Source organism: Harpegnathos saltator, unplaced genomic scaffold, assembly GCF_003227715.2.
Source record: "Harpegnathos saltator strain DR-91 unplaced genomic scaffold, Hsal_v8.6 scaffold806, whole genome shotgun sequence".
NCBI lineage: Eukaryota > Metazoa > Arthropoda > Insecta > Hymenoptera > Formicidae > Harpegnathos > Harpegnathos saltator.
Window position 1 is genome coordinate 5277 of NW_020230656.1, and position 62894 is coordinate 68170.

At 41.0% G+C, this 62894-nt stretch overlaps 1 protein-coding gene across 1 annotated transcript; it reads left to right on the forward strand.

Annotated features, from left to right (window-relative positions):
- The first annotated feature begins 6559 nt into the window (after positions 1-6559).
- Best2 (bestrophin family protein) lies at positions 6560-58866 on the forward strand. The gene is made up of 9 exons (XM_025306842.1): positions 6560-6729; positions 12472-12643; positions 23706-23835; positions 46619-46857; positions 50599-50727; positions 50833-50940; positions 51213-51473; positions 55589-55850; positions 56951-58866. Exons 1-9 carry the CDS (start codon positions 6560-6562, stop codon positions 58024-58026), a joined length of 2547 nt encoding a protein of 848 aa, XP_025162627.1. The 3' UTR covers positions 58027-58866.
- The last annotated feature ends 4028 nt before the right edge of the window (positions 58867-62894 follow it).

A 62894-nucleotide genomic window follows, 5' to 3' on the forward strand; every position in this document is an offset into this window, starting at 1 on the left:
TTATTATGCGCAAGACAAACAATTTAATCGGCGGCTAAAGGCGCGATTTCACGATTACATTTGCAAAATCGCAACACGTGTGACCGACTGCGATTGCGAGCGTTGATTAGCGTGTACTGCGCGACAAAAAAAAACACGGCGACGTGGAGCTTTCCGTAATTACGGGCCGGCCGACGAGCGTCGCCGTTGTCGAAAGGAAATAATTCTGTTTGCGCCATTCCGGTGATTGGAACACAATTACCATGATCACATCGGCGGAATCCTTTTGATCCGAGCACGTTAGCGCGCTTTATTCTTTCTTTTTTTCTTTTTTCTTTCGTTTTTACGCGCCGGTTCAATTACTCTCCCGTGAGACTCGCGCTCGTCGCTTTTGATCCTCCATGTCGTATCAGCTGCGAATGAATTTATCATGCGCAATGATCACTCGGTACCGTTACGGTCTTGTGAACACAGCGAGTTAGCTGCTCTGAACGTGGCGGACGTCCGGTACAGCTTTTCATATCTTTCTCCCTCTGGGGAGGCGTGATATTGATTAACGATGTTTTTATTTCGCATTCCGAGTGAACGTCCACGGCTGTGCATTTCGCGCGTTCGCCGCGCGTACACGCAACGTGCTATGTGCACGAATATGTGCTATGTAACAAATCTCGATCATCTCGTTTTCAATAAATATTACATAAGTATTAGAAGTGCGAATTTGTTTTGAGGGTTTTGCAAGAGATGGCACTAGTGTCGGTTTTGGCGAACATTCTAGTTCATTCTAATCGCAGCTATTGTTTCTTAATGTTTTAATATTAATCCGTGATATTCAGTCATTTGCCAACAATAGACACAGTGAAAATCGTGTTGATGCCATCTTAAAAATGGAGCTTCCTAAGGAGCATTTTCGACACGCGTTGCTTTTGTTTTTTAGTCAGAAGAAAACGGCGGTTGAAGGTCATAGAATTCTGATAGAAACTTGTGGTGATATTGCTCCATCGATTGAGACATTGGTTTCTGTGAATATTGGTTTAGACGATTCAAAAGTGCTGACTTCAAGTGTTAACGACAAAGATCGGGGCAACCAAGAAATGCAGATTTGCAAGCATTATTAGACGAAAATCCAGCACAATCCGCTTCAGAAGTTGCCGGAGGATTAAATGTTGATCGTGTAACAGTTAGTAGACGTTTACATGATATGGGAAAGATTCACAAAGAAGGAAAATGAATCCCACATCAATTATCAGAAAATTCATCGCCATTGCAAATCGGTTGAACATTATCATTTCGTTGATCGCTAGACAAAAAATAAAGAGCTTCTTTTTGTATCGAATTGTTACTGGGGATGAAAAATGGATCTATTTTGATAAACGTAAACGAAAAGAATCATGGTTGATCCAAGCCAACTAGCAACATCCACTTCGAGGCGCAAATATTCACGGTTCGAAAGTATTGCTGTGTATTTGATGGGATGAAGAAGATATTGTGTACTATAAACTGTTAAATCCGAATGAAACTGCTGATCACCGCTGATGGTTATCGACAACAATTATACAAATTAAAGTGAGCACTGAACTGAAAAACGATCACCAATTGCGAGTCAACGACGCAGAGTGATCCTTCTTCACGATAATGCTCAACCTCATGTTGCATTATCAGAGAAGCAAACGCTATTAGAGCTGGAATGGCAAGTCTTGCCGCACCCCGCATATTCTCCAGACATTGTCCCATCCGATTATCACTTGTTCCAGTCGATGCAACATGCTCTAGAGCAGAGGTTCCCAACCGAGGATGCTCGCACCACCTGGGGGCGCGAAAAGACATTCTTGGGGGTACGAAGAAAAGTGCTTGTAATTAATGATTAAGATGAATTCTGAAATAATCCGGCATTTTTACCGTTAAATTAAAAAAAATATTAAAATTATATATTTTTTACGTATCTGTACGTATGTATTCATTGCGTATTACTATGCGAAGCTTGATACCATGGATAATAATTTTATAATATCAAAATGATAGTTAATTCTATAAAACAATACTATATACATAAATTATTATAAATTAACTTCTTACCTTAAAACCCTAACAACTAATTTTTACCATAAAACATACGAATAATTTTTTTTTGTAGGGGGTGCGAAGGTTCATTAATAAATTTTTGGGGGTTCGAAATATAAAAAAGGTCGGGAAACCCTGCTTTAGAGGATACACATTTTCATTCAACTTCGAAAAAGTGCGGAAATTTGTTGAAAATTGCATTTCCAACTCCAAAGAAGAATCTTTTTATCGTCGTGGAATCGACCCCCTGCCAGAAAAATGGAAAAAAGTTAACGTTAAGTTAAAGTTAAGTTGGAGAAAATGAAGGAAAATATTTTGATTAAAATATTCGTTCATTCTTCTTTAAGTATCTCAAGTTTTAAGTAAATCAAGTTTTGAAGAAGAAACCCTCAAGACGAAAGCACACTCGTAATATACATATGTTAGAATATCTAGTAGAATTAGAAATATGACGTATAATTAAACGAAACGGATACTCATTACCTCGATACGCGCTGTATGATGTTGCACAGAGTTCGTGACACAAAATCGCGAATAGGAACGTCAATAAATTCCAACGTATGAATGCGGCAGTCATTTTTACTCAAACACCGATGGCACAGCCACGCGTAGCACCATTTCCAAACAATGCTTGACACATCAAGCTTTGCAGCATCGATAACGTTGCTTTTCTCTCTGGCCTCGTTTGCAATGAGCACCCAGCCATTAGCACGCAGATGTCTTATTTCCAGTCTAATGTCTTTCTTTCGGACTGCAAATTGAGCTATCACTGGCTTGCAGTTACGACTATGCTACCTTGACGAACGCTTAGCTTCGAGAAGCCATGAATATTGAGCCGTTCCATCGCGCTAGCGATTTTTCCGACTCGTCGCTATCGATCCGCGAGCAACGCGAGCAACGTGCGATTTTTCCACGCGCGAATATTTACGTTGCGCGGATTTTTGCGAAACATTTCGCGAAAAAGTATCGCGAACGACGCGTACCTACGAAGCTCATGAAATCGATTTAGCCGTGACACGCTTCTCGCTGCTTCTCCGCTCGGTTCCGAAGCGTACACTGCAGGATGATCCAGCTGTTACCGATTGTTCGCTCATACCGTTCGTCGCTCTCGGTTACTCGGTCGCGTCGCCGCGGTGAAATAGCAGCCCGTTGAAAGCGAAATTGCGCGATAATTCGTCGCGTCTCCCGTGCGCTTCTCTCTTTTCCCCGTTCCGGACAAAACCTGTTTCGCGTCTGTGCGCGGGCCCGCGCATCATCGGTTTATTAATATCCGTGTTCCGTTCGAAATTAGCCCGTAAATCTAAAGAGTAAATCTCTCAAGCGTGACGAACGGAACGAGCCAGGGAGAACGTGCGGGGTGCGCGGAGTTGTTCGAAGCGTCGCTTGTCGCGTCGTAGAATCGAGGAAGTGTCTATCGGCGGGCGACGCTTCCCAAACGCGCGAACGAGTAAAAGTGAAGACGCTCGAAAAGAGAAAAGAGCGCACCAGGTGGTCGATGCCTCCGAAGTTCATTCACACGAGGATGAAGTCCGGGGAGGACGGGAATGAACCTGTCGGGAATGAACGACGGATTCCGTCCGTTTTTACAGCTCGAGAGCGGCGATTCCGCGGCGCGTCGCCTCCGCTAGCGCTGATTTATAGACGAGCCGTATCGCGGATTTACTGCTAATAACTTATTCCCGGTTTAGAGACTATGTGCGCGCCCAGCTGCGCGAACGCGTAATTTTCTTAGTCGGGGCAACGGCTGAGATTTGTGTCTCTTTATGCGGGATAGCTCATTCTAACGCGAGAGATGTCGAAATATTAGGTGTACAAATGAATATAATCCAGATTATTCAGCTAAATTCAAGGTTTATTTTAAAAGAAAGTAAAACAAATTTGTCAATCAAAGTATTCGCCGTTGTTTTCTATAACTTTAAGCCATCTTTCAGGCAACTGATGAGCCCATTTTCATCTCGGGAAAATGTTGTGTCTTTGGACACGATAAAGTCGTCAAGCCATTTTCAGATCTCATCCACTGATTTCAAGACTGCGTTTCGGACAAGGTATGTGTTGCATCTACCGGAACAAGTGGTAATCGGTAGGAGCGATGTCTGGTGAATACGTCGGCCGTGCTATAAGACTCATTATGATGTCTTTTGCCGTAGAAACAATATGTGTGGCCTAGCGTCATCATGCAACAATTTCACAAAACGTTCTCCTTTGCCACTCTACGGGCGTTTTCGTTTTAATTCTTGACTCAAACGGATTAATTGGGGTTGGTAGCGGTCCGCAGTAAGTGTTTCATTCGGTTTTAACAGCTCATAATAAATCACGCCCTTCATATCCCACCAAATGCAGAGCAGAATCTTCATTCCGAAACGTTTTGGCGACGTTGATGTTGATGGCTCGCCGGGATTTACCCTTTCTGCGTTTCGGATTGTCATAGAGTATCCACTTTTCATCGCCCGTAACAATTTTTGACAAGAAAGGCTTTCTACGCCGCTTATTGAGAAGAGAAAGACACACTGCAACTCATTGATTTTTGTTGGCTTCAATGAATTTATGCGTAAATCATTTTCCTTCTTCCTGAATCTTCCCCATCTCGTGTAGGCGTTTGGAAATGGTTTGGTACATTACTTCTAACTGCTCTGTAAGCTTTTTTTGCGTTTATGCTAAATTCTCAGCGAGCAGTTGCTTAAAATCATTGTTGTTGTACATCCAAGGGCCTTCAGGACGTTCTTTGTCACTCACAAGGGGAGGACGCATCGACCGGGAAACGGTTTGGAACGAAACTTACGGAGTTAATAGTACTTGACTACTAATAACTCATGGTAATAGCATATACGACGCAATACCTCTTCGTTTTCGAGAAAAAACGGTCTAAAGAAAAGAGTCAACAAAGTGTACGAGTTAGTAAGAAGGATATTCAACCAAGCGGCGTCGCGCAGCAGCGAAGGTAACGGACTACCGAGGTGATGGCGCTGAGGTTCGATCCCTGCTGTATGGTTTTTTTTCTATTCTGTAAGCATAAAAATGAAACAGAAAACATTAATTAAAGTAATAAAATTGCGTTTCTTAAATATATTAGTGTTTGTTAAATATACTATTAATGATTTAAATTTCTTTTGAAAATGAAGATTTTAAAGGTGAATTCACTAATGCTCTCGTATATGCGAATTCTATTTACGAGAATAATGAATTATTATTGAAAAATCCTCAGCGAAAATATATATTTTTACTTCTATTTCCATTGCAATTATTATATAAAAATTTTCTCATACACTATATATTTTATAGATAAGATTTAGGGTTTTTTTGCAATTTAAATCATTAATAATATATTTAACAAACACTAATATATTTAAGAAACGCAGTTTTATTATTTATTAATGTTTTCTGTTTCATTTTTATGCTTACAGAATAAAAAAAACTATACGGCAGGGATCGAACCTCAGCCGTCACCTTGATAGTCCGTTACCTTCGCAGTTGCGCTACGCCGCTTCGTTCAATACCCTTCTTACTAACTCGTACACTTTGTTGACTCTTTTCTTAAGACCGTTTTTCTCGAAAACGAAGAGGTATTGCGTCGTATGCTATTACCATGAGTTATTAGTAGTTAAGTACTATTAACTCCGCAAGTTTCGTTCCAAACCGTTTCCCGGTCGATGCGTCCTCCCCTTGTCAGACTGAAATTGCCACTTTTAAATTGTTTGAAGTAAAATGCACACACATCGTACGATACAACACCTTCACCGAGAAACGAACAAATCGATTCGTATGCTCTTGCAGCATTTTTGGAATTCCTTGTTGGAATTCATAAAGAATGCAGTATCGGATACGCACTTATCCGTTGCCATTTTTGACTATACTGAACTGAATAATTTTTATGTTGATTATGTTGAGCCTTCCGCCATACCAAGTGTAATTTTTAATAGCTATAAGTCAATATTTTTACGTAACCGTAAAAAAGCGGGAAAATTTGATTATTTGAATTGACTTGATTTCTTAGCCGCTTAAAAAGGTTTGAATTATTCATTTGTACACCCAATGCGCGAGTTTCTTCCCCGCAAGGCGTAACGTCATATTGCACCTCACGTGCGACTTTATCGGAAAGAATTGGCCTCTATAGACCTCTATCCCTAGTAGCACACTTCATTGACGTTACATTGGCGTTACATTGGCTACGGTGACATAAATTGGGATTACATTGGCCCAATGTATCCCAATATACAGGCAATATTGGTTAGACATCAAATTACAAGATATCACCAATATTGCATAGCATTGTTATACCAATATTGACTTACATTGAGGTTACATTTGCCCAGTGCATCCCAATATGCAGCCAATATTGGTTAGACATCAAATTACAAGATATCGCCAATATTGCATAGCATTGTTATATCAATATTGACTTACATTGGGTCCCAATTTGTAGCCAATATTGGTCCAACAATATATGCTACTAGGGATATGTGTGTCGAATTTAAGAGAGAAAGAGAGGAAATGATTATCCGCGGAACGAGACGGGCGACATACAATGTCGCGCTTGTACGTGCAATTAATGTCAATTTTAACCGTCTTCGGCTCTCATTGCAGATGGCGCGGCTCTGTTTACAAGCTGATCTGGCGGGAACTACTGGCGTACCTGTTCGTCTACTACCTCATCAATTTCACATATCGATACCTGCTCAATGACCAACAGCGGATGTGAGTACATGAATATACCTGGAATTCAAGCAGTAACTATTCCCCGTAAATGTCGTTCTTTACGAGTCAGCGGAAGGTTCGAGCCGCGAGGAGCGGAAGGATCTACGCGCCGCGATAAGAAGCGCAGCCCCGCCGCGGCAGGCATCGTTGAAATCGATTTTCTCGCGCCTCAGGTGTGCCGGATCGTTCCCGTCCGGAATTTTAATTCCGTACAATCGTCTCGCGGTGGAGACGCAGTGAGCATAATACGAGGGACTCGGACAAAGTTTACCTTCCAATCGCGCGGGGGAAGAACCGCATGACGCCCCGCGTTTTCCGTCAGTCATCGACAATTTCCTCGGCGTTCTCTTATCGCGAATCACGCCGAATTGAACGATCGGCTGGGTCGCGCATGAGCATATCTGCCATAAACGTATTTTATGGGTGTAGATAAACCCACGCGATATCGACCTTGGCCCGCTGACAAATCCGAAGGTTCCGGCACCTCGCGATCATGGTCGCGTTTTATCACGGCTGGCGTCGGGAGATTTACGATACTCGTATCTTCCTTTTATTAGTATTCATCGCTGCATTTTTACCGTGCAGGACGCTCGGTAACCTTTCTTTCGTTTGCCCTCGTGACGCTCGCGTCGATCCGCCTTCGATTGTAGAATCGCGGACGTGAAGGTCGTACACTCGAATAAATAATATAATCCGCGTAATTAAAAAAAAACACTGATGTCATCTGGCAATAACATGCGGTAAGACCGCGTGACTTCGAATCTCGGAAAAACAACGTTACTGTAGAATTTATCAATTCTACTGACGGAGTTTCATTTTGTGTTTTTATATCTAGGCTTCGCCTATTTTTACACAATCGCCCGAGGCGTTCCGACTTTAACGACGTGAAATGCATTCGTAGATTTTCGTTACCAAGTCATTAAACAATCGCCGTGGGTGACTGAACCGAAGGACAATCAGTCGACCCCTGCGGTGAATGCAAATGACTGGTTAACACGTCGTTGAAGATTGGAGCGTTCTTGGAGCGAAAATTGAAAATAGCCTTTATTAAAAAAAAAACCACTTAATATAAATGTAAATACATATAAAAGATAAATTTGTGTTAAATATGACATGACATTATAAGAAAGTTGTCCTTCCCGAAAATTACGATCATATAATCATTCATATAGATTATAATTATTTCCGGCACTCATAACGCCCTGTGCCAAAAACTTACAATGCATTTTCACTCTCTGGCATGTGAGAAAATAGAAAAAAATTAGTTTAACAGCAATATCGTTCCGGAACACTTTCGTTCTCTCCCAAAATGGTGTGCATACCACCACACTCAGATAGATTGTAATTATTTCCAGCACTCACAGCGTTCTGTGCCAAAAACTGACAATGCATTTTCATTCTCTGGCATGTAGGAAAATAGAAAAAAAAATTAATTTAACAGCAATATCGTCCCGGAACACTTTCGTTCTCCCCGAAAATTGTGTGCATACCACCACACCCAGACAGATTATAATTATTTCCGGCACTCACAGCGCTCTGTGCCAAAAACTGACAACGCATTTTCACTCTCTGGCATATGAGAAAATAGAAAAAAATTAGTTTAAAAGCAATATCGTCCTGGAACACTTTCGCTTTCCCTGAAAATGGTGTGCATACCACCAAACACAGACAGATTTTAGTTACTTTCGGCATTCATAGCGTTCTGTGCCAAAAACTGACAATACATTCTCACTCTCTGGCATGTAGGAAAATAGAAAAAAATTAGTTTAACAGCAATATCGTCCCGGAACACTTTCGCTCTCCCCGAAAATGGTATGCATACCACCAAACTCAGACAGATTTCGTCCCGGAACACTTTCGTTCTCGTCGTATCCCGGAACGAAAGAGTTCCGGGATGCGATTGCTATTAAACAATTTTTGTTTTCTTTTCCCACATGCCAGAGAATGAAAATGCATTGTCAGTTTTTGGCACAGAGCGCTGTGAGTGCCGGAAATAATTATAATCTGTCTGAGTGTGGTGGCACACCATTTTAGGGGAGAACGAAAGTATTCCGGGACGATATTGCTGTTAAATTAATTTTTTTCTATTTTCCTACATGCCAGAGAGTGAAAATGCATTGTGAGTTTTTGGTACAGAGCGCTGTGAGTGCCGGAAATAATTATAATCTATATGAATGATTATATGTGCGTAATTTTCGGGAAAAACAATTTTCTTATAATGTCATGTCATATTTAACACAAATTTATCTTTTATATGTATTTACATTTATATTAAGTGGTTTTTTTTTAAATAAAGGCTATTTTCAATTTTCGCTCCAGGAACGCTCCAAATTTCAACGACGTCTGTTTAACTGCAAGTTTAACCGCAGCGTATATTCAAGTGTACTTACCACGATAAGCTCACTCGCGGTGTCGCGAGGCACGTACCGCAGCGTGACGTTATCTCGCCGCGTATGCAAGCGGCGAATTTACATTTGAAAAAAATTACATGGACACTCGATGAACACAAGAGAGAGAGAGAGAGAGAGAGAGAGAGAGAGAGAGAGAGAGAGAGAGAGAGAGAGAGAGAGAGAGAGAGCTGTCCATATCCGAGCGCGAACGCGAAAATTTTCACGCACGAGACAATGAAACGTTTACGTCAATTATCCCGCGCCGATTGAATTCGTCGTCGACAGTTCCGCGCGCGGCGATCTTTCGCGAGACGGTTCTTTTGGCGCGTCCTGTACAAGAGGCTTCGCCTCATCGTGATACATCACAGGAGGTGTCGGAGATGCGTCTGTAGACGTAGCGTGAAAAAAGGCATAAAAATGTAGCCGGTTATTTATGCGGGGCCGCAAAAGAAAGATAAAGGATCGTGAAAAGAGCGCATAAGGATGTAAAAAGACTTCTCCTTTAAATCGCTTCGATTCGCCCGTGCTAAATTTAGACCTGTAGGGACGACTTAAGGCGGGTTTAGGGTCCGGTGTGCCTAAAGGACGAAGCGAATGATCCAGCAGGATAGGACGCGCGCGCGTACGAAGATCCGCAAGATTAATCGTTACCCGTTAAAATTCCAGGATCCTCTTCGCGCACCGATTTATCAGCGGTCGCTATCTTCTTTCTCGAGAACGGACGCGCGCCTCGTGTTTCGATATATATTATCGTAAAAAGTATCTGGGAACACCGTTGCGTTATTTTTAAAATCTTTCACTGTTTCGCACGCACGTGTTTTTCTGCGCGCGTCGCGGGGAAAGTATTCGGTATTAATAACATATACGAGTACGTGTGGGAGTCGCGCGACAGAGCGGTCGAAAGTATCAGCGGACCGTGCCGTCGTTATTCGCGGAACGCGAACGCGACGGAGAGCGATTATCAATTTCTCGTGCCTGCGATATTGTGTATGTTCAGGTAACGGTAAGTCAATATTACCTCAAGAGTGCGAATACGGTACCAGTTAGCCGCGGAAATTCCGACGTAAACCTACTTACCGAAAGATCCCGGAATCTCGCGGAGTCGATCGTTCGCGGAGTTGATGTGTAAAGTCGTAAAAATGAGCGCGGCCACTCTTCACACGTGGCGATTACACGCTCCTCGGAGCGGCGTGTGCATCGCGCGAGGCAATGACCGACGTCGGCGACGACGAGAGAAGCGGAGAGACTCGTCGTGAAATACGCTTTCGACCGGACAGATTTGCGCCTTTGCCCGCGACCCGACAGCGAAGCGAGTGAAAATTTCCGCTTGCTTCGCCGAGCGATCGACATGTAGCGGTCGCGCCCGCGCCGGTAGCGCTGTCGACGAGTGACAGTATCACCTCAACCTTGCTCCACTTATAGGCGGGTTCATGTAGAAAATATGAATAGCTCACGCATACAATAAACTATAGAACGATATTTGAATGTACGCTCCAATATGTCGAAGAGCTCACACCCAGAAAGAAGTAATTTCAGAGATAAGCGGAATCATCCGAATTTTAGAGGATCTTATTCTTACATATGGCCGCAAGAGGATTTCTCTAAGATTAAGAGGAAAATATTATAAACACGTCATTCTTAAAGTTAGAGGGATTATATGTTATATGTATTGTTGCAAATCTTATTGATTTTAATATAAATTTCCTCTTATACACAGATTATTTAATTTTTTTTCAAGAGGATTATTATTTGTTCTCACTGTACTTTATTCCTACTGGTTATATCAGTCAATTTGAAAAGGTTATTATAATGTATAGCGAGAAGTTATATATATATATATATAGATCATCATAACAAATAAATTTCCAATCACATCCAAAAAAGGAGTAATTTCAGAACTAAAAGAATCATCTAGATTGTAGAGGATTTTATTCTTATACTCGTATATGGTCTCAAGAGGATTCCTCTAAGATTAAGAGGAAAATATTATAAACACATTATTCTTAAAGTTAGAGAGATTATATGTTATATGTATAATGCAAATCTTATTGATTTTAATATAAATTTCGTCTTATGCACAGATTATTTAACCTTTTTCTAAGAGGATCATTATTTATTCTTATTATACTTTATTCTCGCTGATTATACTATAGTTAATTCGAAAAAATTATTATAATGTACAGCGAAAAATAATATATATATATATAGATCTACTTCTGGCTCCAGATCTATAATAAGTAGGCACGAATGAAACAAGATCATCATAACAAATAAATTTGCAGTCAGTTTTGTTATGAACTTCATAATTACAGAAATGTTCATCATAACCAATTGCATAACCATGCAATATTAAAATCTTCCATCATTATTTGCTCATCATCATCATTGTTTAATAGTCATGTTAAATTTTTTAACAATTCGATTCGATTCCAATTCCAGTGAAATTTCATAGACTCAATTCGATTCGAATTCGAATTTAAAAAATAAGATTCGATTGGATTCGATTCAACATAAAAATTCTTGATTCGCACATCTCTAATATATATAGATGTACTTCTGGCTCCAGTTCTATAAGTAGGCACGAATGAAACAAGATCATCATAACAAATAAATTTGCAATCAGTTTTGTTATGAACTTCATAACTACAAAAATGTTTATCATAACCAATTGTACGAAACATAGTTAAAAGGGAGAATATATTATTCAACTTCTTGCGATAGATTATAAATTATATTTAACCAAATATAGATAAATTCGTTATATGTTACAGCAACACACATATACCTTTTTTAAAAAGCGTTCCAAATATTTTGACCCATGAGCATATCTTTTTGTTCATGTCTGGAAGTTGAGCATGACTGAACAAAAGAAGCTGACATTCAAAGCAACATATTCCTCTTTATATGAGAGGAAAATTAATTGATATAAGAAGAAATCCTCTTGAAATAAGAGGAAAATAGTTGGAACAATATCTAATAAATTTTAGACAAATGCTTCACTTTAATCGCTTCATCGAAAGAGGAATCCTTTTTCTGTAAAAGGCTTCGCCTTTTATTAGAATATGAGGCTATGGGAAAAATCACTTTGCAAGTAGAATATTTTTGTTGGGTGCAGCCTTTTCAGAACATCGCTTCATATCATGATATCGTAAGTCGGATTACACTTCCATCGTGTATAATCTGTCGTGTTCGTTAATTATTATTATTATTACGCACGGTAACCGGTGTCTTGAGCATTCAGTTGAGGCAATTCGGACCTGAACAGTTTGAACAATTTGAACGAAGCAAGTACTCGCAATTTTAACTGTGCTTTCAACTGTGTGCTTAAAAGGTGCTCTCCGCTTTTCCGCAGGATCTTCGAAAAAATCCGCTACTATTTCGGCAATTCCAGCGAATCTATACCCATGTCCTTCGTCCTGGGTTTCTACGTGAGCCTCGTCGTGAAGAGATGGTGGGAGCAGTACAAGCTTTTGCCCTGGCCGGACAATCTGGCCCTCTTCATCAGCGCCGCTATTCCTGGAAACGTAAGTAAAACCTGCCCATCGGACCGGACGGAGTTTCTTTTGTTGTTTGTTACCGTGACTAAAAATACAGTGGCAACGGGACGGAAGGATAAACGCCTCTCGTAAAAATAACGTCGCGGCTAAATGAAACCATTAATCAAACATCCAAAGAAAGAAAGTTTAAGCAGTCCCTCTAACGAAGTGCCGGTTTCTGCTTGCTCCTCGCTCGAGGACAAAGACCCCCGGCTGAATCTTCTTCTTCGCGAAGAAAATACCTTAATAAATGCAGCCTTGCTCCGGGTAGTCATGTCGCTCGTGTCTCATTACGCTAATGAATTGCCGTGACACGTTTCGGTGTCGTCAACCTAAGTAAGTGCCAACCCAGCCGTGCCACGCCCAGGAGCGAAAAAATGCGATACGATCATCCTTATAATTGGCGGTGGATGGCAAGCTCGCGCTTTTGTTCCTTCGTGAAATTAACCTCGAGGAAACACGGCGCGCGCGCGCCACGAAATTTCCAGCATGTTGTATTATTTGCCTTGGCACCTTGGCACAAATTTCGTCCGCTTTGTATTTGTAACCAGCCTAATTATGACGACAGGGTACATTTAGCGCGATAAAACTCTCCAAGGCCGCGATAAACGCACAGGCGCGGGTAACAGGCGCCTATGCAATTTAAATAAGACGCATCTGGTGAACGTTGCAGTTCGTTGCAGTCGATTATTATTATTATCATTCTTAATTCTATTACTCTATCATTTTTCTACAATTCTATATTATGGAAGATAATTTATTATTTGTTTTATTTGATTTTAGATAATTTATTAATTCATTGATTTATTAATTTTTTCTATTATTTCTATAATTCTATTATCATTCTTAATTATTCGCTAATTATTTGCAAACAATCACACGTCACTGAAATACGAACGCTGAATCTCTCTCGACCGCCCACCCTCCTCGTATAATTCTCCAACGGAAACGATGATAACGCGGCACGCTGCCCCCGAGTGCGAGAGAACGCGAATTTGGACGACGAGTTTTCAGTTCTGGTCACTGACACTTGACGTGTCCAAGTGAAAGTGCAACGTATCGCTCGGCGAGAAAGAAGAACGAACCTACGCTCGCGCATGTCATGCACATACTTCGCACACAGAGATGCGCGACGCATCTCTCCTCCTCACCGTATCGTGTTACTTCACCGGTAACTGGCTGTTGATAAGATATAAGCAAGTATCAGCCATTGCTGATGCCCAAGTCTATCGAGCACTAACGCGAACTTGCGCCATCGCCCCATCAGTGTACACGCAGAAAAATATTTCCTAGTGACAACTAGAAATTTTCTGTTACACGAGGTCCGGTTGCAGTAACAGAAGATTCTCTCTCGCAAACCGAAGAACCATCCGCATTAACAGATGCGTTCGGTTCAAGGGATTAATCTTCCGTCTCGAAAATGTAGTTGCTGCAGCAGAGTATTCGGCTACTTTCGCAGAAAGCGTAAAACTATCATATCTTATATGCGAAGAGAAATGAAGTCTCAGTTACCGCGGCTGGAGAGATTGATTTGAAGAAGTTGAATGACGCTGTCAATGATGCCATTTTCTACTTGGTCGCGCGAGTTTCCCCCCTTCCATTTAGACACACAGGGACGCTCTGTTTACTTGTGTGAGAAACGAAACTTGTACCCTTGACAAAATTAATCTTCAAAGCTACCGTCAAGTATTAGCCCAAGCTAATTTTTCTTGTTATCGTTTATGATTAATCTTCATAATTGTTCGTTTCCAAAAGATCCTGGATACCCAGTATACATGTACGTGACTTTTCTGTGGTCCATATTCTGAACTCTCATATATCTATAAAAATATCTCTGAAAATGATTTATAAACTTTTTTAAGTAGCTGCGAATTTTACAGATCTTTTTATTGATAAAAGTACGTTTGCAACACGAACTTTTGTATGCATATCTCCCTTAATCTTACTTAACTTTACCTAATAGTTTATTAATTTTATATAATGTGTCGTATTAAAAGTAAAGAATAATGTGTTGCTCTATTTCTTTCCTCGAATTTCTGCAAAACACACATACACAAAATTATTATTTTGCTAATCCTTTCCTACCAATATTTGATTAGATGTAACGGAGCTATATTTGAATCATCTGGTAATTATGACACGCAGCATAGTATAACATTGCGTTGTGGTTTCGTCAAGTATTTTACGTATTTTGCCACATATTATACGTTAATGAAGAAGAGTTAATATAACTGATTGATTTTCTCATACATAATTTCTAACCTTTGCTCACATTCTGTATCGCCAAGAAATCAAAAATTTATGATTTGTTGGATTAACATGACAAAATACCATTTGTTCCCATTATAAAATTGTTAGCTAGAGCAACAAATCGCAAGTAACAAATCATTCGTTACAGCAACGGAATCATTTGCTATCCCACATTAATAAAAAACTGTTGCGGTTACTGGCGGTTCCGTTAACCGCCAAGAAAATCTTTTTTCTCCGTGCAGAGCTAGCGAGAGTGGGCCGATCGGCTTAGCTAAACGACTTAACCGTTTCCTTATGCAACCACCCTCTTTGCCTACCTTCCTCGGAACGCGTGCCAATTTCACATATTAGAGCGCGCGTGCGTGCAGATGCAACGATTTTCGAGAAAGTGCCCCGGGAAAAAGTGGCTCGGCTGCACGACGCGACGTCCCTCGCACGCCCGCAGCTCGAAGCTACGCGCCTGGCTATGTTTGTTGAAATATTGTTATGGATCTTTAAGCGCGTGGCTAATCAGAGTGTCGGCTTACGTCGACGCGGAACGTGAGGGAACGCTGGCTTCTTTCCGTGACGTTGAATGTTATTTATACCGCGACGTCGGAAAAATACAGAGCACCTGCATCAAACTCGATGCATACTTCGCATCTCTTCCGACAACCAGCGCGACTCCACGCCGTCATCTTGTCGGCACAGTCCGTTGATGGTCCGATGATACGCGCGGCTTGCCCCGATTGACGAAAATAGGGGCAGGTTGTTTCAATTTCTTGCTAAGTTTCAGTTTCGATAGTTGATAGTCGATAGTCTGTTCAACAAGAAAGTGTGGGTGATATTTTTGTAGAAAATCATAGTAGCACCATCTACTTTATACCGTTTGAATCTTGAAACTAACTTCTTTTGCGCAGTGTACATCAAAAAGTTGCGTTAAGTAGTCGTTAAAAGTAAACATTATTTTTGATGATATGAGTGTAAAATATTTGAAGCGTTAGGAGGCGTTTCTTATTAAGGTGTTTCTTATTAACCATTCTAAAAGACCAAAATTAACAATCGCGGCAACTGCTAGAGCAATTAAAAAGTCCGAGGCTTTCGTAAGGAAGTAAATAAATAGATTCAAAACCGCTGGAAATGTTGACAACCTGCAAGAAAAGGGGCTGTCTCATGCAACGACTCCGAAGGAAGACAAAGCGATTTTGTCTCTTTCAGACGAATCCCAGTCATACCCTGCGTTAAGCCCAAATAAAACTCCGCCGAAAAGGTCAACATATCTATCGCTTAATACCATCAGAACCTGCCTGCATGAAAATGATATGGCATCACCATATTTCGGTCCACCATGAAAAACCGCTGCTGTCAGAACAGCTCGAAAATGGCATAACTATGATGGATTGGCCGGCATTCTCTCCAAATGCAAATCCCATCGAAAATGTGTGGTCATATCTTAAGATGAAATTTAAAGGAAAGCGTGTCTTCACTTTTAAGCAGCTGCGCATAAAAATGAAAACAATATGGCGTTCTTTACCAGAATACGTCGAAAATCTGGTCGAAAATATACAAAAATGGTGACAAGCAATAATTGATAATGGAAGCGACTGGATCAAATATTAGGTAATTGCGCATTACGAAAAATCTTCTATTCTCGTTTAAAATAACAACTTGACTTTATCTTTTATGATTTTCAGATTATCACCAATACTTTCTTGTTGAACAGACTATGTATGTCTGTCTTTGTCTACACTGAGAAAAAATTGCATTAAAATTGAACAGATATTTGTTCGAATGCGACTGTGAATACATTTATTTAAATTAAGCAATTATTTTTTAAAATTCAAGAAAAAAATTTACATTCAGAGAGAACCTCTGTATTTCATTTTAGAAATTAGTCGCTTAATTTGAATAAATTTATTCACAGTCGTAATCGAACAAAGATTTGTTTAATTTTAATACTATCTTTTCTCAGTGTAAGTTGAAAGAAAAACGAAGACAAACATATGATTTAACTATCAGCATAGGCGGCGCCAAGGATCCTGGCCCACCTTTTGGCCCAGCCTAAAATTTTAGAAAATTTTAGCATAATTATGCTGTCCTATTCTGTCCACGTTTTCAGCTTTTTTATATGAAGTTATTTTTATAATTAAAATTCTATAATTAATTTTAAATTCTATCTTCATAGTTAATTTCTCCCAGAGACAAAGCGCAACGAAACATTAAAATGAATAATAAAATAATATGTAATATATAATAAATATGGCTCACCTGCATGAATAGTTCTGGCGCCTCCTATGACTATCAGTTAACCCTTTAACGCCCGACTTTTTTATCAGTGTTTTAAGGATAAAATTTGAATTTTTTTGAACTGAGACTATAAGTAGTGATAGCCAAAAAAATATCAGAATTTTATATCTACGAAAAACTACCTTCTGAATAAATGAGTATATGAAGTTTCCGCTTTTCGTTTGTTCGTTTCGTTAGTTTCGTCTTTTTTATCGTCCGTTTTTTATTTATTGATAAATATGACTTGGATACTAAAAGTTTATACGAAATGAGCAACCTATACAGAGAAAAATAAAGGATAATCTATACGACATAACTCTGATAGTCAGCTTGACATTTTTCAGCTGAAACTTTACTATATTTGTGAGTGAAGTTTATCATTCAGAGCGTCAAGCTTACTATTTCAGAAGAATGTCTTATAGATCACCATTTAGATAGTCAATTGTCCCTTCATTTTTCACCGCATAAAAAACTGTAGGCCACCAAGTTTCACGAAAATAGGTTGATTTCTTGATTTTCATGTCCACCATATTAAATTCGCCATTTTGAATTTCTGTATTCTTTTAATTTCACATTTTGCATCTGAGAAAGCTTCCAAATGTATAAAATTATAACAGATACCAATCTATTCATTTATAGTGCACTTCTAAATGTCAGTAACAATGCTAACTGTGCCCACTTGAAATTTGACAAAACATATTATCATTAAAACTGAGCTAAAAACAGACTAAACCGAATCTACATACAATCTATATATCATTTTTTAGAAGAAGAGTTCACCTTTACAGTGGTGCAAAGAAAACGAAAATATCTCCTTTTTTGACGAAGTTATGGATTCTTAAATGCACTTCTGGTAACTATAGTTACTAGTAGGCGTTAAAGGGTTAACTTACTAAGAAGTTGGAACAACCGGCCCTGGGAAATCGCATCCTCCCGACGAGGGGAACCGGCGCGTTTTCGCACGTGAACTTTCGATTCGCAAGCGCGACACCGAGCGCGTGCAATTACGTGCGTGCGTGTGTTCGTTCGTGCTTTTGCGTGCGACGCGCGACGGATCTCTAGGAACGGCGTGTTCCGATGGAATTTTTGCACGTAGGTAGGGGACAAGGTCCCTCCAGCCGCGAACGAGCCCACGGTTATACGTGCACCCGTGGTCATGCAATCGCGTAATACAAGTGCCCGATTTGTGAATGAGCGGCGCCGCAGCGGTCGGCGCGAGCTTCTGGGCTGCGCCTTTCATTGAAATCCAATTGAAATGCAGGTCCCGAGACGAGATGCTCGCTGGTCGGCCCCGAGCCTTCGCCCCCTCCCCCCCACCCCTCCTCCCGACTCCCCGCGCGCGACGAGGAGCGTCGTTTTCAAGACGGACATTTTTACACGCGCGACGGTAAGTCGTGGAATTTCGAACGAGAGGGCTCGAATCTCGCCTGCCGTGTGCGAAAGAGAGAGAGAGAGAGAGAGAAAGACCGGCAGAGGCCATTGAGAAGATGACAACAGCTGGGAGGCGTCGAACGGCGACGTTTCGGGAAGGTCGGAAATATGGAAAGAGAAAGGACTGCGGCTCGCGAAGAGCATGAAAAGAGAGGAGAGGAGAGGGAGATGGAAAAGCAGAGGAAAATCGCGTCATTAGCATGGAACTGCGACTCGCCCCGCTACGTGCTGCAATTTTCCTCGCCGAGACCGGCCTCGTCGAGATCTCAGGAGATGCTTGCGGACTTCCAAGTCGCGCAACGTGTCGGATGCATACGTGTTGCGAATCAACCGAAAATTCGCCTCCCCCCGACGACTTTCTTTCGCCGCAGCATATATTAAGTCCGCGCGCGGCATACGTGCCTCGATCTACAAAATGCTTTATCTTAATTCGTCGCGTCCCACATACGTAACTATCCGTTTCAAAACTACCACCTACGACGACAATCGGATCGTCGCCAGTGGGGCCAGATGACATTTTTTAGTTGAAAATTCTCTAGAGACCTGGATTTCCAACCGATCATCGACACCAATGAATGGGTCAATTGATCCTGAATAAATTCCGAAGAGATCTATCTAGCCGAAATTTTGAAAAAATTATCGGTTCAAGGGTTCATGGGTTTAGGGTTAAAAATTTTGTCTTAAAAGTTTCGAGGCTCGAACTTAATGTTTTATAGCTGAATATTCAATGTCGAGTATTATTAGATTCTCGAGCTATGGCTAGATTGAGTTCCTGGACTATTTGGGGCTCTTAATATATACGGCTTCATGCATCCACGAGCTAAAAAGTTCTCGGATTGATAGATTCCTAGGTTGATGGGCTTAAGACTCAAAATACCTCGGTTTTATGCTTAACATATATTTGATGTTTTTGTATTTTGGGCATATGAGTTTTAGGTTAATGGGTTTCTGCTTCAAAATCGATAAATCTCGAGGTGTCTGTTGATTGGTTTCATAGTTTCAATCTGCTGAATACGCTATTAGATAGAAATAAGTGTCGAATAATGAGTATTTCACAAGTTTCTCGCGTTTAACGATAATTTTTCCTCTTTTGGGGCTAGTAATTTGAGAAAAAAATTTTTTTTTTATTTTGGCAAGACAGATCTCTTCAGAATTTATTCAAGATCCACCTCATCTATTGGTGTCGATGATCGGTTGAAAATTCAGGTCTCTAGAGAATTTTCAACCAAAGATATCATCTGGCCCCACTGTGCGCCGTCTCGACCCGACACGCGAACTTTTCGTCGATTCCGTGATGAAATCGTCGCCGCTGCGAGACATGTGTGCACACCTCAATTGTCATTGCTCGCGTTGTTCCTCGGAACTGCTTTTCGGCAGCTCCTCTCTTATTCACGCGACCTGCACCAAGAACAAAAATTTTGGTGTGGGTTAATGAAACCGCAACAAATAGTTTGTTAATGTGGAAAAGCAAATGATTCCGTTGTGGTAACAAATGATTTGTTACTTACGATTTCTTGCTCTAACCGACGATTTTATAGTAGGAACAAACAAAATATTATTATGTTGATCCAACAGATCATAAATTTTTTATTTATTGGCAACACAGAATATGTGAACAAAAGTTATCATATCAAGCAAATCAGTTGCATTAACCCTTCTTCATCAACGTATAATATGTGGCAAAATACGTAAAATACTTGACGAAACCATACATGCAATATTACACTAGCACGTATCATAATTATCAGATGATTCAAACATAGCTCCGTTACATCTGATCAAATATTGGTAGAGAAAGGTTAACAAAATAATAATTCTGCCTGTGTGTGTGTTTTACAGGAATTCGGAGAGAGAAATAAAACAACGCGTTACTGCATTGATTTTTAGTTTTAGCACGACACATTATAAAAATGAATAAACTATTAGGAAAAGTTAAGTAAAATTAAGGGAGCATGTACATATAAAAGCGCGTGTTGCAAATATACTTTTATCAATAAAAAAAATCTGTAAAAGTGTTTCGTAGCTACTTAAAAAAACTCATAAATCTTACCTATACATGAGAGTTCAGAATATGGATTACTGAAAAGTCGCGTACGTGTATACTAGGTGTCCAGGATTTTTTGGAAACGAAAAATTGTGAAGATTAATTGAATCAAACTGAAAAGTCAAGTACCATTTAGCAAAAATCGCAATAGTTATTAAGTTATTAGTAATTGATTGAAAATGATCACATCTGGAGGCTCTTTTAATTGATAACTTGAAAATTTGCGCACTTATTTGCAAAATGGTAAAGGACTTCTTTGTTCAGAATGACCTAATCTACAATTATATGACAGCTATTGTGTCTAACGATAGATATGAGTATATTAAACTTGTCGCTAGGCACAATAGCCGTCATATAAAATGTAGATTAGATCACTCCGAACAACAAAGTCTTTTACCATTTTGTAAATGAGTACGCAAATTTTCAAGTTATCAATGAAAAGAGCCTCTAGATGTAATCATTTCTAATCATTAATAACTCAATAACTATTGCGATTTTTGCAAAATGATATTTTTCTTCTCAGTTTGATTTGACTAATCTTCCCAATTTTTCCTTTCCAAAAGATTCCACACATCCTGTATATATTACGCTATTATGACCTGTTGCTATCCTTTCTATTAGAAATTGTACATCCAACAAACATATATGATTTGCATCTCCAGCAATGTTAAAATTACAATACTTGTTAAAATTAAATAATTTTGATACTTGATAAAATAAAACAATACTTGTTACAAATAACGAAAAATGATTTGTTGGTGTAATTGTTTGATTTGTTCTCTGTACACTGAGAAAAAACTGTATTACAATTAAACAAATATTTGTTCGAATACGACTGTGAATACATTTGTTCAAATTAAGCGACTAATTTCTAAAATGAAAGCGACTAATTTCTAAAATTTCTAAAATGAAATACAGAGGTTCTCTCTCTCTCTCTCTCTCTCTCTCTCTCTCTCTCTCTCTCTCTCTCTCTCTCTCTGAATGTAAACTTTTTTCTTGAGTTTTAGAAAATAATTGCTTAATTTAAATAAACGTATTAAATAAACGTATTAATTTAAATAAACGTATTCACAGTCGTATTCGAACAAATGTTTGTTTAATTTTAATACAATTTTTTCTCAGTGTACAATTATTAAACAGCAAACGTTCATTTATGAACAGAAGTCTTTTTCTCAGGGTGCTTCTCGCCTTTGATACAATTAGTCCTGCGCCAATCTCTCCTTGAAATCATCACGGCGATGTTGGGCGATTCCGCGCGATCTCAATGTCGACCGTCGTCAAGCGCCGACCGCTCATTTCCGATGAAATTGACATTCCGCCAAGCGATCCGCCGACCGCCGGCGGATTACAAAACGAGCGATCGGTTACAAAAGTGCACAAGTCAACGTGTCCAAGAACGAAAGGAAAAATGCAAGACGGACGCCACCGGTGGTTTTTCTCCGATTAATAGCAGAACACGGTATCGAGCTGTGCGCGCCGGCGATCACGTCGCTCGTACATGTATAAAGCCGGGGCCAAGAGAACAAGGGGAAAGTGCGCGCGAGACGCGTGGGGAAACGTGTCTGGCCTTTCGATCGGCTTTGGAAACGAATTTTCAAGTCTCAGCTCGCCGTGTTCGACGATTCGAGCCGCTCGCGATTTATTCGGCGCTCGCGCGCCGCGTTTTCAGCGTCAATTAACCCTTCGTTGCATGTTCTTTTCTAATGGATATAATTTTGTCAAACGGGTCGTTTCTCGGGGATTTTTAAGATCGCTGAATACAAATCAAGTGTGAGAAATATTAAATTTAAAATGGCGGATCCAATACGGCGCGCAAAATTTTCAAAATCAGCCGAATTCGCTTGAAATTTGTTATTTAAGGACTTTCGAGGACTTTGCTGATTACAAATTCGTTATCGAAAATTCGGAATGCCCGAGCTATGACGGATATATATAACAAGGTCCGGTTGACACCGGTCAGGTTGCTCGGTTCTCAAACGCAGTCAGCCTGTTTCATTTCTATAATTATGTTCGCCATATAAGACCCTGTCACTTTGAATTTTGTATTTTTCACATCGGATTCGTATTCAGCGATTTCAAAAATCCCCGAGTAACAAGTTTCCAGCAAATTCGATTGATTTTGAAAATCCCGTCCGCCATATTGGGTCCGCCATTTTGAATTTTGTATTTTTTACACCGGATTTGTATTTAGCGATCCAAAAAACCTCCGGGTAATGATTTTGAAGTATACGTTATTACTTAAAATTTCATGTAAACGGATTTATTCTTTAAAAACGACAGTTTTGTGTTCAGTATGTGCTTATTAATAACAAATTACTTATTTGAAATGACTCGGAAAGTTGATGTATCAGTTAGAGGAACATTTTAGCAGTCCAACAATGCCAAATATGCCAGAGAAATATGTGAAGAATTTAAATTATTGGAAAAACAAGCTTGGATGATAGGTGGCACTTTGGGAGGACCACTATCCAGCAAAAGGCCTAGCGTTGCCAGATGCGAAATGATTATTTCCAGGACACTTTTTAGCCGACGGTTGAAAAATAGGTTGTTAGAGAATTTTAGTTAAATTTAAGAGATAGAGGGGTAAGACGGCTAAGGGATGTCGCTGTGCACTCGCAATCAACAAATGCGTAAGTTAGGTACCAGCAGAGAAAAGTTTAGACATATTAAACCGTGCGATTGTATTTTTCACCACGCGAATGGCTTAGTCGACATCAATTTTCTTAGGCGGCACGTCAAAAAATTCTATCCTATAAATCGCGGTGTCCGCTCTCTTAGGTGTCTCTTTGGTACCAGTTAAAAACATGAACATTATGATTACGATTTTCTTGAAATTCTCATTTTCCGGGAGAGAAGATTTAAATTCCTGGACACGGGCAAGCTTCAGAATTTCGGGACATTCCCGGAAATCTCGGCCATCTGGCAACCCTATTAAGGTCGCCGCGGAATTAAAGAGACGCTAGAGCGCTTCATCGCGGATTCGCGGAGGCAAGCTCCCAAGTCGTGGGATCTAATCACAACGTGCGCATGTGTGTGAATTTGTGCTCATTTCCGTTGCAGGATGAACGGGGGCGACTGATGAGACGCAACATCGTTAGGTACGCCGTGCTCGCGTACGTCATCACGCTGCAAAGGATTTCGCTGCGCGTCAAGAGGCGTTTCCCGACTCTTCAGCATATGGTGGATGTAGGTCAGTGAGTTACATTTTCCAAATCTATGTTTAAGTAATAGCCGGTCAGTGCGAGGCCACGGCGCGTACATGCGCGGATACTTTAAACCGCGCGCGCTTTCTAATGTTAATCGCAGTTCGTCATCTACATTTGAAGTATATAGAAATGCGCTGTTTCGTAAGATATCCTCGAAAGCGCCGATTACTGCTCCCTTCTTCCTCCGCCCTCCCTCCCAACCGACTGTCTTCTATTATCGCAGTTGAGCCGCGAAGAAGGTGGATTTCGAATTCAAATATTTGCCGTTCCGTGCTGTAAAACGACCGGAGGCTCGAGATTTATTCGTGATTAATACTAATTGCGGTTAAAAGAGACCACTAAAATATGCGCGGACTGGACTATTATTTCCTCGATGATGGATCTATTATCCCTGGCCTTGACTTCCGCGGACTGTCGCGCGGCCGAGTAATATTTTATCACGAACGTCGACGCTCCTTCGAATCTCCGCGAGCGACGTTTCTCCACAGCGCCTCTTTACGCAACAATATTCTTTAGAATTCCGCAGAATTCGATCTCCGGGAATCAATCGACGGCCGATCGGTAAATCTCTCGCTAGCCTTAAGAGGACTAGAGGGTCAGATTGCTGAAAAATTGTGCTTGTTTTTGATAATATTTTATGGCGAACTAAATAAATGTGCAATAATGAAAATTTTAGATATATTTATACAATATATAAAGAGTAGAAAAATTCTGTTTAGTAACAAATCTGTTTAGTAACTCATATAAATATACGATATATATATATATATGTGTAACAGAAATATACTCTTCTTTTTTTTTCAAGTTGTCGTTTTTGCAGTAATATCTCGGCTCTCGATGGTCTGATCAGAGCTAATCTTAGCTAGAAATCTTGAGGAGGCTTATCATTATTATCCGGTGAACCACTACAAAAAAGAAATCGAACAAAAGTAACAAAATGGCAGCTATTATTAAGAAAAAATTAACATTTTTTTCTTTTTCCTCTTTTACAATGAAAAAATTAATATCTCGAAATGAAATATTTTTGAATGACGGAATTGTCCATAGTTCACCTGAGAGCCAGATGAACAAATATTATTGCTTTAAAATTTCAAATCGATACGAAGCTCAGTTTCGAAGAAATCATTGCAAAAAGTTGAACAATAAAATTTCGAGAAAAACGCGTTTAAAGTTTAAATGGACGTATATTTATATGAGTATTTGTTAATAAACAAAATTTTTCTACTCTTCATGTATTGTATAAATATATCTAAAATTTTCATTCTTGCACATTTATTCAATTCGTCACAAAATATTATCAAAAACAAGCACGGTTATTCAGCAATCTGACCCTCCAGTCCCCTTAAGGTAAACGTCCCAATGGCCGGACACGTCCCAGTATTCCAGATCATGAAAAGATATTTACTAATTATTTTAACAATAATGAATAAAAGTAATAATTATTGTACAATATACAATATACAAAAACTCCAATATTTGACGATTAGTTGGGGAAAAATATACCTAATTTGACACCTTTGTATTAAAATAAAAATTAATTAAATAAATATGCAGCTATGGTTTGGCAACATAATGGTCAATCGCTAATAAATTCATTAAGAGGTAGCATCTATATTTATATTATTTCCCGTTAGCACATGCTGATTTTCTAATTGCAGTCAGACAAATTAAATCCGAACATTGCGCCATAACCTATTTCAACTGGTATATTAATGCGCTTTTACAGATATGTACATTGGTTTAAATCATTTTTCTCTACTTAAAGGAATCTTAAGTTTTCGAAGAAATGTAAACATTTATTTAACCAAAAATATTCTTAATATTATATATCTTTTATGGCGACCTGCGTTTAAATGTCCGGTTTAATTCTTTAACGCCTACTGGTAACTGGCCTCTGGTATAGTTACCAGAAACGCATTTAAGAATCCATAACTTCATCAAAAAAGGAGATATTTTCGTTTTGTTTGCACCACTGTAAAGGTGAATTCTTCTTCTAAAAAATGGTACATTGTATGTAGATTCGGTTTAGTCTGTTTTTAGCTCAGTTTTAATGATAACATGTTTTGTCAAATTCTAAGTGGGCATAGTTAGCATCGTTACTGACATCTAGAAGTGCACTATAAATGAATAGATTGGTATCTGTTATAATTTTATACATTTGGAAGCTTTCTCAGATGCAAAATGTGAAATTAAAAGAATACAGAAATTCAAAATGGCGAATTTAATATGGTGGACATGAAAATCAAGAAATCAACCTATTTTCGTGAAACTTGGTGGCCTACAGTTTTTTATGCGGTGAAAAATGAAGGGACAATTGACTATCTAAATGGTGATCTATAAGACATTCTTCTGAAATAGGAAGCTTGACGTTCTTAATGATAAACTTCACTCACAAATATAGTAATAAAGTTTCAGCTGAAAAATGTCAAGCTGACTATCAGAGTTATGTCGTATAGATGACCCTTCATTTTTCTCTGTGTAGGTTGCTCATTTCGTATATGCTTTTAGGATCCAAGTCATATTTACCAGTAAACAAAAAACGAACGATAAAAAAAACTAATATAAAATTCTGATATTTTTTCTTGGTTATCACTACTTATAGTCTCAGTTGAAAAAAACTCAAATTTTATTTTTAAAACACTTATAAAAAAAGTCGGGCATTAAAGGGTTAAACTGAGACATTTACCTTCCAACATGTCCAACGTTTCATTCGCGAGCGCGCGGAAACCCTTCCAAAGTTCCGCGAGAGGGAACTTCGCAATTCGCTCTTTCGTTGCTTCGATATTCCCACGTATAATCAATATCGTCATTAGCGCGCGAACAATCGGTGTTACTTTCGACATGTCTTCCTGCTTAGGAATGCCGATGTGATGCAGTAATCGGCGCATGCGCGATCGGGCATAGCGCGTGCCTAGGCGCAGCCGCGCAATAGCACGGCGAACTTTTTATCATTCGCTCGTTATCGAGTCATTCTCACAACGGATGGAAATAATGGCCCTACCGGCATTGACAGAGGTAGCAGCAGCGGCCGCTTTCCTCCTTTGTGCCAGAACTCACGGCTTTCTTATCGCGGCACATGTCACCTTTCCATTAGTCGGCAGCGTGTATCCCCGGACAAAGCCGCTCACCACGTCATCCATAAACATTTAATATAATGTAGCTTCGCCGCGCGAACGCGATGCCAATGATGGCGCAAGGACAGAGCCTGCCGGCTCTGTCCTTACCGCCGTTGCCCGATCGCAACCGAGAGCCGGCAATATCGCCAGCGATATCGCGCGACAATATTCAGCGCCGCCGACTACTGCGACGCTTCGCTGTCATTCGCGCGTTGGCCGCCGCGCGAATTAATGGATGGCAAAGGCTGGGACAAAGAGGCGTCGCGTTGCAGCAGTTAGCGCATTAAACGGTACTTAACGTCGCAGACGTCGCGCAAGACGCGCGCACGTTCGCACGCGGCTGTGCAAACAACTGTGTGTTGCCGATAAAAGAGGCAAAGAAAGAAAACGGACGGACAGAAGAAGAGAGAGAAAAATAAGGAGGAAAATTAATCAATCGTCTAGCTCGGGAGAGCGATGATTCATATTCTGATTTCCCGTAACATAACGAACGTGCACATCGCCGTACGAACGACTTCAGCGCACTCCCTAAGGCGAGCTTAACTTAAGCTGATGCGATGAATGAAGTTCCGCCGAGCAATTTCATGTTCTATTGTTTGACATTCTACCGTTTGTTCATACGTCGAGATTGATCGATTTCGCGTTCTGCTTAAGCGACTGACTCGCAACGCTGATAGCGTGAACGTTGAATTCTCGTAAAAACACAGGACTCGCTTGCGAAACGAATCGTCCAACTAGATCGCTGACGACGAGTGAACAAAATCGTCGATTTTTATTACATAAGATTTATGTCTCCTGACGTTACGTTACGTTATCCTTACGTCGCTTCCTGCAGGCTGAGAGAACTTGTCTTCCCAAAGAAAAGCCTGTCGACGTCGACCTGTCGAGCTTTTTAGCATTCAGCTGCCAGAGCGGATGTTACTCCGCACCAGAAATAGCTCGCATTTTTCCGTTGAGCGTCCCGCGAATGTTCCATGAACATGAGGCTACCGTTCATACCTCGATCGGGGGACAAGCGACGGAATCCGTGGCAAGAACTCGCTCTTCCGTGGAAATCACTCCGTCGCTGCCGGTGTCGCCGCGAAAAGAAAGGTGCGTTTATGCTCGCGCTCTCGGAAAGACCGCTGTGAGACGTCGCATTCCTACGTGCGACAAAATTATTAGGAGGATGAATTAATTCTGGTCTTATTTTGTCAACTTTTCATCTTTATTTCAAAGAAACGGTTAAATTTACATCATCGGTTGAAATTACATCAGTCAAAACATTTTTCATCATTAGCTGTGACTTTTTCTCATCTTTCCGGCAACATGGCGACGATAGAACGATCTGTCTTTCGAAGCGATCCTCCAATCAGACACCCATTTTTGCACATCCTCGTAATTATTGAAGTGACGTGTATCTGCCAAAGCGTGTTGCATCGAACGGAACAGATGATAATCAAATGGTGCTAGGTCCGAAAAGTACGCTGGGTGCGGAAGGATTTCCTATTCAAGCTCCAACAATGTTTATTTAACTCTTTGAGGCACGTATTTTTCAGAAAATCCGAATCACATGAAAATTTATGTACGGGGGTTTCTGGGGTCGCTGATGACGAATCCGTTATCAGATTTTCGAAATTCAAGATGACGGATCCAAGATGGCGGACGCAAAAATGAAAAATCGCGATAACTTCGGTGACATCGGTGATTCGTAATCAGCAACCTTGAAAGCTAACCAAAGTACAATCTCAGCTAATCATAAAAATTTTATGATTCGCCATCTTGGAAAATAAATTTTAGAATTTGGACCTCAGATTCGTAATCAGCGAGCTCAAAAACTAACCAGAGTACAACTTTAGCTAATTTTATGTACATTCTATGGTTCGCCATCTGGAATCCGCCATCTTGGAAAATGAATTTTAGAATGTGGACCTCAGATTCGTAATCAGCGACCTCAAAAATTAACCAGAGTACAATTTTAGCTAATTTAATAAAAATTCTATGATCCGCCATCTTGAATACGCCATCTTGGAAAATTAATTTTGGAATTTGGACCTCAGATTCGTAATCAGCGACCCAAAAAACCCTCAAATCCTGATTTTGAGCAAAAAATTCACTCATATTCATCATTTCGTGGAAAATGATTTTTTTCTGTAAAAATGTGTATTTTTCACACTTTGTTTATTTATAATAAATGGACAACTCATGCGAAACATTTTTCAACCTTTCATATATGTTCCTATATCATATAACAAGCAACAAAAATCGCAAAAGACCCGACAAGAATCCGCTAAAATCCGCAAAAGAATCACTTTGCATCTATTGCTGGCTATCGCTGGCCTTTTTGCATCAATTTATCATTCAATTTGTTCAACTGTTGCTGATACCGCTCTCCCGTAACTGTTTCATTCGGCTTTAGAAGTTCATAGTACACAGCACACCTTCCATATCCCACCAAGTACAGAGCATTGCTTTGTGACCGTGAATGTTCCGTTTTAATGTCGATGTTGATGTTTGTTCTGGATCAATCCATGATATTTTTCGCTCTGGATTATCAAAATAAATCCATTTTTCTTCTCCAGTTCGCCAATTCGCCACAAAAATCTCTTTTTTCTCTGTCTGGCAAGTAAAGACATGGCAACGATTCAAACGATTTGCACAAAGATGGCACTTTCACTCAATTCATATGGAACTCATTTGCCTTCCTTTTGAATTTTTCCCATATCATGTAGGCGTTTAGAAATTGTTGATTTATCGACGTTGAGTTGTTCAGCTATTTGAATTGTTTGTCCGTTTGAGTGTTTTCATTCGATAATGCTTACAATTCAGAATCTTCGAATTTTTTTGGTGGACCAGTTCGTTCTTTGTCATTGAAATCAAAATCACCACTTTTAAAGTGGTTGAAACCAAAATTTAAAGTTAGAATACGATGGAGCTTGATCATAAGTTGTAACAAGCACTTTATGAGCTTCTGTTGCCGATTTTTTCAAATCGAACAAAAAAAGTAATGAATGTCGAAAATATCCTGAAAAATACCATCACGCTCAACATGGAAGGAATGTTGTTGAGGGACACGATACAACAATATGGACAGCAAACAATGGATGCAATGGATCAGCTGTTATTTTTATCTCGCGTAGTCGGGAGACGTGCATGAGGCTACGCAACGGACGGAAATACCAGCGGAACGTAGCGTCGAAGTAAATCGGAATGACGAAGTCGCGGATAATAATTTTCGCAGACCGCACACAACCGATGTCTTTCTTCGAAAGACACTCCGGCACGAAATCGCGACGAACGTCATTCGAAATGATTTCATGCGTGCGCGTGCGAGCACGGCGAATCCGCCGATGGTCGTTGACATCGATGAAGCATTGCGGCGGATTCGCGGAATGAACGCGTACGTAAACCGCACGCGTGTGCGTTAGAGAAGCACGAAAGTGGGGGCAGGCAGGCGTAGGAATTCCTGCGACAATTATCGCAGTCGCGATCGTGTGTAAAAGCGAGCGATCGTAAAAGAAAGAATATAGTAAATCGTCGACTTTCGAGCGCCGCGGAAAAAATATCCGCCGTTCGCGCGATTGCGCATTCGACTAGGGGATTCCGAAGGTTCCCGGCGCCGCAAAACGAGGGCAGAAAGTCCTGTCGCGTGTTCACGATCGCGAATGGATTACGGCGGACGACGGCGAGAAGAAATCTCGAAACGTCTCGAAAGTGGTCGAAATGATGCGCGTGTACCAATTCCATCCCGGCGAATTACGATGGTGGAAACGGTCCGGTGGCGGCGGCGGCGGCGACGGCGGCGCGGCGGCGGCATCACTCTCGTCCATGCACGCTCGGCCGCGACCGTCGCTCGCGCGCCGCCAGGCAATTTTCACGTGCGTCCGGGTAATTTTCAACGAGCGCGCCGAGAGGAGGCCGCTTAGAAACCGCGGAGCGCCGGCGCCGGCGCCAGCGCTCTCCTCGTCCTTTTCCTTTTCCTTGCCCGATCTCCTCGTTTTGCACAACCGGGACGACCGCCGGCATGCAACAGCGCGCGCCTTGCCGCACAGCATCTCTCGTCGGCCGCTTCTATTCCCGGAGAGCCGAGCAAACAGACGCGCTTCTTCTTCTGCTCTCTCGCATCTCGCTTCTCTCTCTCTCTCTCTCTCGCACGCGCGCGCGCGAGGCGAGGCTCCTCCTCGCGCATCTCCTTTCTGTTCTCGTTCTTGCGCGCGAGCTCCTCCCGGTCGGTGCATACAGAAATAACCCGGCGGGCGATTACGGGCGATCTGATGCGCTGATGCTGCGCGCCGTCCGATAAGATAATCACCGGCCACGTCTTCGATTTCCTAGGGAGAAGTCTCCCTCTCTCTTCTCTCTCTCTCTCTCTCTCTCTCTCTCTCTCTCTCTCGACGCGCGGCTCCGTGCTTTTCTCTTTTCCGTGGATTTCCTCGTGGCTGCCCATCCGCTTCCCTCGATTTTCACCGTTAACGCGTGTAGCGTTCTCTTCTCTCTTTCTCTCCCTCTCCCTCCCCAGCCCTCCTTCTTTCCACAGACACCGCGGCGAATGCCACTTAGCAGCTCTCCGAGAGCGAGCGAATCTCTTTTCATTTCGAGTGCGTCATTCATCGGCGTATTAATGACACGCTGCGCGAAAGGCGGGCACCTCCGATGCATCGGCTATCGGGTTAATGGCGCCGAAGATGGAATTGTGATTTTTGCCGGATCGCCCGTCCATCAATCGCCCGTCCGAGCGAGCTACCACCCGGCTTCATTCTCGGGGCGAACGAGCCCGAGACGAGCGGGCGATTGTGGAAGTTATCTTGGGATCTACGAGGATGCTCGCAGTTAGATCGCGAGACTAGATGTTAAATATAGCCAACATAGTAATGAGAATCATAATCTAGCGGCGCGCACGCGCGTGACTGCAGGTGGTAATCAGCTGGTATCACGTTGAGGATGTTGTGTGAACGGCTACCTCGCTTCTTACAAGTAACACTACCCAACTGTCACTCACCGAATCCAATGAAATTTGGCATGCACGTAGTAAAACATTGAAAAATATTGAACACATGTTTTTTTATATCGGTTGATATAACGCATTTTAAGGGTGGAAATCATCCCTTGATCCCTGAACATGAAAGCACTATTTCAACCCTTTGTACATATTACATGTAATTTCCGTCAAACTTGTGTTCCATTGAACTAGTCAGTAAGGGGTTTTTAGGGTCGTTGATTACGAATCTGGAGATAAAATTACAAAATTCAAGATGGCGGACCGAAATTATAAAAAGATGGCTGATTCAAACCAATTTTGGTATCTAGAGGCTTTTGGGGCCTCTAATTACGAATATGGAGATAAAATTGCAAAATTCAAGATGGCGGAATATGACAGATGGCGGAATATGGCGCAATATGACAAATCGAAATTGTACCAATGAAGGAGGATATTGCCTCAGGCAATTACATTTACTGAATTTAACAATGAATCGATATTCCAAATTGATTTGTCGCGTCAGTTTTTCTCAGATTAGGAAGTTGGTCTTCCAAAAGATTATTATCCGTCAATAGCCGGATAAGCGGATATCTAATGATATTCTGACATATCTTGATAAGATATAGATGTAGATATCTTATATAATTAATATCCTTGAAAGTTTACAATAAACCTTCTCAAAAATCTTACAAGTAAAACACATTACAATAATAATAATCATAATAATAATAATAATAATAATAATAATAATAATAAAGTGCGACAAACGAATTATATTTTGACTTCCAACATTCAGATTCGTAATTAGAGGCTCCAAAAACCTCTAGATACTAAAATTGGTTTGAATCAGCCATCTTTTTATAATTTCGGTCCGCCATCTTGAATTTTGTAATTTTATCTCCAGATTCGTAATCAACGACCCTAAAAACCCCTTACTGCCTAGTTCAATGGAAGACAAGTTTGACGGAAATCACATGTAATATGTACAAAGGGTTGAAATAGTGCTTTCATGTTCAGGGATCAAGGGATGATTTCCACCCTTAAGATGCGTTATATCAACCGATATAAAAAAACACGTGTTCAATATTTTTCAATGTTCTACTACGTGCATGCCAAATTTCGTTGGATTCGGTGAGTGACAGTTGGGTATTGTTACTTGGCAGCCGGCAGCCGTTTACATGAACAAACGATTTTGGGAATCGTCATCGTTATCATCTTCATCTTCGTCATTCTCGCCGCGTCATCGTCGTCGTCGTCGTTATCGTCAACAACGTCATCATCATCATCATCATCATCATCATCATCATCATCATCATCGATGCCGGCGTCCTCGAGCCGGGGCCGCCGTCGCCGTCGCGGCGAGAGCAGAGCAAGAAACTCCAGAATCCGTTTGGTCTCTTCTTTTTCTTCCTGTGCTTCCCCTTTTTTCCCGCCTCTATATAAGCTCGCCGGACGACCGTAATACGCCGACGTGCGCGCAGCACGCGCTACCTATATTTAGCACAAATTATTGTCCCAGGCAGAATTTCTCCGCGATTATGCCAAACGATCGACGGCGCGCGGGCTCGATCCGCAAGAAAATAATTACGTCCGGATATAGCAGCGCTCCGGGAGCGTACGCTCCATCGAATCGTGCAGATCGTGCAGATAAGGCCGCCGCGCGGTCGCGGGTTTCAAGGGAATTTCACGCCGGTCGAGGCGAAATGAGGAAAATCTGCGACATTAATTAGTCGCGCGATAAGAAACGGCAGCGCGAAATTGTCGCCGCTGGTGTCGCGACGCTTTATTCGCCTGCGAGGGAAACACAATCGGAGCCTCGTTTCGTTGATACTTCATGGCTAACGGACTCCGTCGCATTCGCGGAACTCTCCGGTATCCGCGAGTTCCTCGAGGAACAGTTACGACGCGGGTCGCGCAAATGTCGCTCATCGGACGAGCGGAAAATCCGCGAATTTCCTCCACACGCGACGCAACGCCGCGCCGCGGGGATCGGTCTTGCGGAAGGCCGACCGATGACCACGTTCGTCTGAACAAAAGGAACTAGAGGATGAGGAAAACCTTCTCCCGAAACATGGGATTTCTCGTTCCACGACCGTTCACTTATATGGTGAACACGGCACATTTCGGCAGTCGCGTTCGCAGCGCGGACAAGAGCGAACGTCTAAAACCGCGAAAATCGTGCAAAACGAGAGATACGTGCGTTATCATTTTCATCGTTGTAGTGGCGATTGAACAAATCAGCGATGTTACATCTCCGAAGAAAAAAGCAACTTGTGCGAGAGCATTGCTATTTTCGCAAAAACTCACCCCAAAAAGAGTAATTTGAAAACAAGAGGAATCATTTAAATTGTAGAGGATTTTATTCTTACGTATGGCCTCAAGAGGATTTCTTTAAGATTAAGAGGAAAATATTATAAACACATTATTCTTAAAGTTAGAAGGAGTATATGTTATATGTATTGTTGCAAATCTTATTGATTTTAATATAAATTTCCTCTTATACATAGATTATTTAATCGTTTTTAAGAGGATTATCATTTATTGTTACTGGTTCCAGTAAGACTGTTACCAGTCAATTTGAAAAAATTATTATAATGTAAAAGTAATATATATATATATATATATGTATATATAAGAAATGTGCGAACTATTCGAATCCCTATGATTCGAATTCGAATAATACGAATAGGAATCAAATACATTATCGTTCGCGTGCATCAGCTACAAAACGGACCATCTGGGCCTGTATGTTTGAATCCTTAACTTGTAATTAACTTGTAATTAATAACTCAATTATAAATTACTTTAAATATTTAAATATATATTTTATTTTAAGATGACATTATAATATCAATATTCCCTTTCATATTAAAATCTCCCATCATTATTTGCATGTTTAATAGTCATGTTAAATTTTTTAATGATTCGATTCGATTTCATTCGATTCGATTCGAATTCGAATTTAAACAATAAGATTCGATTCGATTCGATTCGATATTCTTGATTCGCACATCTCTAATATATATAGATGTACTTCTGGCTCCAGTTCTACAATAAGTAGGCACGAATGAAATAAGATCATCATAACAAACAAATTTGCAAACAGTTTTGTTGGACTTCATAACTACAAAGGACTATAAAGATGTTCATCATAATCAATTATATGAAACATAATTAAAAGAGAGAATATATTATTCAACTTCTTGCGATAGATTATAAACTATATTTAACCAAATATGGATAAATTTGTTATATGTTACAGCAACAACACACATACCTTTTTTAAATAGCGTCCCAAATATTTTGACCCATGAGCATATTTTTTTGTTTATGCCTGGAGGTAGGGTATGACTGAACAAAGGAAGCCGACGTTGAAATCAACATATTCCTCTTCATATGAGAGGAAAATCAATTGATATAAGAGGAAATCCTCTTTGAATAAGAGGAAAATAGTTCAAGGAACAATATCTAATAAATTTTAGACAAATTTAATCGCTTTATCGAAAGAGGAATCTTTTTTCTGTAAAAGACTTCGCTTAGAATATGAGACTATGGAAAAAGTCACTTAACAAATAGAATACTTTTTTTCGTGTAAGCTCGTGAGATATTGAGCTGACACATTACGTGTACACGATTTCCCCACGTCGCAATGATCTCCCGAGTCCTGCCATTATCGACTCATGTCGCGAGTGCGCATCGAGTGCCATCGCACCTGCGCTGCGCGGGCAATGCACGATCGAGTCGTACGCGATTCGCCTAGTCATGGAAAATCCCATAAATTTCTCTTGCGGGCGTAGGGGCCTCGCGTACTTGGCGGCGGCGCGCGCGCGCGCTTTTGTCGCTCGGATGATAGTGAAATCGTTAATGGCGCGCCATGTGCTGTACGATCGCGCGCGGGGATCGGCGCGCACGTGCACGGGTAACGCACGCGCGCCTCGGCTCGGCCACGGACATGTCGATTTTCTCCTTGGCAGACACGGTCTATTGACATCCAGCGTGCATCCACGGTACCGCGCGCGCGCGCTCGCGAGCGCTTTAAAGTCGCTCGCCTCTAATTACGCGGAATATTTCCTAATCAGTGCATTTTCACCGGCGCCAAGTCTGCGCGACTACGCCTTCCACATACTCATCTACCGGCGTCCACTGTCGGCGCGGCGGAAAGTACCATTATTCATACCGCGAGCGGCTTATTATTACGCGCGAGGTGTTTCAACGACGCGCGCGCCGTGTCTCCCCGATTAATCGGGGAGGGGCGACTCCCGCCCCTCGGAATCGTCGATTCGTTCGCTGCTTTTTCACTTTGCTCTTTCGCATGTTGCCGGTTACTCGCTCGATCTCTCCTCTCCCGTTCTCCCGTCCGCTATGCATTTTCTCGACGACACCACACAGCTCGTTCTTTTCCATTTCCTCGCCGCGTCCGAATTTGTTAACATTGTTTGAGACCATTTATGAGGTCCTTCCTTCCTCCCCCATCGACGCACTGCGTGATAGAACAGTCGAGAGCGGCAGTCGGCGCAAAAGAGCATCGGAGCGTCAGGACGCAGCGCGGTGATGAGGGAGGAAGGAAGGACCTCATAAATGGTCTTAAACAACAGTAACAAATTTGCATGTAGCGGAGAAATGGAAAAGAACGACTTGTGGCGTCAGTCGAGAACGCATCGCGAAAATGCATGGCGGACGAGAACAGCAGAGGAGAGATCGAGTTCCCAACAGTCGAGATCGCGCGCGCGCGAGACACTTTTACGCGGTACATCCGCATTCACGAGCTCTGCGTTGTAGACTATGCTTAAGGAATTACGAACCGGACACGGGGGACTGGTTCTCTCTCTCTCTCTCTCTCTCTCTCTCTCTCTCTCTCTCTCTCTCTCTCTCTCTCTCTCTCTCTCTCTCTCTCTCTCTCTCTCTCTCTCTCCCTCTCTCCCTCTCCCCCCCTCTCTCTCTCTCTCTCTCTCTCTCTCCCTCTCTCTCTCTCTCTCTCTCTCTCTCTCTCTCTCTCTCGGGAAGATGCTTTTCAGCGTAGTCACGGCGTGTGCTCGGCAAGGGTGCGAAGAGCAGCGGGCGACGGCGCGGGGAAGTCGGTTTATTTTTTACTTTGATGACGACCTTGTCGGCCGAGCAAGGATCCCGACGTTTGTTGACCCCTGCCGAGCATCCTTCTTCACGGATCCGTTGTACATCGAGAGAGGCTGGTCGTACCTTACTTTGCTCATCCTCCCCGTTCGCAGCCCGGCAGGTAAACATCCTCCCGGGAACGGACAGGGACCACTTCTTCTTCGTCGAAGTCGTTTTGCTCGCGATGAGCCTCGCGAAACTCGACTGCGCCTGCCTGCAATTTTCTGGAATCCTGCCCGCGCCGCCGCGTAATCGTTTCTCAAAAGCGAATCGCTCGTTTCGTTCCGAGGCACAATTCCATGTCGTAATTTTTGCGTCAGCGCCACCACCCGTTTGCTCTGCCGCGCGTATCGGCTTCGAGCCGATGGAGAGACGTTTCGACATTAGGAAAATCGACCGTTCCGCGAATAATTCATTGTACCGCGCATAAATCATTGCATTAAGCGCATCGTTATTTTTCGCTTTCATATACGCAAGCTATAGCGAACTTTCGGCGATAAGTCTCGTCTGATTATAAAGTAAAAGTACCAATTGCCGGACATATATACAGAAATTTATCATTGATCTCAAATTATTATTATTATTATAATTTGTAATATCAAATTATCATTATTAATCTCAAATATTTTCTCCAGTGTGATATTAACGTTTAATTGAAATCTGTCGATATTCAAAAATATTTACATATATATTGAATCATTTTAAGTATTTTAAAAATGAGTATCCGACAAAAAAGAAAACGTGATTATAATGTAATTAGATACGAGACGTATATATTTTGATGTTCTTAATATTTTTTTAAGAAGTTTGACATATTTGTTAAGACATTTCTTACTTACTTTGTTGTCTTTATCTTGTGAATATATTACGGTATTCAATCCGAAAATGATGAAGAATAATTATAAGAGAATATATTTAGTTAATAAAAAAAGATTATTTGTAGCTAAATTTTATGAATTCAACTGCTGATAGAGTAATTTCGTGAGTGCCTAGTAATCGACCACATGTTTAGTCACCGGCGCAACTCGCTTTGATGATAAGATTAATCTCATAAATATTTTTATAAACAAGGTTACTTGACCATATTATCAGCATTAGTTTAACAAATAAATAGGTATTCTAGCGCTTTAAAAGTGTTTGGATCTATTCTATCATAACTTTTATTACACAGAGTGTTTCAGCTCGTCCACCTCTCTTAAAATGAAGGAAAATAGTTTTTAACAAAAATCAGCTCTACCCAATGGTGATATTTTCAACTTCCGGTAAGTTGACCGGAAGTTGGCTATGAAGATACAAGAAAATAACCATCGAGGAAAAGAAAAAGAAAGAAGCAGAAAAAAATGATCAGACGAAGAAGATAGATTTAATAAAGAAGTAAAAGGCGCAAAAGAAATTAAGAAACTTAACTAAAAATAATTTAGAATAAAGTATATAATTGTTATCTTATACGAGACATATAGTTTATAAAATATTTATGAACAAAATATTAACATAGAATTGATAGATTGATTAACATAGATTAACATAAAACGGTTTAAAACAGTCGATAAAACCAAAACTCAATAAAACTGAAGATTTTATTTGCATAATAATTATGTTCGTACATTTATATCGTTAAATTTCATGTATCTTTATAAAATCGTAGCCGTTAAATAGCTTCAACTACGGGGGCATTTACCTCACTCGTTTCGTGTGCAAATTTTTGAAAATTAAACGCAGATATTCATCGAGATTTATTTCTCGAGAGTATCCCGGTGTTTTTTTCAACAGAGTTTGCTTCTTCTTCTTATTTTTTCATTTTACTCTTTTATGTTCCACATCAGCTATCTATTTATATCGGTCGAAGAGCGCGAGCGCTGCTCTCGAAGAAAGCTCGCCGCTAATCCAGATTTAATGATCGCGGATTCATTACACGCGCATTGGCTTTAATGTCGAATAACACAACTACTACCCGTTCTCCCCCCTTCTCCTGCCCGTGATCTCCGCCGATACGATGTGATTATGATTTACGAGTTATAATTTCGTGTAAACACGACAAGGTCGGGGAACTACGCGCGCGCACGGTCAGGCGCTTTCTTAATTAGCATCGATTTGCTTGTGTTAACAGATACTAACGGCATTAAGTAACTCTCTTGCCTCTCCTGCTGGATACAGCGACGGCGGCGCTGTGTCGCCAGACCTCGCTCTAGCGACGTTCCGACACGACCGGTAAACCTTACACCGGCTCGTGAATTAAGCGTGGACGTCATCTCACGAATTCGTGCGACCCGTTATAACCCGTGAAAGTGGATATAAATTAGCTTTATAGCGGTGGGCGCTTTCGAAATTTTTACGGCACCCGGCTGCATCAGCGGCGCTTTCCGTGCGAAAATCGCGTAAACCGCCAACGAAGTGTAACGTGTGAAAGCGGGCGCACACACGGTGCAAATAAAATATTTTCGAGATAACACAGTTGAGTGTTCCTCGAAAAGAAGACCTCGTTGCAAGGTCGGTCAAGATTTTTCCTCGTGATATTCCGTGAAACTTACGCGGTGAATTTTAACTCCACCAAACCGGCCTCGGGCCGCGCTAATCAAGACTCATCGATTACCGCGAAACGCTAAAGCTTCAAACTTTGGTTTGCATTTCGGATGTTATTTAAGAGAGAGAAAGAGAGAACGAGGGCTGAGAGAGAGAGAGAGAGAGAGAGAGAGAGAGAGAGAGAGAGAGAGAGAGGAAGAATACTATATTATAATAGTCATCATTGGACGTCTGAGGAAGAAGTTCTCAGAAAAATTTTGTTTTCTCATAATATAACTTTCATAAAAATTACTCATAAAAATTCAAAATTATTAGGAGTATGATTTAGTTTTGAGGGTTTTACAAGAGATGGCTCACTAATGTGAGTTTGGTCGAAGACATTTCGATCACAGCTATTGTTTCTTAATGCTTTAATATTAATTCATGATATTTAGTAATTTACTAACAACAGACGCAGTAAAAATCGTGTTGATACTTAAAAATGGAGCTTCCTAAAGAGCACTTTCGATACGCGTTGCTTTCTTTTAATCAGAAAAAAATGGCGGCTAAGGATCATAGAATTCTGATAGAAACTTGTGGTGATGTTTGCTCCATCGATTGAGACGGGTGAATATTAGTTTAGACGATTCAAAAGTGGTGATTTCGATGTTAACGACAAAGATCGAGACAACCAAAAAAGCTTGAAAATGCAGATTTGCGAGCATTATTGGACGAAAATCTAGCATAGTCCACTTCAGAACTTGCCAGAATATTAAATGTTGATCGTATGACAGTTACTAAACATTTACATGATACAGGAAAGATTCACAAAAGAGGAAAATGGGTTCCACATCAATAATTGGAAAATGCCATCGCTAACCGGTTGAACATTTGCATTTCGTTGATCGCCAAACAAAGAATGAAGTTTTTTTCTATCGAACTGTTACTCGGAATGAAAAATGGATCTATTTCGATAATCCCAGACAAAGAAATCATGAGTTAATCCAGACCAACTAGCAACATTCACTTCGAGGCGCAAATATTCACGGTTCGAAAGTATTGTTGTGTATTTGGTGGATCAAGAAGATGTTGTGTATTATGAATTGTTAAATCCGAATGAAACTGTCATTGACAACTGTTATTGACAACAATTATACAAACTGAAGCGAGCATTGAACCAAAAACGATCAGCAATTGCGAGTGAACGACGCAAAGTGATCCTTCTTCATGATAATGCTCGACCTCATGTTGCATTATCAGAGAAGCAAACGCTATTAGAGCTGGAACGGCAAGTTTTATCGCACCCTGCGTATTCTTCAGACATTGCCCCATCCGATTATCACTTGTTCCGATCTATATAACATGCTGTAGAATAGGGTTTCCCAACCCTACTCTACTTTTTGTATTTCGCACCTCTAAAATTTATTAATACAAAAAAAAATTATTCGTATGTTTTATGATAAAAATTAGTTGTTAGGGTTTTAAGGTAAGAAGTTAAAAATTAAAAGATATTCAATTTTTAGAAATTAACTATCATTTTAATATTATAAAATTATTATCCATAGTTTCAATGGCTTCGCATAGTGATACGTAATGAATATATATGTATTGATAAGTAAAAAATATATAATTTTAATAACATTTTTTTTAATTTAATGGTAAAAATGCCGAGTTATTCCAGAATTCATCTTAATCATTATTAATTATAATCACTTTTCCTTGCACCCTCAAGAATGCTTTTTCGCATCCTCGCGAGCACCTCCGGTTGGGAACCCCTGCTTTAGAGGATACACATTTTCATAGAACTTTCGGAGAAGTGCGAAAATTTGTTGAAAATTGGATCAACTCTAAAGAAGAATCTTTTTATCGTCGCGGGATCCATCTCTTGGCAGAAAGATGGGAAAAAGTTGTAGGAAACGAAGGAAAATATTTTAATTAAGGTATTCGTTCATTATCTTGTTTAAGTAGAGATGTGCGAATCAAGAATTTTTATGTCGAGTCGAATCGAATCGAATCGAATCTCATTTTTCATCATTTTTTAAATTCGAAATCGAATCGAATCATTAAAAAATTTAACATGACTATTAAACATGCAAATAATGATGGAAAATTTTAATATTGAAAGGGAATATTGATATTGTAATATCATTTCAAAGTAAAATATGTATTTAAATATTTAAAATAATTTATAATTAAGTTATTAATTACAAGTTAAATTAATTACAAGTTAAGGTTCAAACCCAGGTACAAGCCCAGATGGCCCGTTTTGTAGCTGATGCACGCAAACGTATATAATGTATTTGATTCCTATTCGAATTCGAATAGTTCGCACATCTTTATGTGTTTAAGTAATTCAATTTTTGAGAAAAAAAACTCTCGAAACTAAATGACACTCGTAATAACATTTGCCGACCGATACGAAAGGACTAACTCTGCAAATAAACGCAGATAGATTGTACGTTGTGCGTTTGTGTTACGATCACTCGAAGGACTTTTCATACAACCTGATTCTTTTTCCCATCAAATGATGCACCGGCTCGCGCAGTTCGCTTTATAATTTCCATCTGCTTTTGGATCCTGTCCCACACGGTATGTCGAGCAAGGATTTTCCAACATTCGTCCCGACATATCTGGTCCTCGCTTGCGAATAATGTATCGTGCTGCTGGAGTGACTCACTCGATGAGTTATCGCCCGTGACTTTCAGTGGCCGCCTGCAAATTCTCGAGCTCATTGTGCGCGATGCCGTGCGACTATACGACGATATCAAGGTCGTGTAACAAACGGGGCAAATCGATTGCATATCGACTCGATCGATTACTCTCAGGAGCGATTTCAGCCGGAGCACATACTGCGGCGGTGCCGCGGAGTGTTTTTCAAACGTGTCGTACGCAACAGCTTGTATTTTTCGTTTGAGAGTCCGGTACACCGATGAAGCACTCAATGCCGTTTGCCATTTCGCGCGTACATTTGTACGAGCTTTAACTTATGCAACGAGAGCGTTTTTAACTGATCAGCGGGATTCGTCGTACGGTAATAATCTTACTGAAATATATTAGGTAAATCGGAAAGTTCCGTCCATCTAGCGATAAGTAGCTATAGCTAAAACTATCATTAACCTCTAATGTCTGAACGAAGCTTAATAGTTTGTTTTGACATCTGTCAATAACATTCAGTATATAAAGGTATACATTTGCATCAATAACATTGTTTTTTACCGCATCGAAAATGTCGAAATTTGAAACAAATAAGCGTCACTATAAGCGCGGAGTATTAATCTTTTGCTTCAATTGGAAGAAAATTGCAGCTGCAGCTCATCGAATGCTTGTAGAAGTTTATGGTGATAATGCTCCTTCCGATAAAACATGCAGAGAATAGTTTCGACGCTTTAAAAGTGGTGATTTTGATGTAGAGGATGAAGAGCGTTCTGGAGTACGGCCAAGAGTACTCGAAGAGAAAGAATTGCAGGCATTGGTGGACGAAGACCCATGTCAAATGCAAAAGCAACTTGCAGAAGCATTAAATTGTGTTCAATCTTTCATTTCCGATCGTTTGAAAGCTTTAGGAAAGGTTTATAAGGAAGGAACATGGGCGCCATATGAACTGAAGCCAAGAAACATTGAAAAGCGAAAAACCACCTGCGAAATTCTGCTTGCTAGGCAACAAAGAAAAAGGTTTTTACATCGTATCATCATCACTGGGGATGAAAAATGGATTTATTTGGACAATTCCAAACATCGAAAAACTTTTTGCGATCCCGACTAACCCTCAACATCGACGCCAAAGCGGAATATCCACGGAAAGAAGGCGATGTTCTGTATTTAGTGGGATCAGAAGCTGTTGAAAAGTGATCAAAACAGTCATAGGGGATCTCTACAGAGAACAAATGGTTCGTTTGAGTCAAGCATTGCACGAGAAACGACTAGAATATGAAACGAAACAGCATAAAGTGATTTTGCTTCATGACAACGCTCGGCCCACGTCACAAAATCTGTCAAGGAAACGTTAGAAGCACTTCGCTGGGAAGTGTTTCTTGCCCATGCGGCTTGTTCATCAAACAATGCCCCCTTTCGACTACCATTTGTTTCGGTCGATGGCACACGCACTTGCTGACGAATGCTTCAATTCTTATGAAGACGTCGAAAAATGGGTCTCGCCTCCAAAGATGAGTCATTCTTTCGCCGCGGAATTCGCTTGCTGACCGAAAGATGGAAAAAAATCATCGCTAACGACGAACACTATCTTGATTGATGTACTTTTTTACTTTGTTTCTTGCATAAAGCCATACGTTTTGCGAAAAAACGGACAAAACTGTCCGATTGACGGAACGTTTCCATATTTCCAACTTCCGTAACATGTATTCAAGAGATCAAGGTAACGTGAGTTGTGAGATTTAGAGGAAGCAATACATTTACGTGAAAAAAATCACAACAGAGATAAAGGCGCGTCGCAGGAAAAAAGCAGAGAGGTAACTCCGCCGCAGATGAAGAATGTTAACGCTGCGTGGCGGCTGAGAGATATAAATCACACCAAACACTGCTATCGACGCACGGCTGCACTGGCCGTGTGAGTTTTTACCGCTACTAAGGGTGTGTACCCGATTCAACTATCGTACGGCTGCTGATTGAAAGAGGCCTAGCCGAGTGCCGTCATTAGTAATCCGCGCCGCGCGTTTCCACTGCCGCTTCTTTCATCCCGCAGACGATTTCTTCGGCCGACTCGCGGCGTCGGAGCGACGCCGCGAGTCATTTCGACGGCTATTCGCGGCGGAGGTGCTGCATTTTTTTCGCACGCCGGCTCCGGTTATCTTTGCACGCTCGTGCGAACGCGACCCTTTCTGCTCGCTAGCGACAAAAAGACAGCTCCGTGAGAAATTACGACGTTCCCGTTACTCGATCGGATACCAATCGAACTGGTAGCTACGACGCGCTCGCCGCGGTCGTCGTGACTTTTAAAATAGTTTTTCTAACGACCACGGTCGTTAAAGTCGTCGGCGCTCCCGACGGAGTTTACGCGAGAGCCTACCTTCATCGCAGCGCGGCGTTCGGCAGCGCTCGCACGCAGAGCGCGCCGGACGGAAGACTTCGATCGCGTCGCAAGGCAAAAAGCCTTTATATAATTGACGAAGTTTACTCATCGGCGTGAAAAATGGCGTGAAAACAGAAAGATAAAAAGAAAACGAGCATAAGAGAACAAACGTGTCTCAGAATATCGCAGTAGCGTACCAACAAAACGTCCATCAACGTCGCTTCGCGCACTTCCGAATGACGCCGGGGGCGACGTGTCACAGTGCCGTTTGTGCCGATCGCAAAAGTGCGCCTGCGAAACAATCCGTTCCGGCCGCTTTCACCGAGGAGATGTCAGCGCTCGCGATTCGTAAGAGATCTCTCGTGGAGAGATTCGGCGCGGACGAAACCGGACGTCTGCATAATACCGTATAATCGCGGTTTAGGTAACTCCATCGCGATACTCCCTCCGCGGGAACTCTAAACAGTAAATTTGCGCGTGGAACACGTTATGTTATTAACTTCCTTCTTATCTGGCACATCGACGAAGGCGCTCCGCCGCCATTGGTTAATCGAACGTTCATCTTCCGCTTCGATCCTTCCTGGCTGAGCGATCGTGCGCGTTTAATATTTATGACGGGCTCGTACACGCCGCTGGTTAGCGCCGATTACGTAATCGTTATTTCAGCGGATAATAAACAATCGATATATTTTCTCGCGCAATTCCGATTAATTAAGTCGGCGGTAGAGACGACGCGGACTCTCGATCGAGTGCGTTTCGTGCGGTTTCACACGTTTCAGAAGTTCATTCCGTTTCAAGAGGAACGTAGAAGCGCCGGAGTTTGCGTGCCACGAAGAAAGTCGGCGCGAGAGACAGGCTGATGATTTGATAATTTGCCGTTGCCGATTAACGAACCGTGCTGATGGATTTGCTAATTAGCGCGCTGACTTACTGCCCCGCGATATCGATCGCGATTTACGATATCCAGGCGCGCGTATCCCGCCGAGAAAATTTTTCTCAGGCGTCTCGAGCGGGGAAAGTTCTTGTAATTAAGTGCGCGTGCGCTTCGCCGCCGGGACACCCGGAAATGTTGCTCATTTTTCTTCCTCTTGTTCTCCGAGTCGCGCGATCATAAAAAAAAGAAAAGTAATTTCAGAACAAGCGGAATCATCTAAATTTTAGAGGACTTTATTCTTCTATAGATGGCCGCGAGAGGATTTCTCTAAGATTAAGAGGAAAATATTATAAACGCATCATTCTTAAAGTTAGAGGGATTATATGTTATATGTATAATGCAAATCTTATTGATTTTAATATAAATTTCCTCTTATACATGGATTATTTAATCTTTTTTTAAGAGAATTATTATTTATTCTTACTATACTTTATTCTTACTTATTTTAATTTGAAAAAATTATTATAATATATAAAAGTAATGTATATAGGTGCACTTTTGGCTCCAGTTCTACAATAAGTAGGCATGAATAAAATAAGATCATCATCAACAAATCAATTTCCAATCAGTTTTATTATGGATTTTATAGCTACAAAGATGTTCATCATAACCAATTGTATAAAACATAGCTAAAGAAAGAATATATTATTCAACTTTTTGCACTAAATTATAAACTGTATTTGACCAGATATATTAGTAAATTATCTTCGTTATATGTTACAGCAACACACATATCTTTTTCAACAAGCATTCTAAATATTCTGATCCATGAACCTATGAGGTTATTTTTTCGTCTGAAGATAAAGCATGACTGAACAAAAGAAGAAGATATTCGAATCAACATATTCCTCTTCATATAAGAGGAAAATTGAGATAAGAGGAAATCCTCTTGAAATAAGAGGAAAACAGTTAGAATAATATTTAGTAAATTTTAGATGAACGATTCACTTTAATCACTTAATCGCTTTATCGAAAGAGGAGTCCTCTTCCTCTAAAAGACTTAGGATATGAGACTATGGGAAAAATCACTTTACAAACGGAATATTTTTTTTTAATGATCATTTTATCCTGCACGAAACGAAACGTTCACTCCGACTCACGATCCGCGATCCGCTTGTTTCAGGTCTGATGATGGAGTCGGAGAAGAAGATCTTCGAGATGATGAACAAAAAGGCGGCCATGTCGAAATACTGGATGCCGCTCGTCTGGGCGACCAACATCATCAACAGGGCGAGGAAGGAGGCTCTGATCACCAGCGATCAGGTGGTGCAGACTCTCCTCGTCGAGCTCAGCGATATCCGGAAGAGGCTTGGCGCATTGATCGGTTACGATACCGTTTGCGTTCCTCTAGTCTACACTCAGGTGAGCACGTTTGTTGCGCGCGCGCCGCGAAATCGAGCGACGCTCACGACGATCGGATGCGTTAGCGATTTCACAAAGTTCGCGCTCTAAGCTCTCGCGTAATACGACGAAGCCGGCTCATAAATATGCATCGATGGCAGATACCGATAAATTTATCAACCAGCGTTGTCTATCTGATTAATTGGATTCGATTGATTGATAAAATGCATTGAATTGGTAAGCAGAGAGTATAAATCTGCGAGGCAGCGGCTGCGCAATCCATTTATCCTGGGATCAACAAAAGTGAAATAATTTGTTTTATTAACTCTCTTGTACTCTTTTCGCACACCGCATGCCAGTAAGAAGGAGACAGACAGACAGAGCGAAAGAGGCGGGGGGAGAATATTACTCAAACAATCTCTTCCGTTTGTCCTCTTTGCCGTGGATACCGTATAAAGAGCAATTACGATACGCGTCGATAGCGTCACTTGTCATTGGCAGATGTCGAATATATGTTACGTGAATGTCTTCATCGTTTCCCGATGGTCGCGTCATTATCATGCTTTGAGCATTAGAAGCGTGACGCATTATTATGTAATTCTTCTCGTCGATCGCATCCGATACATTATTTACATTTTATCTGCAATTTGTGACATCGGACGGCGCCACGGGTAAATATAGATGGAAAGATCCATTGCCATTGTTTCTAACGTTACTTGAAACAATCGCCCAGTCCTCTGCATACGGTACTCGAATATATCTCATTGTCGTTTGATGTATTAGTAATGTAAATGAATAATCCAAAATTTTCAACTAAATTCAAAGTTCATTTCAAAAGAAAGTAAAACTAATTCGTCAATCAAAGTATTCGCCGTTGTTTTTTTATAATTTTAAATCAACTTTCAGGCAGCTGATGAGTTCCATCTCGGAAAAGTGTTGTGTTTTCGGACACGATAAAGAGTTGTCAAGCCATTTTCAAGCCATAAAATAATTTATCCGTAGCTTTGATCTGATGTTTTCAAATCATCAAGCATCAGGTTTTCAAAACAATCATTTTCTAAATACATTGTTTAAACAATTTTGTTATAAACAGATTATTTTGCAGCTTTTTTCCGCTGTATTTGTTATTTTTATCGTACTTCATGCATATCACATTTCTTCGCATTTATGTTGAACGGCTTTGTATACTCTATTGCAACGTATATACTGTGTTAAAACAATGATTTTGTTTATGTGGACAGGAGATTAGCAATTGTTAACTGCCAAATTCTGATTTTTATATCACATTCGTAATCAGCGATGCTGAAAACCTTAGTACGCTGTACTGCGCAGCGAAAACAAATGGAAAGTTTTTCCATTTGTAACAGAGGCTCGCAAAACTTGATTGAATTTCTTACAAATTCTTTTTAATACTGTAAAATTTAAAAGAATGTTTTCAAAAATCGGACTCGACAATATTTTTCTACATTGATTAACGTTTAATTAAAAAAAAAAAAACGCATTCCGATTGCTATAAAATTATGGTCTCTAGCGATTTTTGAACAGTAAATTTCTATTTGTTCCCACTGTGCGACGATGTCACACACGTCGCGCAAATAGCACACTCGTCACCTACGCGACAATGTAACTTATTTCTTCTTTTTTTCTTCGTCTCACGGTTATCCCGCCGATGATTCTGCCTGTTCGGCCGAAGGATTCAAAATCGCATTCGAGATCACTGGGCCGCGACTCCAGACGAAACTGGATTCGCTCCCGGAAAAACGGGTTTCGCATCTCTAATTAACCGACATGCGTTGTGCAATTGTAATTGTCCATCAATTAACCTCTCTAACCGTCGGCTGCGAGTACCATTATTTTCGAGAAATTAAAGACCGTGCCATTTCGCAAATCCGGGCGAACGTGATGCGACGCGGAGCTGCTCTCGATCTCTGTTGCGGCACGTTTCGCGCACCGCCACGAAGAGACTTTGAGAGAAGCTGCTCTTGAGAGGAAGCTCATTATTCTCGTCGCTGTGAAAGATTCGCATCGCTAATTTACCTCGATACAAAGATAGTCTGTCGCTGATGCATTAATTTCATCGTTTCCCTTACAAGTTGAGAAATTACCGAGCGACGTATCTGATAATTTTACCTTAATTTCGCTGTTGTATAATTATTACAAGATACACGACACATTTATCATACTCTGGGTTTATCGAGCTAATAATAATAACCAGTATTTAATGAACTTGAAACACGAGAATCGGGAGAGGAGCATCATAAAATTTTATCGAAATCGCTACATAATAATTACACCCCATCAGACAAATTGTCGTTGCTCTGGGAAAGCCGGCAAAGCAACGATGCGTCAAGCATATTTTTCTTCGCGTTCAAAACGTATTTTTCTTTTCTTACCCGTAGATCGTAACACAAATCTCGAGCGATAGCGTGATTCGCGTCATATTCCGTGAAATCTCAAGAAGATTACATGTAACGACCGCGGAGTGTTCACCGTGTAATGATATATCCGTCGAAAATTAATACCCATTTCGAATGCACTCGCTGTTATTGCACGTAGCTGCGTTTACTGTTATTGTAAGCGCTCTTGCTCCTTGATGAAACCCTTAAGACACATTGTGTCTTACTCCATGTACTGTGATAACGAATATTTCACCCGAGCCTGCGATAATCTTTCGCAACGGACAATATTTTCACCTCTCCAATTAACGTATAATTTCACTAGCCAAACAAAAGTATGAAAAAAGAAGTAGAGAAAGTAAAAATTCGTTCCATTCGGAGGACTGATATCGAAATAACGTGTCGAGGTAACCTCTTTGCGCGATTTGCTCTGAAGGAGATATGAAAGGAGAATTATGAAAAATAATAATTATCAAAAATTATCATTATTAAGATAGAATTATAGCACATTATATCAATAAAATATACGTAATTATGACACATTATTTCGCGATTTCTCTCTTTCTCCGTCTCTCTTTCTTCGTCTCTCTCATAACCGTGTTGATATTTATATCAGCCATAACGTGCTGTGATAAGTTCATTTAGGAATGCGCCGTCGAACATTTTCTGAAATTTCCAGTGACGAACGCGGCGCGGATAACGAATCGCGCATGAAACGCGGAGCCGATGCGCGTTGCACATGGTCAAGGTCGACGAGAGAGTTGAACAGTAATTTTTTGCCGCGCCGCGATACGTCACGCCTTCAGGAGCGATTTCGTGCCACATCCGAGAGAGGCATCTCGCCGTCTTCGGTGAATCCGAAGCGTGCGTTTCGGGCTCGCGCAGATTTATTAATTGTCTCTTTATGCAAGTCGCGCTACATTTTTGCGCGAACCCACCGTTTCCCGAAACCTTCGCTGAGAAAGGCGCTATTCGCCACGGCCTTGATATTCGTTCATTCATTCAAACCTGTTTGCCTGCGCTTACGCGACGCAAAGAGAAGCGACGGAAATATCCTTGCGAAGCTCAGGACTTCCGATAGTAAACTAATTATCCTCCATCATGACCGCGCTTCCGTTCGTCGAAGCTGCGGAGCTTTAAACGAAACGGACTGTGGCGCAGCCGCGTTAATTGTTCGTTCGCGTTGTGTAAACACGTTATTTAACAGCAAATTGCCGGCGAGGGAGAAAAGGAGGCGCCATTTTCGCCCGCGAACGGAAGAAATTCTGCTCTTGTAATTGCTGCGCGCTCCTGTCTCTCTTTTCCTCGTTTAATTAGCGATGATGTAACGAGAATTTTGTCACGGAGCTCGCGACGTGTTTTTCAGGTGGTAACACTGTCGTTGTACGCCTACTTTTTCTCGGCCTTGCTCGGCAGACAATTCGTCGGACGCTCCGAAGGCACCGGGAAGTACGAGGAGCCAGACATGTATTTCCCGTTTTTCACGACGCTGCAGGTGATTAGAATAAACGATATAATCTGCAAACGCCAACGTAAAGGCAGTAAAGTCCTTCCGCGTAAAGCCGCTAAGACCGTTTATACATCCGGCGTATTTTTGCAGTTTTGTTTTTACGTCGGTTGGCTGAAAGTCGCCGAGGTGTTGATCAATCCGTTCGGCGAGGATGACGACGACATCGAATTGAATTGGCTGATTGATAGGCACATCAAGGTACGTCGAGCGATCATTATAATTCGCTGCTTCGTAGCCACATGCTTAATGAGCCGTTACGTCATTACTTATGAATCTCCTCGGGAGGAACATCGTATTACGCAAAATGTAAACTGCGTTTATTCCTCCTATACTCCTGAATTTGAAGTACGATGAAGCACTTTGGCATGCAAGTGCACCTTTTTTCGCCACTACTATGCGCTTTAATCTTTTTGCCCCTTATCACGCTAATGTAGTCTTTCTTATCATCATGCTCGTGTATCGTACAATAGGCGGGTTACATGATCGTCGATGAGATGCACGAGGAACACCCGGAACTGCTAAAGGATCAGTATTGGGACGAGGTCGTGCCCAAAGACTTGCCGTACACCGTCGCTAGCGAGCAGTATCGTAAAGAAGAGCCGAAGGGCTCCGCGGAACATTACAAGGTGAAAGATAGCGACGCTCTTTACGCGAACGTGATGTTGGGCACGCAGATTCACAGTCACGCGCAACACCGTAAAGCTCATCAGGATGATATGTATGCCGATTATGTGAGTACATTATGATCGTTTATATAATGCTTTCTTATCCTCATCTCTCATCCTTTATGTCCAATTTCTTCACCTCTAGATAAGTTGTCGATAATTTTATCCATGAGATACCTGCCAGAATCGGTTTTCTTCACCTTTGTAAAATTTATATCCGGCAGATAAACTTATCCGGTACCTGAAGTAGCGGATATCTGGCAGATATTGATTTCAGTGCTCTGACATAGTCTAAAAATTACAATAATATGTAATTTGTTGTTGCTATTGCTGTTTTTATGAAAACACAACATGGATTTGTTACTGATGAATATTAATATTTTTGAATCTGATGATGATGATGATAATGAGGAGGAATTTGTGGAAAGAAGACCCTATATAAAAAATAAACCGAACAATTTTCAAATGTGAGATGACACAGAATTTTTCGGACGATTTTGTTTGAAAAAAATACAGTGCTCGAATTATTACGTGCAATTGAAGACTGATTGTTAATACTGTGGAAATTACTTTAATTAGTTAATACTAGCCCGGAAAAGAATATGCTGCTGGCAGAATATGGTGATTTATAGTAAATTTCTAGTACATTTTGCGTCAAAAGCTAGTAGTATGAAGAATAGCTATCTGTTAGATACGTAACCAGAGATTTTAGTAAAGAAAACGAATTTTTTTATCTGAATTTAGTTATCGAATTTAGTTTTCTGACGGATATCTTCATCTGGAAGATAGCTATCGGCAGGTGTGAAGAAACCGGGCATTAGCCTTCATCCCTTTCTCATTCTTAAGATTAGTGCGGAATACGCTCTTAAAGTTTTGCGCCATGCTTACAAAGCATTCTACATACTCGTGACGTCCCAGTAAACATCGATATCTTGTAGACATCTGAAAGATATCTTATGAAAGATATCTTCAAGACATTTCTAAAAGATGTCTAGAAGTTGTGTAAAAGATATCTAAATAGATTTCGTTGAAGATATCTTTATAGAATTTCTAAAAGATATCTACAGACATCTAAAAGATGTCTTTAACATTTAGATTCCTAAAAGATATCTTTTCGGAGAAAATGTAAGATATCTTTTAGAAATTTAAAAGATATCTTTTTCTCTATTTGGGGTTGAAATGGCCAGGATTGGGAAGTAACTTGTTATTTGTAACGAAGTTACAGTTACAGTTATTTCTTTTTTTTGGTAACTATAACTTAACTTCAACTCCCGTTTTCTCCATCTACAGCTGCAACTTAACTTAGTGACATTTGTTTGACAACTAGTAACTAATTTAATAGTTTAATACTTTAAGAATTACTTTATATATTTCAAACTTAAGTTTCTGGCAGACTAGCGCGATAACGCGACGTGTGATGCTTGATATCCAATAAGCATATAGTTATTCTGGCTGCATTTGCGTCATCCATCTTTATCGTTCATTAGATGTAAAACAAGAATAAAGTGACTTAATAGCGCTAACAGTCTCCTCTCCGAACGCAACTTGTATTCCTTTCAAAAAAATTGTACGCCTATTGGACATTTCCGTCCCGCGTCGCCAATCCTTATTTATTAAAGCCCGTATCAGACTACGGATTAGGATTGAATATTGGATTGAAATTTAACTAATCAGGTCTAAGTTTACTATATTTGAGATTATTTTCTTTTTTCCAATTGGTCAAATTTCAATCCAATCTCAATCCCAATCCATAGTCTGATACGGGCTTTATATAATCTGCGTTCAGCGTGAAATGCGCTGCGTGGTTTCAGTTATATAAAAAATTCAAGCAATAGATAAAATATCTCATCTTCGGAGAAGGATTGTAAAACGCCATAGCCAGCATATGCAGAAATATTCGAGTTGCGAGTTGCAGAATGTCCGACAGCGCACTGATAGAAAAATATAGTTGAATTAACTATAATCTCACTATATTATATAGTTCATTTTGGCGTCAACCATATTTTTATAGTTCATGGAACCTGCAAAATATAGTAGAATAAACACAAATATATATATAGTCAATGATCGTCTTAAATAATTGTTTAGTTACTTTTACCACATATATGGTAATTTCTCACTCACAAATATAGTGAGACTTAATATTCATATAGTTACATCTGTCATCATTTAGCAAATATTCTGGTAATATTGAATATATAAAAGAGTTACTTTACCTATCATTTTATATTTGTATCCATACAATAATTTTAGTTCAACTTACTATAATTCTTAGTAAAAATATTATATAGTTGGTTATACTGTGCCTATATCGTAATTATTACCGATATTATGGTAATACTTACTATAAATATGATATTTCGGACTATAATTTAGTTACTATATCATTATAGTCCCAAATATCATATACTTTTCTCTCAGTGCGAAAACTTGGAAACAAGAACAACTGGGTATTTCTCTGCCCAGTTGTCATTAATAGTCTTAAAAAATAAATATGAATTGCTTATTTAAATTAATGAATCTAATTTGTAAAAATTATATCCAATATAAGGAATATAATAATGAACAAACTACTTTTATATAAAATTGAAGGAATTTACACAAGAACGGAATTTAAAATAATATCACAATTATTGTAAAAAAGTAGCCGAAAAGTCACGACTTGTTACTTTCTAAATGACTATAACTGTAACATGGTATTTTTGAAGGTCCGTAACTCGTAACTGTAACTAGTTATTTTTTCAGTGAAAAAAACTGTAACTATTAGGTCAATCGGAAAGTTTCGTTCGTTTTTTTATAAAACGTATGGCTTTATTTAAGAAACAAAATGAAAAAGTACATCAATCAAAATATTCGTTCATCATTAGCGATGACATCTTTCGGTCAGCAAGCGAATCCCGCGGCGAAAACTTCGTTCGATCAATCAAAAAATTTATTTGGACTCCAAATAATCATTTGTTAAATTCAATTAAATCGTTCTCTCTGTGTGCTATCGACCGATACAATTGGTAGTCGGAAGGGACACAGTCTGGTGAATAAGCCGTATGGGGTAACACTTCCCAGCGAAGTGTTTCTAACGTTTCCTTGACAGATTTTGTGACGTGAGGCCGAGTATTGTCATGAAGTAAAATCACTTTATGCTGTCTCGTTTCATATTCTAGTCGTTTCTCATGCAATGCTTGACTCAAACGAACCATTTGTTCTCTGTAGAGATCCTCTGTGACTGTTTGATCACTTTTCAACAGCTTCTGATCCCACCAAATACAGAGCATCGCCTTCTTTCCGTGGATACTCCGCTTTGGCGTCGATGTTGAGGGTTAGTCGGGATCGCAAAAAGTTTTTCGACGTTTGGGATTGTCCAAATAAATCCATTTTTCATCCCCAGTGATGATGATACGATGTAAAAACCCCTTTCTTTGTTGCCTAACAAGCAGAATTTCGCAGGTGGTTTTTCGCATTTCAATGTTTCTTGGCTTCAGTTCATATGCCACCCATGTTCCTTCCTTACAAACTTTTCCTAAAGCTTTCAAACGATCGGAAATGACAGATTGAGCACAACTTAATGTTTCTGCAAGTTGCTTTTGCATTTGACATGGGTCTTCGTCCACCAATGCCTGCAGTTCTTTGTCTTCGAGTACTCTTGGCCGTACTCCAGAACGCTCTTCGTCCTCTACATCAAAATCACCACTTTTAAAGCGTCGAAACCATTCTCTGCGTGTTTTATCGGAAGGAGCATTATCACCATAAACTTCTACAAACATTCAATGAGCTTCAGCTGCAGTTCTCTTCCAATTAAATCAAAAGATTAATACTCCGCGCTTATAGTGACGCTTATTTGTCTGAAATTTCGACATTTTCGATGCAATAAAAAATAATGTTATTGATGCAAACGTATACCTTTATATACTGAATGTTATTGACAGATGTCAAAACAAACTATTAAGCTTCGTTTAGACATTAGAGTTAACGACAGCTCTAGCTATAGCTACTTGCCACTAGATGGATGGAACTTTCCGATTTACCTAATAGATACTTTTACAAAGTAAAAGTATCTATTAGGTAAATGTCTTTCTAATTTGGACGACAAACTTTGATCACCGATAAAAATCTGTTTGTCTTTGAGCCCGAGTTTTTTGCAAGGATCCGTAATATTCCGAGCCTGAATATCTCATGCGTTTTAGGAGAGCGTCGACACTCCGTTGGTCGAGCGGAAGAAGAACGGCTGGTTTCAACGACAGATCACCCGTGTGGGCTCGGTGCGCAGCTCTTCGACCACGTACAGCAGCGGTGGTGGTTTCTTCACGCGAAACCGCCACAACAGTGTGTACAGCAGCCCCGAGACCGGTGGTCTGCCACAAACGAACAATCCGAACTTTAAGATGTCGCTATACGATCGTCTCGTGGGACGCAAGAGCGTCCGCAGCCAGCGGATGGGTCGTCAAGGTGTGTATGCGCGCGACTTCGATGAAAAGGCGGTTTCAGAAGTTTAACGAAGTGACGCGGACGGAGGAAGAAGTGCGGCAAAAAAATCATTAGCATTACGCGGCGAACTGTCGTACTCGGCTCTTGTTTGCTCGGATCTTCATAACGACACGTCAGCATCAACGATATATACATATTTGCCTATACGCCTCGATATAATACTCGTGATCGTTACGCAACGCGTAACGCCCGACTTATATTTACTTTCGCATCTCGAACTTTCATTCTCGCCGCTCGCACAAATTGATAGTTTACGCGCGGGGAAATTTTGCTTGTACAGATGCAGGTAATTAAACGGCGTCATGAATCGCGCGATGTGCCCAACGTGCAACACGTGTCACGCGCGATGCCGCGATCGAAACGAAATTCAGAGGAAATTCTCGGGAAGTAATCGCTTTTAATCTCCACATGCAAGGAAAGAGAGAGAGAGGGAGATGCACGCAGAGATGAAAGTACATAAATTATTCGTTTCACTAACACGTTTCCAGAGATACACTACGTCGATACAGGTGGTGTCGGGCGAGAAATTTTTTTCCCCATGAGTCACGGGTGCTGTCGCGAAAGAAAGTCACATGGGATCGCGAGCTTTTCCTTCATCGCTTCCACCATACGCGAGTGATTACGCAACGCGGCGGCTGACCTTGCGTGACCTGAGCGATTTCCGCGATTATCTGCCGTCGCGCTCGGCGCGAGAAAAATCTCTCCTTGTCCTTGTGCATTTCTTTTCCTTTTTTCTGCTATCCCCGTCATCGGAGAAAGACAACGCCGCCGCCGCTGCCGTCGCCGGCGTATGAAACGTATCGCATCCGCGTAATTATATCCTCGTCAACTCGTAACTCGATGTGCCTCCCGTCTGGCGCCAGAACGATGGTCTAAAACCCATTTCCACGCGCTTCGCGGGGGGAAACGTCGTGCGGATCGTTAGTCTAATCGACCACGTCATTACCTATTTTCTACGCGCGACCTCGGGGGAATCGTTCCGAATCCGGAAATCCAGCCAGCCGACGACTGCGGCGCGCCAAGGCGTCGTTCTAACGGCCGCGATTCGCTCCTAATTGCAGGCACTATGACGAAGCTGAACTCGGTGCCGGTGTCGCTGAAGAACAGGCCGCGCATACCGACTCCGGATGTGACGAAAGAGGTGGTCGACCGTGAGCAGCGGCTCGCGCTGTCGGCCACGAACGCGGCGAACATCGGCGCGGGCGTGGTGGGCGTGATACCAACGAACGGTCATTATCCAACGGACCTATCGGTGGTGGTCTTGTCGCCGATACAAGAAACCGAGGGCACACCCGCGTCGGGCAAGTCCGGCGCGGCGGCCTTGGCGCAGGCTGTGCTCTCGCCGACCTTGACCAGTGCCGGCCTCATGACGCCGGTGACCTTGACGCCGGTTACCATGGGTCACCTGACGCAGTTGGGCCTCATGAAGACCGCGTCCTCCACGACGACGGCCACGCATATCAGCAAACCGGCCAACAATGTCGTCCAGGCGACGCTGACCGAGGTGAACAGCAGCGAAGAGGAGGGCAGCGGAAGCGGCAGCAGCAGGAGCGGGAGCATCACCGGGCAAGAGGACCGCTCGACGCCGTTGATCGACAACAACAACAGCCCGACCGGAAGCAACGGCAGCTCGCCCACCTTCGGCGGCTACAACGATCGCTCGCCGATCCTCATGAGACCCGACAAACTCGGCTACATGGTCACCGCCGGCGTGCTCGCCGGCGCGCAGCTTAGCCACGCGAACGCGGATGCCAGAGGTAGGCGATCGGCATCCTTGCCCGGACCGCCGGTGCTGCAACCGCGGGACGACCGGAGCATATCGCTGCCGCAATCGCCAGGATTGCAGCCGCGGGAGGCTCGAACGGCCTCCGTGTCGGGTAGTAAGCACGGTGGGCTCGTGGACGTGGACAAGTTGGCCACCGAACACTCGGCCATTCGACCGCGGACCAGCAGTTTCGGCCACGACTTGTCCAGGCCCACTCACAGGGCCCAGGACGCCTCGAGGAAGATCAGCAGCGTCTCCTGTACGAACGCCTCGCTCTCGAGCGGCTTCGGCTCCGCGTCCTCGACGTCGTCCGCGAGCGTGTCCGCCACGACGACCGTCGCGGGCAGCAAGAGGGGCGAGGTTTATGTTTGATGAAAAAAAAAACCGCGACCCAACGACGGTTCATTCGTCCCGATAATTAGGGGGTATAATTAGAGGGGTAGTTAGAAGGTGCAATTCTCTGCGTTCGCGTTTCCTGAGACTTATTTCCGTCCGTTATTGTGATGTCTCATGAGTGTGTGTGTGTGTGTGTGAACGAGTGGATGTGTGTGCACGTGACGGATTCACGCTTTATTTTTGTAATTTCTCGCTCGTACTCAAAAAGGTGGCATGCTTATCTTTGCGATAGATACTGCGAATAGTAACGCGAATACTCCGGAAATACGCGCGGGGTAATCTATGCCACTCCGCCTCGTGCGTATTATTCGCGTTTCGAATAATTTGCGAATCTTTTGGAATGTCCTGCGGGTAAAGCGCGTTACGGAGGATGTTCCGAACGATCCGCCACTGGAGGTTGCAGTGGCCCTGGCCACTTTTTTAGATATTTCGTCGTCATAACGATCAACGAAGGGAAAGAATTTGTAGATCGCGCGAATATACGTTGTAAATAGTAATTTATGCGTTAAAAACTCTATCTATGACTCGTAACGATCAATCCGACATATAGGAGCGTATATTTAAAATGTATGTGTATATTATGTAATCGTTAATATTATACTCGGCACGAGTGTAAGATATGCTTGAGAATCTCGGAATGTAGGTAGACAATAGGAATGTACGAGGGTAGTCCCAGAAGTACCTGACCTGACCTTAGCGGTTGTTGCTTGAAAAGAATGACTATGATAGAAAATACCAACCTTATAAAGCTTAAGTTTGAAGTTTGACGACGCTACGTTGTTCAGTATTTGTTTGGCAGCCATCAATAGTGAACGCTTTCAGTGAATTTGTAAACATGGAAAAAATTGGTCATCGTTATGTGATACAATACTTTCATTTGAAAGGCCTCAGTCCAACCAATATCAAAGCGGAGCTAGATTCTACTCTGAGCGAAGGAGTCTGCTCCTTCGTTTAAAATAGTAAAATATTGGGTGACAGAGTTTAAACGAGGCCGTACGAGCTGCCAAGATGAACATCGCAGTGGTCGACTGAAATGAGGTGACCATGCCAGAAATGGTGAAGAAAATCCACAAAATGGTATTGGATGACCGTCGACTGAAAGTGCGCGAGTTATCAGACATGGTAGGCATTTCAAAAAGTGCTGTACATCGCATATTGACTGAAAATTTGAGCATGAGAAAGCTGTGCGCAAGATGGGTGCCGCGATTGGAACAAAAACAGCATCGTGAGGATGTTTCAATCGAGTGTTTGGCGAAGTTTCGCAGCAATAAAGCCCAGTTTTTGTGTCGATTCATAACCATGGATGAAACATGGGTCCATGTTTGACCATGGGTCAGGTTCTCACCTGAGACGAAGGAACAGTCAAGACAATGGACCAAGGTGGCTTGATGGCTATTTTGAGGAGCTCGACGATTCCCACTATAATACGGTATCGAAGCTATTGAACATCGCTGGGAAAAGTGTATTGAGCTAAACGGAGACTATGTAGAGAAATAAAGATATTTTTTCCCAAATTTTTTGTGTTTTCTTTGTTAGGTCAGGTACTTCCGGGACTACCTTCGTATAACTGGATCTTCCCGGCGAAGATCACGCGGAAAAGATTGAATGATCTATCGCCGCCGACCGATCATCGACTTACACTCGCGACGAAGGAGAACTACAAGTGTAATAATCGTACGAAACAAAGTACTTTAACCACTTAACGGAACAGATGTTGGAAGTATATCGTCGGTTTTTGTCTTTGTATCGTCGTGCAATAATATAATATCGTAACTGTACGTTACATAGCGCACGCTGTTGTTACATTAGTTTGTTATTAGCAACTCTTATCCGTAATATATCGTAATCTCGTTGTAAATTTATTCCTCCGCGTCACGGTAATATGATATCGTCTTCTACGGATATCTGTAATGTGACGTTTTACGTAGCTGTGTACATGGAGGGTGAGTCTTTTTAATCTTAACAGGCAAATATTTCGAAAATGTGCAATTTTACAAAAGAATGTTTCGAATAAAAGTTGTATGGTTTAAAGGGGGACGTACAATGGTGTCCTTGGTTTGACTTTGAAACGTATATTTAAGGTCGGGTGAAGGTCAACTTAATTTTTTTGAAGGGAAACCTATATTTTTTATTACATTTTCAGATAGAATGAATTCAAATAAATATTTTTGGTATCTTGATAATTTTTTATAGACTCCATAGTTTTCGAAATATTTGGATTCAATGGATCAAAGAACGAAAATTGTCTCGTCTCCATAGCGAGATTGAAATGCAAATGTAGTGGGGATGTCCCGACTGCATCCCCTCCATTGAGGTGACTACGTCTCAAATTGGGCATTTTTGCGCGAAAAAAGAAAACTATTGAGAAGACAGACAATTGAGAAACGGATTAGTCGCGAAGTAATTGACGTAGCGGATTGCTCGTTAATGAAACGCGCCTTAGAAAGTACATAAGTGACAGTCTATGGACGAGCCATTTTAGGTAATTGATTACAAAATAATTGATTACAAAGGTATTAAAATTAAAACTTTGTTTGACTTGATCATTTTTGACATGACTAATTATTTTCCTAGTGAAATTGTCGACATGATAATTGAATATGGAAGGAGCAATGAAAATTCTAGAGAATATGAATTACGGCATCCAGATCGTCGTTGTCCCAGTCATGTAACAACAACCAACCTTATAAATAGGGCTTGTGAAGGTAAATTCTTTGAATCCAAATATCTCGAAAACTAGTTGAATTCGCTCTATCTAAAAATGTAATAAAAAATATGGTTTTCCATTTGAAAAAATTAAGTTGACCTTCATCTTTAAATACACGTTTCGAGGCGTCAAACCAAAGGCACCATTGTACGTCACTCTTTAAACCATACTTTTATTTCAAACATTTTTTATAAAATTACACATTTTCAAAATATTTGTCTGTTAAGATGAAAAAGACTCACCCTGTTTGTGTGTAAGACGCTACGTGGATCAACGATGCCGAGAGAAATCAAATCCGTTAGTTATGTAATGTTCACACATACTTTGTAAATAGTTCCATTTTCTTCTTTTCGTTCGACTTGCCGTTCTCCCTTCCCTCTGTCGTCTCGTTCGAAATTTTTCATACGTTTGTATTGCCATATGTTTGATCGGTGCGCCATACCGATAGCCTCGTACATGCACACACACTTCTTCATTTTGCCATTTTTACACGCGTATCACGTAAAGTGGTAACGCGCGGTTTGTTAGAGCATCCGTGTAAGAGATTAAACGATCGCGCGGCGTCTACGATATTTCCTCGCATGTGCATCCCGATTGTTTCGAATTTGTTCAGTTGTGCCTTGGATTGGCAAAATGCGAACGATGTCGGTACGGCATGACTGATGGAGAATGCGCGCGGGAATATTCGTCTGAGAAAGCGTAAAACACTCTTCAGAATCCAGTACTCTCCGTATTCTCGAACGACGGGAAACGGTTTGAGATAAAGTGCTTCTTGTGTTTGCGCTGATTGACGTGCGGTCGCGGCTCAAGTTGCTTGTAATAACAAAGAGAACCAGAGCTCCTCGTTATTACGGAGTATATTAGTGCAATCGAATCGGGAAAATGATGTGTATGTATATAACCTGCAACTACTAAGTTCATATCCTTATCGAGTTAATAGTGATATGCTCAATGCCAATGCGCACGTAAGCCTAAGCCATAAGTGACAAAGTGCTGTACGTATCGCGAACTATAATATTACGCATATTATCGAGAATATCATCGTTTCATTGCGCACATGTCGGTACGTGTAGACATCGTCTATTATTGACACTACGTACAACGGGAATAGTAACAATTCTAACAACTCGATTAGTTAATTATGCGTGAGTAAGCAAGAGTAAGATTTCGGGGACTGACGGATCTACCAAAAAATATTACGATCTTGTTTTGTAACTATAAATCAGCGAAATGTGTGTAATCCTTAGTTATGGCGAAGCTAGAATTAATTATAATATTATTAAATATCGATATGACAATGATTAGATATCGATACAAGTATAAATAGATATACTTCTTTCTCAACGCGTGAGTTGTACGTTCGGTTACTTTGATTATGATCAAAGGGAACGAAATTTGCATCCCCTGTTTTATCTCGCGAATCATTGCCCAGCCGATTAGTTCAGAGGGATTAAATTGATTGTACAAGTGGACGTAGGTGCGGAGAATGGTTTCATGATGTGTATATGCTGTATTGTGCTTCCATTAGAACGATTATCACGATGCGTGCGAGATGGTATTACAAACATAACTGTAATTATACAATAGCCGATGTTTGCGCATGTACGCATACATCGGCCTGTGATGAACAGAAGAAAAAATAGGAAATATTGTGTGCCTAAATATTGATACTTATTTATATTACTGTTATATGATATGCCTCAATTGGCAATTATATATATATATATATAAACCGAGCCCTTAATTATATATATATATATATTATCTTCATGTAATGACTGTTTTAACTCTTTACACTCGCCAATGCGAGATATAAGGAAAACGAATCCAATTTTGTAGATACTTAATTCACAGTATTTGTATATAAATACATTCCTTGTTATCTCCCATATAAGTGTCCCACAATTATTATAATAGTTATTATATTATTATTAATATTAATAATATTATTATTATTATATGAACAATCAGAAATACATAAGCGACTTTTCTAAGTTTCTCGGTGTCCAGTCACATTGGTTATGATCGCATATCTAGCTATGCCGCGATGTTTTCACATCTCTCTCCCTTATTATCTATTATCTATGTTGGAATAAATATCTTAGAAAATATTAGCGAGTATTATTTATTCGTTTAA

Coding starts and splice junctions, on each gene's coding strand:
- Best2 (XM_025306842.1), top strand. CDS start 6,560: ATGTCGCGCTTGTACGTGCAATTAATGTCAATTTTAACCGTCTTCGGC. Junction 46,858..50,598: donor TTCCTCTAGTCTACACTCAG/GTGAGCACGTTT, acceptor CGTGTTTTTCAG/GTGGTAACACTGTCGTTGTA. Junction 50,728..50,832: donor CGTTTTTCACGACGCTGCAG/GTGATTAGAATA, acceptor GTATTTTTGCAG/TTTTGTTTTTACGTCGGTTG.